The sequence below is a fragment of the Hevea brasiliensis genome, chromosome 13 (genome assembly GCF_030052815.1).
Source record: "Hevea brasiliensis isolate MT/VB/25A 57/8 chromosome 13, ASM3005281v1, whole genome shotgun sequence".
Taxonomy (NCBI): domain Eukaryota; kingdom Viridiplantae; phylum Streptophyta; class Magnoliopsida; order Malpighiales; family Euphorbiaceae; genus Hevea; species Hevea brasiliensis.
The window spans coordinates 70,239,360-70,311,183 of NC_079505.1; the positions used below are offsets into that span (position 1 = coordinate 70,239,360).

At 31.3% G+C, this 71,824-nt stretch overlaps 2 protein-coding genes and 1 pseudogene across 2 annotated transcripts; 1 reads left to right on the forward strand and 2 right to left on the reverse strand.

Moving 5' to 3' along the window:
• The first annotated feature begins 28,730 nt into the window (after nucleotides 1-28,730).
• LOC131172191 (uncharacterized) lies at nucleotides 28,731-29,559 on the forward strand (annotated as a pseudogene).
• Nucleotides 29,560-35,000: 5,441 nt separating this feature from the next.
• LOC110638299 (myb family transcription factor EFM) lies at nucleotides 35,001-37,799 on the reverse strand. Its single transcript, XM_021788808.2, has 4 exons — nucleotides 37,195-37,799; nucleotides 36,116-36,769; nucleotides 35,914-35,990; nucleotides 35,001-35,729 (listed from the first exon to the last, which is right to left on the reverse strand). Exons 1-4 carry the CDS (start codon nucleotides 37,382-37,384, stop codon nucleotides 35,214-35,216), a joined length of 1,437 nt encoding a protein of 478 aa, XP_021644500.1. The 5' UTR covers nucleotides 37,385-37,799; the 3' UTR covers nucleotides 35,001-35,213.
• Nucleotides 37,800-52,059: 14,260 nt separating this feature from the next.
• On the reverse strand, nucleotides 52,060-55,855 carry LOC110638311 (probable inactive receptor kinase At2g26730). Its single transcript, XM_021788824.2, has 2 exons — nucleotides 54,256-55,855; nucleotides 52,060-53,614 (listed from the first exon to the last, which is right to left on the reverse strand). Exons 1-2 carry the CDS (start codon nucleotides 55,550-55,552, stop codon nucleotides 52,950-52,952), a joined length of 1,962 nt encoding a protein of 653 aa, XP_021644516.1. The 5' UTR covers nucleotides 55,553-55,855; the 3' UTR covers nucleotides 52,060-52,949.
• Nucleotides 55,856-71,824: the final 15,969 nt, after the last annotated feature.

Consider the following 71,824-nt stretch of genomic DNA (forward strand, 5'->3'; position numbering starts at 1 on the left):
CTATTTTAGTCCTCTTATCATGTTTTTCTTTAATTTTCCATCAATCTTTCTTGTAAATACCATCATGAGTGAGTAAACTCTTTAGATTTTAGAGTTGGGAAATATGTTTTAGATTAATTTATGGATTTGGACTGGGTATTTCCTTATTTTACGTAAATATGAGTTTTGATTCCTTCCTTGTGTGCTTGATTTACTTACCTAATGTTGGTACCCATTGGGTATTGTGTTAATCTTTGATTGAAGGACCAAAAGGTGAAAGTCATTGATAGGTAATCAAGGATTGGAACTTAAAATCACCTAGATTTAGAAATAAACTAGCATTTTAAGAGAAATTAATGATTGGTTACAAAACTTAATGGGTTTTAGAGTAATCAAATAACATACGAAAGTAGGTTTGGTTATTTTAGAATACACTTTGGTTTGCTTGAAAAAGATATCAAAGGAATTTAGAATTAATCACCTTCAAACTTTATTTTCCCTAAAAATTGGAATGCCCAAGAAAAATTCAAATTAATTTATGCATAAACCCCCAACTCTGGAATCACTTTTAACATAATTAGACTTTGATTTGAATTACCCATTGTTAATTTAGTTTAATTGCAAACTAAATCTAGAATTTATTTGTTTGCTCTTTACCCATTTCAATTAGATTAATTAATTTACCTTGCTCATTTACATTTACCATTTATTCATTAATCATTAGCCCAAATAATCGCTTCATTCATAGTTTGGTACTCAAACAGCAAATCCTCGTGGGAACGATACTTGATTCATCACTTTATTACTTGAGACGACCCGTATACTTGCGGATTCGCCCCATCAGAGAGCTGATCCCCTATACAGCCCTCTTAATCCAACCTTTGCCAGCGAGTGTCTCTCAAGCCGGACTTTCGCTTAATAAACCAAATGAGGGGTCCCAGCGAGTGTCTCTCAAGCTGTGTCTACCTCGAAGGACCAGGTCCTAGCGAGTGTCTCTCAAGCCGTGTCTACCCGTCTTGTCCATATCTAATACTATACCACACGCACGCCACGCACACACACTGCTCCAAATTACCACAAAAAACATCCATGGCACTTCAACAATTATGAATGCAATATAAAACATGCCTAGTGTTTAACTCCATATATACATATTTATAAGTGATGCATGGGCATGCTTGAATATATAATAATATCGAAATTACAATTAAAATTAATATTTTACTCACAAACTTGAATCGAGGTCACTGCACCGGCTGGGGGGAGGAGGAAGGCTGTCTCGGCTCACCTGACAATTTCATTGTAATTATTTAATATATTTGACTCAATACAAGTTTAAAAAAGACCAAAGACACCCTAAGTTGTGCTGAAAATCCGGCAGAATCTCCCCTATACCTATGACCTACCCAACCTGCAAAATGGTTCAAATAACACTTCTAAACTCAACCCATATCTAATCATCATTATATGGCCCCTCCTGGGCCCTCCAAACTAAGCAATAATCACAACATCAGACAACTCAATTATAAGATTTCAAAACTAATATTTTTCAAAAACTATCCGAATAACTTTAAAAATTCTATAAACCTGCCCCGCAGTCCTTAACAATATTATAAGGCTATTGTAATAGGAATCGTAATTTTCTTATCATCCACAAATATTTTATAAATTTTATTTTAACCCAGTACAAGGCCAAAAATTGAGTAATTTACCTATACCAAATCTGACAACTGGAACGCATCCAGAACGATTGAAAATAGTGGGGTAGCCTATAATCTTGACTCGGTTCTGAAATGGTTCCAGCAGCTTATCTGCTTGGCCCGAAATTGCAGATCTGGGCGACGATCGAATTTCCACGAAATGAAAATACATACGCGAAGTCCACAATACCAGGGTTAGAATATATATATATATATAAAATAATTATTTAAAAATTAGAGATGGTACATTCTTCCCCCCTTATAGAAAATTCATCCTTGAATTTTACACAAGGCAGAACAATGACACATAGCTGCATATCAAACTTATGAGTACTTGCTGCGCATATCCCACTCTAACTTCCAAGTGCATTCCTCTATAGATTAACTCCTCCACAGGACTAACCATAGGGATTTGCCTTGACCAAAGTTGTCTCATCTGATAGTCTACTATAGCTACTAGTTGCTCCTTAAAGATCAAATTCTCATTTAACTCCACTGTGTCTGGTCGCCGCATATGAGAAGGATCGGGAACATACTTTCTAAGCATGAAAATGTGGAATACTGGGTGGACATGAGAAAGGTTTGGTGGCAACTCTAACTTATAGGCAACTGCTCCCACTCTGTCCATGATCTTAAAAGGTCTTATATAACAGAGTGCCAATTTGCCTTTTCTTTTCAAATCTCATAACCCTTTTCATAAGAGAAACCTTCAAGAACACGGTCACCCATTGAAAATTTTACATCTTTCCGTCTTGGATCTGCATGGATGGTTAAAAATTTTTATGTCTATCTGCCCCTGTCGTAGTATGCCAGCTACCATCCTTTTTATGAGTCTAAACCATCACATCTGACTACTTGTTTACCCCTTTTTTTTTTTTTGTCATCTCTAGTACTCATTATAACTCTACTACTCTCGACTTGATATCTGATAACTTTAATCAACTTTGGCGCTTACCTCACTTTTATTATGCCCTAACGTGTCTCTTGATGACTTCAGTCCTCATTCCTTTATTTTAATAATCTCTATTCCTTAAAAATATGACTTATGTTTATTACCCTTTAGTATCCTATGAAATGCTTTCCTGTAGCACCTATCATATACATCTCGTTCGAAACCCTTACTTGTCCTATGATCTCAATGGTCAATACCTATAAATCTTCTCACTCCCATGATACTTCAAATTTTTAATCTCTTTTGTGTCATTGCTAAGGTCCTTAGACCAGCTCCTGTCCATCTTATGTAACTAGTTATGTAGAGCTCCATCCAAATGTCAAGCGTACCCTACACCACTTATCAATATTGGAAAGTGAACCTCTTATAGGACAAATGTATTTGTATTCCCTGACAACCCAGTTAATGCAACTTTATCATTTCCCACTCCATCTCTGGAATGGAAATATCTAGACTTCTTCCTAAAGTTTCTTAGTATGTGGCCTACTTTTGACACATTGGCACTTAGATCGAGGCTCTACTACTCCTTTAATCTATCATCTCATAATAACTTGTTTCAAACATCTCTTAGTGTGTTCCTAGCATACCTATTCCTTCTTATCCTCATCATTATAACTAGTTCTACTGAGCTTTCTTCCTGTCTTTTGGATCTTATCCACTTTCTTTTCCTATTTCATCTATCGTTGATATCTTTTCAACATGCTGTACTTATTCTTTAATCTTAGTCCTATCTCACCCTTACACCTTTTTCTTCAAGGATGTCTATCCCATCATCAACTTTAACTTTCTTTTTTTTTATTTTTTTTATTTTTTTATTTCTTAGTCTTATCTTGATTACTAGATCCATTACTTCGAGAATTCTAACTTTACGATTGACTCCTACCAGCACATTCTTCACATTACGTAATACTTGTAATTAACCATAGAAAATTCTTTTTGTATCCCCTTTCCCAACTTACCTATTAGAATATTATCATTCCCTATCAACCTTAGTAGGAAATTGCTCATCCTGGATGGATAGGAGCCCCAGAAATTATAAGTTCTATATGAACTAACACGGTTGTGGGAAATATGTGCCATGCCTTAATTCTGAACAAGATACTTCACGTGTTCATTCTCCTTAATATAATCATATATACTGCCCATAGCTTTCCAAACTTCAGCCTCAACTTTTCCCATTATCAATAATTTCATTCGCTGTAACTCATTAGCAAATACCACTTCCTCCAGCTTATAGTTCAAAGGGGTTGTAAGCCCTAGTGACTAGCTCGATTTAACTCCTGTCACCTCTCTGATCATTTTTTCATACTTAACATTAGGTACACCATTATTGTGACGCTCCTTACCCGTCTATTGTATAGCCGAGCAAGAAGTGCCACATTCGGTGCTGGAGCACCCTATCTTGTTTTATCATGTCTATTGTAAACTTTTGATGTCATTTAAAATATGTATTCTATGTGTAGAAATTTTTTTTTTATGACTTATTTCTGTGGAGACCCGGACAGAGTCTCCCCTGTTTTATTAGCATCTGGTGGGTTCCACTATCACCTGTTAACATATTCATAGTCATCTCACATATTTCCATATCATATTCTCTTTTATCATATCATTCACAACTATTTATGAGATCTCAAAATGAAGTATCATCTATTGCATTCATATGGAAATTCATAGATAATAAATTACAAGTTTTCATTTCAATGTCAAGTTTAATTTCAAGTCCAAAATGAAATATATCATAAACTAGTAATTACATCATGACTAAACATAATGAACCAAAATACTAGTCTATACATGGGCCCTACCAAAATACGACTGTAGAGGCGACTAGTAAACACTGGCAGATCTGATCGGTGTCTGTGTGAGCACTACTACTGCTGTTACTGCGGCTGCTGGGACTGATCTCTAGTACCTATGCGATGGAAAACCAACGCGCTAAGCATAACACTTAGTGGTGCATAATTTATAATAACAATAATTTAATAATTTAAATAATAATCGTAAATTCATAATTTATGTATCTTTTACATTTTTATTTCACTTTGGGAACAATTTAATTTATCAGGATCTTTTCTGTTTACTTATTGTATATTCAATCTTAATTAATCATTTTTAATGCCCAAGAAACCTATAACAAATTATAAAAGCTAGATGCATGGGTGTATACTGGTTAGACAGCCATATGTCTATCCAAAGATATCGTCTGTCGAGCACGAGGCGGTATCGCACGAGACCCACTGTCAGGCTTGTAAAGCCAGAAATAAAGTAGGCACAATGGCCAGTAAGTAGGCATATAGCCTATAGAATAATCATACCAGATATATATTGTCAATTCGTGATTTTCTCGATAGCTGTATTCCCTGATTGGTATACCAATTTATCCAAACTAAATAAATAAGTCTAGGTATACTATGGGCAATTAAACATTTTTAATTAATTTAGCACTATTCACTGTTACTATTTTCTAGTACTGTTTATTGGTACCATTAATTTCATATTAATAGGAAATCAGTCCCAATTTACATATTCATATCATTTTTAATATTTAATTATCCTTATGAGTATTTTAATTATCCTATATAGCATTTTTCCCATGAACCTTTCTTTAGGTTTATGTTGATGTGTTATCTTTATCTAGGAATTTGACTAGGTTAGGATGTCTATTTAGTCACACTTCCTTCATAATAATTGCTCCTCTATGTTTAAACTTGAATTTCAGTTTTTGAATCACTGAATCTGGGGTTATAGAACTCAAGTTATGGTCAAATACCAAAGAAACAGTATTTTGGACAATTTCTGGGTTGGCAGTTTTAGTGACTAAACTTATGCTAACAATTTGATTTGGTTAAAGGCAAAACTGGGTCAAGTGGTCTTCATGAAAAGTGTAGCCCTATGTCTAAGCTTTCCATTGATGAAATTTTAGGCCATTTGGACCAGTATAGAGAGAGTTATGACCAAATGAACACGTACTATTCATTTGGTCATTTTCTGGGTTGGCAGTTTTAGTGACCCAACTTGTGCTGACAATTTGAATTAGTTAAAGGCAAAACTGGGTCAAGTGGTCCTCATGAAAAGTGTAGCCCTATGTTTAAGCTTTCTACTGATGAAATTTTAGATCATTTGGACCATTATAGAGAGAGTTATGACCAATTGAACACGTACTGTTCATTTAGTCATTTTCTGGGTTGGCAGTTTTAGTGACCCAAATTGTGCTGACAATTTGAATTAGTTAAAGGCAAAACTGGGTTAAGTGGTCCTCATAAAAAGTGTAGCCCTATGTTTTAGTGACCCAAATTGTGCTGACAATTTGAATTAGTTAAAGGCAAAACTGGGTCAAGTGGTCTTCATGAAAAGTGTATCCATATGTCTAAGCTTTCCATTGATGAAATTTTAGGTCATTTGGACCAGTACAAAGAGAGTTATGATCAAATGAACACGTACTATTCATTTGGTCATTTTCTGGGTTGGCAGTTTTAGTGACCCAACTTGTGCTGACAATTTGAATTAGTTAAAGGCAAAACTGGGTCAAGTGGTCTTCATGAAAAGTGTAGCCCTATGTCTAAGCTTTCCATTGATGAAATTTTAGGTCATTTGGACCAGTATAGAGAGAGTTATGACCAAATGAACACGTACTGTTCATTTGGTCATTTTTTGGGTTGGCAATTTAGTGACCCAACTTGTGCTGACAATTTAAATTAGTTAAAGGCAAAACTTGGTCAAGTGGTCTTCATGAAAAGTGTAGCCCTATGTCTAAGCTTTCCATTAATGAAAGTTTAGGTCATTTGGACCAGTATAGAGGGAGTTATGATCAAATGAACAGATTGGTCATTTTCTGGGTTTAGTGCAGAGTAATCCGAATTTGGGCAGTATTTAGGTCAAGTTTTGGACAGAATTTGGGCATGGTTTCTTCATAGAAAATGGGCTATGTTGAGTCTAATTTCACCTCCAATTAGCCTCATATCAATTGGAGTCACACATTTTCAGTTATGGGTCAATAAAACCACTGGACTCATTGAGTCCAAACCTGCAGAAAATTGAACACTACCAATATCTCAATTCCTCCAACTTTTTTACTTCATTTTGTATGCAATACACTTCTATAAGTAACAATCTCAACTCAATAGGTCAATTTCAACATTTTACACAAAGTCCTCAACATTTACACAAACCCTAGTTTTCAAAGTTTCAAATTTACACAAACACCCAAACATTTCAACTCATTACACATTCTCATGGAACCATTTTTCATCACTTAAAAACAATAAACTTCAAGTTCCATGGCTGCCAAAAATTCAAGGGTTCTTTCCTCAAGATTTTCTTTGTGTTTTAATGGTATTTATGCTTAGCTAAACATGCTTTTCATGTTTAATAAAGAGAAGAAGAGGGATTAGTGCACTAATCTTACTTGAGCTTCCCAAACCTCAACTTTCTTGCTTCTTATGGGTATCTATGGCTTTCTTATGGAGTGGGGAGTATTTTTTGTGAAGGGTGCTAAAGGTTTTGATGGGTAGAAGCTTGGGAAATCAAGCTTGGAAGCTTGACAACAATGGAGGAAATGAGGAAAAGAAAGAGAGAAGAAATGGAGGAAGAAGATGGAAGTGGGTGGGAGTTTGTCCTCTAGTGCCTATTTATAATTTTTTTTTTTAAATTTTCCTAAGCTTTTACTTTTTTTTCTTTTCTTTTCCTTTCTTTTCTTTTCTTTTCTCTTCTCATTTTCCTAATCTATTTCATAAATTTTAATTAATGTTAATTATTTTATTCTCTAATTTTTTTTTATTTTGACATTTAGGTCAAAATTCACCTTTGGGGGTGAAATGACCAAAATGCCCTTAGTAGTGCATATTGGGTTATTTTTATTATTTTTGTATCAATTTATAAATTCTCTAAATTTTAATTTTTTTTCTCTACATTTTTCCTATATTTTCTTAACATTTATTTCTTCAATTTATGCCTCCTCACTATAGTTTAGGTGTAGTTCCAGATATTTTAATTGTCTGAACAGACATTAGTCGTCGGAACAGTAAAATGTACGGACTACCTATGGTGAGAGCGTTACAATTCTTCCTCTGTAAATAAAATTTTGTCCTCGAAATTTACACAGTGTAAATAATCGAGGGACTGCTATCTCCTTGTCTTTTCGCATTTTTGTGTTATAATACTTTACTTTTTCTTTAGTCTGTCTTATTAATCCTAGTTCTACAATCCTATCCTTATCTCGATTTACTATTGGAAATACGTAGCTCTACACAATAGTCCCAAGTCGGTACTGTAATCTGCAGCTTAGAGCACAAACATCAAGAGCATTGCATAATCACCACGGTATAATCCCAATAGACTAACTCTTTTTTTTTTTTCCTCAACCAGTTCTGTACTCATCTTCTTTCATCTCATATACAGCCTCCTTCTCATTTCCATCTATTATCTTTGATACGATCCTTTTCGATTGATAATCTACCATAACCTTATGGTTCAAAGGGTTGGTGATAAGCATGTCATCTTCTAACCCATCTCTTGGTATCCTCTTTTTAACAGGAGATACAATGTATATATAGGGGTGAATATAATTAGGGTCTATCAATACGTACTTAAAGGTATTATAATTAGGAAATGTACCTCTGATAATGTCTACCAGATTTGGCTCCTCTCTAGCCATAGTGTACACATGGGGTGCTACTCCAGCCTCGGGCCGTTCTGTAGTCTTAGAAGCCCTCTGTGATGTACCAGCTGTCTCAGGCCTCACAGGTCTTCTACCCCTTTGCACTGTCGGGGCAGACCTCTCAGTCGGTGGTAGTGCAGTGGGAGCACTCCCCTGTGGACAACTTCGTATGAAATGATCCGTAATGATTTGAAACGTCCACCAGTCAACAGTTGACACTCCCCTCTGTGTATCCTACCACAGTGGGTACATTCTAGCACTGAAATTGATTCTCTTGTTACTGTACCCGGGGATGTAACATCCTCATTTTAGTTAGTCCGTACGGTCTACTATTCCGGTGACTAGTGTCGGTCCGGACAGCTAGAATTCGGAAAAATATTTAAACTAAAGTGAGGAACCAAAAATTAACTCAAATAATTAATAAGAAAAAAATTTAGAAAAATTTATAAAATAATTCTTGGGACCCCAGAGAAGGGTCATTGAGGTTCTTATGGCATTAGAATGCAAGAAAATACTTAGAAAATTTTTTCCATCGGTACAGATAATTTTGGCCTGCTAAGCCAAACGGAGGGCATTTTGGTCATTTCGTCTTCAGAGATGATTTTTGGGCCAACTTGTCCAGTTAAATAAATAATTTATATGATATAAAATATGAATAAATATTATTAAAAATTCAATTGAAATTAAGTAAACAAGAAAGGAAAAGAAAATGGGATTTATTACCTCATGCTTATGTAAGCATGAGGTAATTAAAAAGGGATGGCCAATTAAATTAAAGGAAGACATTTATAATACATAAATGGGCAGAAAAAAAAAGACAATTCTAGAGAATTTTCTGCAGCCACTCTTCTTCCCCAAGAAGACGTTTCATGCTCCTCTTTTCCCTTCTCCATTTTTATGCTTACAAAGCTTGAATCCATACCCTTTCTCACCATAAAAACCCTAGTTGTCTTCACAAAAAATTCACCCCACACCTTGAGGAATTGAGATGGAATGGGTTAGGGTTTGGGTATAAAATGGAGACTTTGATCATGTAATGGTTAAAGTGAGTTTTAATGGTCAATTAGTGACCATTTGGATATGGGTAAACAAGAAATGAAGTGGTTTGTGTAGTGAGAATTGAGATTAGTGTGGCTGCCCATGGTGACCTGCAGAATTGAACATGAGTCCAGCAGGTTTGGGCAGCCATAACTTAAATTGTAGAGGTTCAATTAGTGCAAGGCCAATTGGACATGAAACTAGACACATAATGGCACAACTTTGGTGAAGAAACCATGCCCATAAAACCAAACCAAGTGGACCAAAAGCTTGCCTTAATCCGGGTGACCTGCAGTCTGATTCTGCAGAATGACCAAATGAATAGTGATTGTTCATTTAGCCATAACTCAATGTAGAAAGGTCCAATTGACCTGAAATTTTACCAGCAACAAGATGAGATATAGAGCAACAACTTTCATGAAGAAACCTACCCCAAATTATGACCAAAACCTATCCAACAAGTGAGTTGCAATCACTATTCACTGCACTGTAGATATGGTCAGTCTAGAAAAATTCCAATCCGGCCAGTTGTGGTTTTTGGACCATAACTTGACTCCAAATGGAGTGATTCAAAAAAGGAAATTCAACTAGACAAAATAAGGAACAACTTTCATGTTGATCATTTTGCTAAATTTCCACTGCAAAAATAACCAATGGAACAATAAAGATAAGGTATGAAAACTGAAATTTCTGCTCAATTAACTTTAAGCTTAGAGATGGTATTGGCAACCAATACCAACAAATTTTGAATGCAAAATGTGGTATGTTGGGAGTATTAAAACCAATGTACCTATTGTTTATGCAAAAGTCAACATTTTGGTTGACTAATGAAGTGAATAGTAACACCAAAACTTGAAATTCAAAAATTATAAAACTTAAAAGTGTAAAATGCCCTAGTATACCTAACAAGATTGGTTTGGATAGCTTGGCATGCCAATAGGGTTCTGTTAGCAGTACTGCATATGGCTTCATGCCATTCTGTGTTTCATGGCTTTCCCATGCCATTCTGTGATATAATAGCCTTTGGCTATGTTATTGAGTTAATATACTTGGGTTTTGACCCTGATAATTATTACAGCTTGTTAGCTGTTCTGTTGCACACCGGGAGACACAATGTGACCGATGGTGTGATGGTCTGAGGTACTTAGTACCCAGTGCCAGTTTACCCGTTTATCCAGTCCAGTCAATTAGTATGGGTTACTCGGGCAATGTTAATGAACCTTACCAAAATTTTAAATCGTATAATAATGCAATAATACCAGAAATTAAGTCTACCCAAAAAAATGAAATCATACATTCTGCATAATTATTTTATTCTATTTTATTTTATTTTGTATTGTCACTACTAAGCAGAATTGCTTAGCGCGTCGCTTTTGCCACGCGCAGGTACTGGAGACCTAGCTGGGGAGCCCAGCAGACACCAGACAGTGTGAGCCTACAGAGTTGCATCAGGAGTTCAGAGTCACCTCACATCTGCACTGCATATGGTAGGACATTAGGACTATAGGTGGCTCTTTTGTATTTTGCATTTTGTATTATTTGGATTGTAACTATAAACTCCTGTAATTATGTATTAATGTAAATATATGAAATTTCATATTATTGAGGTTTTCTGCATTATGTATGTTGAAAAATGAAATGTTGAGAATTATTTGTGAATATGCTTCAAATGATGAAGTGAACAGAAAAGTTTTGAAAATAGTATTGTGATTTTGAGATTGACTTGAATGTGTATAATGGAGTTTGGATTTGGAAATTATTTTAGAAGTGTTTTTAAACAGGTTCAGAAGAACTATTTTTCCAATTTACAACCGACACTCTGCCGGATTTTCTATAAAATTTGAGGATAAATTCAGATTTATCAAAATTGAAAATAAATGAATTATAAAGGGATAAATTGTAATAGAAACATAAATTGGTGCTCCGGCACACTGAGTGGCATAACTTGCTCGGCTACACTGTAGACGGGTAAGGGGTGTCACAGGGGAACTAGCTATAGATACTCCAGACTGACCCCTCTGGCCTTATGTCTGGCTCTGTGAACCCTTATGCCTCTTACTATTAGTAGCTGGTGCACTAAACTGGCCCTGTCCTGGACCTCTCTTACACTGTCTGTCCCTCCTGGACTGCTCCTTGTTTCTGACTCTCTCCACATCCAGAGCTAACACTACTAATAGGGAGAAATCTGTGAAGTGGTGAGATGTAACTATCAGTCGGATGTTGTCATTCAGTCCATCCTCAAACCTTCTGCACTTATCAACTTTTGTAGGCATTAGCTCTAATGCATATCCACTAAGTCTCACGAATTTCCACTCATATTCGGAGACTGTCAGCTGCCTCTGTCTCAGTGCTAGGAATTCTCTCCTTCTGGTCTCCAAGTACACATGACTGATGTATTTCTTTCTGAATTCAGCCAGAAAGAACTCCCAGGTGATCTGTGCAGGCTGTAGCACTCTAGCTACTGTCACCCACCATCTATATGCATCCTCCTGTAGCAGTGACAGAGCACATTCCAACTGCTGCTCTGGGGTGCAGTGCAACTGCTGCAATACCCTCTCTATCCTCTCCAGCCAATACTCTGCTGCGACTGGATCATCATCCCTCTTACCTCTGAAGTCAACTGCCCCATGCTTTCGCAGTCTCTCTAGTGGAGATCTGTGTACAGGTTGCGGTTGTGGGGGTGGAGGTGGCTGTACAGGTGGTGGTGGTGGTGGTGGCTGTGGCTGTGGCTGTGGAGGTGGAGGTGGAGGTGGAGGTGAAGGTGGCTGTGGCTGGGGAATGGCTCCAGTGATCTGACAGAATAGCTGTGTCATCTGTTCATAGAAGGCCTGCTGTGCCCTACTCACAGTACCTCGAGATGACTCTGCTCTACTACTACTTCTCCCATGACTAGGAGCAGGTGCGTGACTCTCTACTTCCTCCTCTATCGGTCCTAGAGGTCTGTGCTCTGAAGGATCAGATGCCATTGATCCTATAAAACAGACAAAGAATAGATCTGCATTAGTGTCACCTCGACTCTATTTAAAGGCCCATGCATGTGATGCAACTATTTTTTTCTATCTATCTAGGCCTAGGACCGCCTAAACCTCTGTTCTGATACCACTAAATTTGACGCCCCTTACCTGTCTATTGTATAGCCGAGCAAGAAGTGCCACATTCGGTGCTGGAGCACCCTATCTTGTTTTATCGTGTCTATTGTAAACTTTTGATGTCATTTAAAACATGTATTCTATGTGTTGAAATTTTTTTTTTATGGCTTATTTCTGTGGAGACCCGGACAGAGCCTCTGTGGCACCCGGGTGTTACAGCCTCCCCTGTTTTATTAGCATCTGGCGGGTTCCACTATCACCTGTTAACATATTTATAGTCATCTCACATATTTCCATATCATATTCTCTTTTATCATATCATTCACAACTATTTATGAGATCTCAAAATGAAGTATCATCTACTGCATTCATATGGAAATTCATAGATAATAAATTACAAGTTTTCATTTCAATCTCAAGTTTAATTTTAAGTCCAAAATGAAATACATCATAAACTAGTAATTACATCATGACTAAACATAATGAACCAAAATACTAGTCTATACATGGGACCTACCAAAATACAACTATAGAGGTGACTAGTAAACACTGGCAGATCTGATCAGTCTCTGTGTGAGCACTACTACTGCTACTGCTGTGGCTGCTAGGACTGATCTCTAGTACCTACGCGATGGAAAACCAACGCGCTAAGCATGACACTTAGTGGTGCATAATTTATAATAACAATAATTTAATAATTTAAATAATAATGGTAAATTTATAATTTCTGTGTCTTTTACATTTTTATTTCACTTTGGGAATAATTTAATTTATCAGGATCTTTTCTGTTTACTTATTGTATATTCAATCTTAATTAATCATTTTCAATGCCCAAGAAACCTATAACAAATAATAAAAGCTAGATGCACGGGTGTATACTGGTTAGACAGCCATATGTCTATCCAAAGATATCGCTGTCGTGCATGAGGCCATCGTGCACGAGACCCGCTGTCAGGCTTGTAAAGCCAGAAATAAAGTAGGCACAATGGCCAGTAAGTAGGTATATAGCCTATAGAATAATCATACCAGACATATATTGTCAATTCATGATTTTCTCGGTAGGCAGTACTGCTATCTGTAGTCCTTGATTGGTATACCAATTTATCCAAACTAAATAAATAAGTCTAGGTATACTATGGGCAATTAAACATTTTTAATTAATTTAGCACTATTCACTATTACTATTTTCTAGTACTGTTCATTGGTACCATTAATTTCATATTAATAGGACATTAGTCTCAATTTACATATTCATATCATTTTTAATATTTAATTATCCTTATGAGTATTTTAATTATCCTATATAGCATTTTTCCCATGAACCTTTCTTTAGGTTCATGTTGATGTGTTATTTTTATCTAGGAATTTGACTAGGTTAGGATGTCTATTTAGTCACACTTCCTTCATAACAATTGCTCCTCTATGTTTAAACTTGAATTTCAGTTTTTGAATCACTGAATTTGGGGTTATAGAACTCAAGTTATGGTCAAAATACCAAAGGAACAATATTTTGGACAATTTCTGGGTTGGCAGTTTTAGTGACTAAAATTGTGCTAACAATTTGATTTGGTTAAAGGCAAAACTGGGTCAAGTGGTCTTCATGAAAAGTGTAGCCCTATGTCTAAGCTTTCCATTAATGAAATTTTAGGCCATTTGGACTAGTATAGAGAGAGTTATGACCAAATGAACAAGTATTCATTTGGTCATTTTCTGGGTTGGCAGTTTTAGTGACCTAAATTGTGCTAACAATTTGAATTAGTTAAAGGCAAAACTGGGTCAAGTGGTCCTCATGGAAAGTGAGCCCTATGTCTAAGCTTTCTACTGATGAAATTTTAGGTCATTTGGACTAGTATAGAGAGAGTTATGACCAAATGAACACGTACTTTTTATTTGGTCATTTTCTGGGTTGGCAGTTTTAGAGACCCAACTTGTGCTGACAATTTGAATTAGTTATAGGCAAAACTAGGTCAAGTGGTCTTCATTAAAAGTGTATCCCTATGTCTAAGCTTTCCATTGATGAAATTTTAGGTCATTTGGATCAGTATAGAGAGAGTTATAACCAAATAAACAGGTACTGTTCATTGGTTATTTTCTGGGTTGGCAGTTTTAGTGATCCAAATTGTGCTGACAATTTGAATTAGTTAAAGGCAAAATTGGGTCAAGTGGTCTTTATGAAAAGTGTAGCCCTATGTCTAAGCTTTCCATTGATGAAATTTTAGGTCATTTGGATCAGTATAGAGAGAGTTATGACCAAATGAACACGTACTGTTCATTTGGTCATTTTCTGGGTTAGCAGTTTAGTGACCCAACTTGTGCTGACAATTTGAATTAGTTAAAGGCAAAACTGGGCCAAGTGGTCCTCATGAAAAGTGTAGCCCTATGTCTAAGCTTTCCATTGATGAAATTTTAGGACATTTGGACCATTATAGAGAGAGTTATGACCAAATGAACAAGTACTGTTCATTTGGTTATTTTCTGGGTTTGGTGCAGGGTAATCCGAATTTGGGCAGTATTTAGGTCAAGTTTTGGACAGAATTTGGGCATGGTTTCTTCATAGAAAATGGGCTATGTTGAGTCTAATTTCACCTCCAAGTGGCCTCATACCAATTGGAGTCACACATTTTCATTTATGGGTCAATAAACTCACTGGACTCATTGAGTCCAAACCTGCAGAAAATTGAACACTACCAATATCTCAATTCCTCTAACTTCCTTACTTCAATTTGCATGCAATACACTTCTATAAGCAACAATCTAAACTCAATAGGTCAATTTCAACATTTTACACAAAGTCCTCAACATTTACACAAACCCTAGTTTTCAAAGTTTCAAATTTACACAAACACTACACAATCAAACACCCAAACATTTCAACTCATTACACATTCTCATGGAACCATTTTTTATCACTTAAAAGCAATAAACTTCAAGTTCCATGGCTGCCAAAAATTCAAGGGTTCTTTCCTCTAGATTTTCTTTTTGTTTTAATGGTATTTATGCTTAGCTAAACATGCTTTTCATGTTTAATAAAGAGAAGAAGAGGGATTAGTGCACTAACCTTACTTGAGCTTCCCAAACCTCAACTTTCTGGCTTCTTATGGGTATCTATGGCTTCCTTATGGAGTGAGGAGTATTTTTTGTGAAGGGTGCTAAAGGTTTTGATGGGTAGAAGCTTGGGAAATCAAGCTTGGAAGCTTGACAACAATGGAGGAAATGAGGGAAAGAGAGAGAGAAGAAATGGAGGAAGAAGATGGAAGTGGATGGGAGTTTGTCCTCTAGTGTCTATTTATAATTTTTTTTTTTGAATTTTCCTAAGCTTTTTCTTTTCTTTTCTTTTCTTTTCCTTTCTTTTCTTTTCTCTTCTCATTTTCCTAATCTATTTCATAAATTTTAATTAATGTTAATTATTTTATTCTCTATTTTTTTTTTTTGACATTTAGGTCAAAATTCACCTTTGGGGGTGAAATGACCAAAATGCCCTTAGTAATGCATATTGGGTTATTTTTATTATTTTTGTACCAATTTATAAATTCTTTAAACTTTAATTTATTTTTTTTCTCTACATTTTTCCTATATTTTCTTAACATTTATTTCTTCAATTTATGCCTCCTCACTATAGTCTAGGTGTAGTTCCAGACATTTTAGCTATCTGAACATACATTAGTCGTTGGAACAGTAAAATGTACGGACTACCTATGGTGAGGGCGTTACAATTATCGTCATTTTCGCCTCAAAAGATTGGATATGTACTAACGCCCATCAAATTTTCAATTAATTGGGTCACTTTGACACGACTTCTCTTCTTAACATGATCTCCTAGAATCAAAATACGAGCCAATTTGAAAAGAATGAGAAATTTTCTCTTACCATTTATGGTATACCATTGTTTGATAAACAAGATTTAGCTCATACCCTTTAGTCTCCTTTTTTATTTTTATTATTTTTTTATAATTATTGTGCGTTATTACAAGATATCAATTGTATCTACCATTTGTTATACTGTTGTCTTGCCTGACATATCATCTTAAAATTTACTATTTCCTTTTTACTCTTCATTTATCTTCTATACTTATAATTATTTGTCCAATGCTCCTTATACTTAGTTATATTCTAGAAGATAAAAGCACTCACAGATTCTTTCAGATCTAATCCAATCTTACCAATAATCACTCCTCTAATCCATGTACTTCTCAATATCTTATAATTACACCTATACCTATCTTGTCTTATTCTGGCCATTATTAGCGTTCTTCTAGATGTTATCATACTATTATTTATTTATTTATTTATATATTTATTATTACTCTTTTTTTTTACATAATTATTCTATCAATCACACTGAAAATATATGTCTAACTCTAATTTTTGACTCTAGGTCTCACTACTCTAAATTTTAACATCAAGCCTCTGTGACATTATCCCTCATCTTACATATTTATATCCCTTATGTTGACCTTTATCTAACTTACTCCTACTGATCTTGCTTCTTTATTTGACAATACAATTCAAAATACCACAGCACACTCAACAGTTACTACCTACTTTGGTCGCACACCTCACCTAATTTCTATTATACTGTCAACAACCAAAAGGGTTCTTATGTCATTGCCCCATTATCCTACCTTGGGGGTAGAAAACAGATAAGGTCTAATCTAGATCTTGTTACTCTAAGCTCTAGGCTCAGGCTCCTAACACTACATCAATTATGACCTGCTCTAAGTCCTGTACTTCTGGGTTCCATAACTTAACAATGTTCTTCCTAATGCCATCCTTTTCTACGCTCTCTATCCTTTTTCTTTTTTTGTTTATCTTGTTTATCCTTTCTAAAACCACATTCACCTCCTTGGTATTTTGGCTATATTCTTCCTAATCTTATCCTAATATGTTTTTCTAGTTTATTCTTTAGCCAACTCTTTTTATCTTACCCAAATCCGAACTTTCACTCTTCCATCCTTTAGCTCTATTTTCTTTTTGAACCTGATTGTCATATCAAAAACTTATACCTTTCCACTATCCCTACCAAGTCATCTACACTCAATGTTACTCAAAATTGATCCTCTAACTATCCTAGCTAGACTTCTACTGGCATTCAGGCTATCTCTCCTACTGCATTTGAACTGCACTCCATATATATATATATATATATATACATATTCTATGATTTATCGATGCTAACTTTTGTCCTTTTTCTTTTACTTTATTTGGAGTATAACTTTAGTCTTAAGCATTAAGAAGCTAAGGATGAACTTAAAGAATAACAATCATACTTCTCCTACGTGATCTCTATTATTACCCTTTTGGACTACATACTACCCCCTACTACCTTAGGGAGGGGATCTATAGCAACTCTAATTTTCATATCCATTTAATTAGCTGAAACTTAAAATACTAGGTATCCAAACCCGTCATTCAATTTAAAAGCTTACATACATCTTAATCTTACATCTTATAACTCCTACATGGAACTTACACCCTCTCCAGAACACCTGAGCTAACAACTCTCTATCTCACGCTATAATCCCATCTGGGACACTACTCCATAAGTTATCATTATCAGTAATAACCTTCGATCCCTTCTAAAAAGATAGGACTATACCCTAACTTACTGCAACAAAGGTATTACATTTACCACCTTGCCAAAACCATGTCAAATTAATGACTCTCTTATCATATCATAGCTCTGTAAATCATCAATTCATAGTTCCGACCTTCCCTAGGTAGTAGGGTTGTACTTTACACCTTGCTGATACACACAAGGTGTACTATTCTCACTAAGCTCTAAGCAAAACGTCTGTCGTACTGTAAAAACCATTCAAAATTCCATATAAAGACCAGATGGTCTCACTCTATTGATGTCACCTTTACTTTGCAACTAATCCGCAACCTCTGGTCTGATGGCAACTCTTGATGTAACTTGAGCTCATGCTAGGGTAACCGAGTTACTGACTCTAGTTACCACCCAACTATGACCTTTCGATATTCTAGCTCTAGATCCCTAACCAGGAGTTCCCAACTCCTCTGCAGATATAGAACTCTATTCTGGCATAATTGTACCAAAACAGAGGCCATCCGCAAACACCCTCATTATGGAGCACCACGGGGATGCACGCAACTCTACAGAATAATTGCATGTCAGTACTGTAATCTACAGCTTATAGAGCAGACATCGAGAATATTGTATAATTACTACGATATGTCCTGACAGACTAGGTCTCATAATCTCTTATCTCTCTTGAATCTACTATTATCATAAACTTACTCTGACTGGGTCATCCACTGACGACTGCCAGTAGTGGTATCCTCACCCTTATCTAGTGCAACTATACTATCAAAACTCACCTTTATGTACTCGTGCCTAGCACCAGATAGGCACAACACTTAGACCCATACTGATAGAAATATAGTATTTCTTGGAGAACGTATTTCCATGGCAGACCTCAACATGTCTGTAACTCTATTTCACACTTCTATGTACTTCACAAAACTGAGGTGCTAAACTGAAGCACTCTTATATTAACCGAGGAATAACACAGAATCTAGAAACGAAGAATTATAAAAAAAAGGACAAAACAGAATCCTATACTTCGCATGTGACAACTCAAGGTGCACACTTTCCCATGAATCTAAAGCCTAAGCTCTGATACCACTTTTGTCATGACCCAACCTATGGGCCGGACCAGCACTAGGATCTGGGCTAGCCTAAAGCCCCCGAGGCCCGTAGTAAGCCTAACTATTCCTCAACCTAACTTTAAGACCCATTTGGGCCCAATTTCAAGAATTCAACCGGACAGAGTCCGACCATAAAATGAACCATTCAACGGGGAGTTTTTGACTTGCCCGACCTATAAACACAATATATAATAAATTGGGGAGCTCAGCTCACCCTCCACATAATTAAAATGTCATAACTCAAATAGGAGCTCAGCTCTCTCATCCAATCCCATCATGCATACAGTTAATAATTTTACAGGTCCAACATAACTTTTATAATACATGTCCAAAATAAAAATAAGTGCTTCTAACATATGCGGAGTCTAAAATTTAACTCAATTGTACAAAATACATTAAATACTATTAATGGACCTGCGAAGAAGAAGAGTAGGTTAGCCACAATAACTAATCCTCCTGTAGCCTGAAAAAATAGATAAACAGGAGTGAGCGTTCAACTCAGAGAGTAAAATACCAATTTTAATCATAATCTCTAAACTATCTAAAGCTAATGCATCCTGTGGAGTGAAATGCAATATCATCATAATTTTCATATCATAACCGCAAAAAGGAAATTTGGACTACTCACACACCCAACACTGTCAAGCAATACATATATGGGAGCTGATCCCCTATATAGCCCTCTTAATCCAACCTCTGCCAGCGAGTGTCTCTCAAGCCAGACTTTCGCTTAATAAACCAAATGCGGGGTCCCAGCGAGTGTCTCTCAAGCCGTGTCTACCCGTCCTGTCCATATCCAATACTATACCACACGCACGCCACGCACACACACACTGCTTCAAATTACCACAAATAATATCCATGGCACTTCAACAATTATGAATGCAATATAAAATGTTCCTAGTGTTTAACTACATAGATACATATTTATAAGTGATGCATGGGCATGCTTAAATATATAATAATATCGAAATTACAATTAAAATTAATCTTTTACTCATAAACTTGAACCGAGGTCACTGTGGTGGCTGGGCGGAGGAGGAAGGCTATTCCTGCTCACCTGATAATTTTATTGCAATTATTTAATATATTTGACTCAATACAAGTTTAGAAAAGACCAAAGACACCCTAAGTTGTGCTGAAAATTCAGTAGAGTCTCCCCTATACCTATGACCTACCCAACCTGCAAAATGGTTCAAATAATACTTCTAAACTCAACCCATATCTCATCATCATTATAAGGCCCCTCCTAGGCCCTCCAAATCAAGCAATCACAATATCAGACAACTCAATTATAAGACTTCAAAACTAATATTTTTTAAAAACTATCCAAACTAACTTTAAAAATTCTATAAATCTGCCCCGCTGTCCTTAACAATATTATAAGGCTATTGCAATAGGAATCATAATTTTCTTATCATCCAAGAATATTTTATAAATTTTATTCTAACCCAGTACAAGGCAAAAATTGAGTAATTTACCTATGCCAAATCTAATAACTGGAATGCGTCCAGATCATCTGAAAACGGTGGGGTAGCCTATAATTTTGACCCTGTTCTGAAATGGTTCCAGCAGCTTATCTGCTTGACCCGAAATTGCAGATCCGAGTGACGATTGAATTTCCATAAAATAAAAGTACATACGCGAAATCCACAATACCAGGGTTAGAATAAAAAATATATGTATAAAATAATTATTTAAAAATTAGGGATGTTACACTAAAAATAGAGTTAATACAAATTACAGGTTTATCAAATACCTTACTTTATTCGTTTAGGTATATATTAGCTATCAACTATATCCAGAAGGTAAATCAAATACCAACTTACTCTATTTTAATCACTCATTTTTAATTTATCAAAGTAATATCGCTCAATTCCTTTAAAAAAAATATCATTTAAATTTAATTTATTTTTAGTAGCTATGTCTTAAACCATTGAAGTAGGTCAGGTTAGGCTTAATTTTTATTTACATTGAAAAAAAACTCACATTTCTCGCTAGAGTAGGTTTTTCACTTATCAAATTAAATTCTCTTATTTGTCCTTTTTATTCTCCATTATTCTCGCTTTTTTCTTTTTTTCCCTCAAAATCAAAATGAAAAATTTCACAATAAAATAAAATTAATAAAAAATTTAAACTAACCACTAAAATACAAAAATATCTTTGAAAATAATAATTTATTGAATAAGATTATGATAATTTAAATTTTTTATTGAAATAATAACTTTTAGTTTCTTTTTTTTTTTATATTCAGTAAATTTTTAATTATTTTAAAATATTACAAATTTTGTTATTATTAAAAATGAAAATCATATTATTTATTTATTTTTGGTCAAACACTAGATTCAATGAATGTTAAATTAAAAATGATTGATTAATTTGATTGAAAAATATGATGTTTAATGTTTAATTATATTTATTGGTTGGTTGTTGGCTTGTTGCCTCTTTTCTAATGAATCCGTGGGATGGGTCTGATTGAATCTTTTTTATTTTCCTACATTCATTTTTTATTTAATTATAATTTTTTATTAATAAAAAAATATTTTTATTAGATTATATATATATATATATATATATAACACTTAATTTAAGAAATATTAAATCCTAGTTTTTTTGACAAATTGTTTTTATCATTTATTATTTTTTTTATTATTATAATGTTTTTAAATTGATTATTATAAATTTATGTGTTAATGGAGAATTTTAAAAGAAATTTCAACTCCAATTCATTTTTCTATAAACCTGAATTATATGATTTGTAAAGTTATTAGAGTTTACGTACACAACTTAATCAAATCCAAACACTTAAAATAAAAAATATATATTTTTATTATCAATATATAAAAAATGGCAAAAGACGAAATTCTTGCATTTAACAACTATATATATATATATATATATATATATATATATATATATATATATATATATATATATATATATATTGTGGCACCCCTCACCCGTCTACAGTGTAGCTGAGTAAAGCATATCACACTTGGTGTCAGAGCACCCTATCTTACCTTACTTTATTCCTTTAATAATTTATTCTCATTATATTTTAATATCAATTATTTTTCTAAGGAGAAACCAGTGGAGTTTCCCCTATTTTATTTCCAGTTGGCATATTTCACTATTCACCTGTTTGAAATTTTCAATAATATTTCACAATAAAAATCTCATCCATGCTCATCATAATCATTTCACATTCAATTCTTGCAACTCATTTTCATGCTCAATTCATATATCAAAATTCTCAAATTTCTATTAATTACATAATTTACAAACTAATTACATAAATTTATAATTTACATGATATACAAATTAATTACAATTCCATAATTTACATTTCAACATAATAACTAATTATAATGCACAAAATACATAATATTACTTTTGTGAGCCCTATCTACATGCATTGCTGAGGAGGTGATAATTTTGAACACGTATGACACTTCTGCAGATCCGAACTCCAAAAATCTCAGTCTAATGTCCACTGGATTTTAGCTTCAGTACCTGTGCGAAGGAAACAATCCATCGCGCTAAGCATTTCTGCTTAGTGGTGCGATAATATAACAAGAAAATAATATATATAAATAAAGAAAGAAATGAAGCGTCATTTGAATACTCAGAAATTTAATTTAATTTAATATGATATTTTTAGTATTAACTATCTTTTGTTCTAATTTGTTCCTCTTTGAAAGTGCTTAGTTTCTAAATTCACAGTAATAATATACAATATATAAAATTAATAAAAATACTAAGTTTATATTCATATGGTTTTAGAAGATACATTTGTAATATTCATTTAAGTTATACCTATTTTTACTAATATTTCATCCCTTTACTTAACAATTTTTATGTGGTTTGGATCATTTCATAATAACCAATATTCTTAATTCTAATTAATTCTTTTCAAGTCTTTCTAACTCATTTATTTAATTTCTAATATTTTTAATTTCTAATATTCTTAATTTATTTTACTACCCAAGTAACCTATGACAGGCTGACTAAACTGGATAAGCGGGTCACTGGGCATTGGACACCGTGGTGTCTCGGGCCGTCATACCATGGGACGTGAAATATGGAACGTCAACCACGTATGTAATCAATATGGCCAAAAAGCCATGGTAACAGATAATTGGATATATAAGCCAAGAAGACGGGCATAAAGCCATAAATATAGGCATAAAGTCTTACGCAGTACTGCTCAAATAATACCCTATTGGCATTTCAATCTATCCAATCTGACACACGTGTTTAGGCAATATATGAGCACATTAGTACCATTAAATGTTAATAAGTTTTATTATTTTATTATATGTTCCAATTATAGTTCTTAGTATTTTAATTTTATTCATAGTAGAAGCATAAATCTCCAACTCTCATTTTTTTTTTATATATAATTTATGCATTCATCATGCCATTCACGTTAATTGCAATTCACATCAATCAATTTTCATGTACCATTTGTACATCGAAATATTTTTCTTTCTCTCATGATGAGAGCAATTAACCCATTCACACATTCATGTAATTCATCTAATCATTATAATATTTATATGAATTAGTATTCACATTATTACCCTCATGTACCAGTTCTGTACAAGGTATTATTATTCTATTTGAAATAAAGACGTAAGTCCAAATGATAACTTTATCTCATTTATATTCTAAACAATCCATTTATGTTAATTACATTTCATATTTCAAATTGTATTACTTATGTATTATGTGTCATTGTGTTTACTATTCACCTTACTAGTCATGCAAAATATTAACTTTTTCATAATTAATAGGAATACAAATCTAAATGTGTGGTAGTACTACATTTTGGATTATAAACTTATTGGCATTAGTTGCCAATTACAATTTAAGTCTTTCTAGATGTATTTCCAAAATTTCAGTTTTATCACCTAAGTTTACTATTTCATTGGACCTATCTACAATGGGATTTTGGCTAACTTTTGTTTATCAAAGTTGTTCCTTAATATCTCTACTTTAATTCTCTTTTTGAATCACTCTATTTAGAGTTTTGTAGCTCAAGTTATGGTCAAATTATCATAACTGGTTCATTGATCTTTTCTGGATCTAGAACCAGGCAGATTCTAGAGTCTAATTTAGTCTAATTATTTGGGTATACTACAATCATTTTTAGACTTAATATCTTTCATATGAGTTGTTACCTTATGTCTTAGGATCACTCAGGTTCAGGAATTATAATTTTTCTAGTTATGTAGAGTGAATTATTGCTAAATAACTAACCTGGACTTATGAATCCTGCGCCTTCAGGATTTCAGGTTCAGGTCAGTCTTTGCAACTCATATTTGAGGTTCTTACACTAAAAATTTGAGTGAGATTTCTAAACCAAAATTGTAGTTCTATTTCTTAAGTTTCCAGATCAATTTGGCTCATCTCAATTGGAGTTTTCTACTAAAAGTTATGGTTCAATTACTCTTCGGGTGTCAATTGGTCAATTTGTCTAAGTGCAGGAATTTCCAGATTAAGAAGTCCTGAATTTTCCTAGTAATTTCCCTTAGTTGCATTCATTTTTGAGTTTTGGTCAAAACATCAAAATTATAGTTCTAGGTCTTATAAAGATTTTGGCTTTGGTTTCACTGCATTTTCAGTTTTGTAGAGTAAGTTATGACATTTTTACCATAACTGATCAGATGGTCAATATCCAGGATTTTCTGGGCAATTTTGATTCTGGCAGTTTTGTTAGACTGACTTTGGTTAGCAATCTGATTAGGTTAAAGTCAGAACTGGTGTGAAAACCCATATATATTTATTATTTATTATTATTTTATTTTAATTAGCTAACAATAATTTAATATATTTATAAATATATATATATATATATATATAATACATATATTTTATGGAATAGCCTGTTTATTTATTTTAGATATATATATTATTTTTTTTAAATTAAATATATATCTGCAATCTGAACAACCCAGTTCAATAATAACTCTTATCCCATTCTACACCTAATAGAACTCTTAAAATATATATATATACCCTAATAATCCCTTCTGCTAAATTTTGCTCTCAAAACCTGTTTGTCACCTCCTTTTCTATCAAATACTCTCAACAGAGAATCCCTAAATTTTTCTTCTCTATTCATCACATTCGATTCTGTTTCCAAGGTAAGAATTCTCATTCCTTATTTAATAATGGGTGAATTTGATTTTATTTTCCTTCCTCAATTTGTTACAACTACCCTATAAATTTATTTTTTTTCTTTGATCATTAGTATTGAATTGGATTGATCATGATTACTGTGAAATAATAACCTTCAATTTATATTATATATATATATATATATATAAACATTTGAATCCCCTGTTCATACAAACCTTGTATCCCTGTTCGTACACGTCCGTCCACTCAATATATATATATTAAAATTATTTTATTTTATTATTATTTAATATTTTTCTTTTATATTTTGGGTATGTAGGAGATTCAAATATTCATTCTGTCAGCTGAAATTGTCTCTCTTTCATTGAAATAACTATTGTCTTGGAGGTTCCAGGTGAGTGGTAATTATAGTACATGGCACCGTTTTTGTCCCTTTTAAAATTTCTTAGCATTAAGTTTGTTATTAAATGAAATTTTAAATCAATATTTTAACAATGATTTTACATGTGATTTTCTATAGTTTTATTTTATTATTAAATTTTATTTCGATTTTGATTAAATAATTGATTTTGCCAACTATCTCTATATTAGACCCATTAGGATTCCAGGAACAGGCTTTTAATGTATTTATATTGATTGATATTTGACTATAAAATTTACCGATGTGTTACTGAATTGATTTGAGATTGATTTGATTTTATTGAATTGATTTGAGATTGATTTGATTTTATTGATTCTCTGAAACTATTGAAATACACTATTGGAATTGCACTATCAGTTATTATTTGATATCTGAAATTTTTTATTGATTTTGATTGATTTGTACAAATTGGTTTTCTGTTTTGAATTGGTACCTGTGCCCAGTATCTGTTTCTGTTATCTGGCCCCGCCGTGTGAACTATCACGGTATTAGGTTGCATTGTTGAGTCATGCATCATTGCATTTTATGGTTTGCATTAGTGTCATATGCATTGATATCTGTGAAGGAGGAAGAAAGTATCTGATAGCGCGCTTACCATCTGGCCTTTGGTGATGTGGGGTATCATCACCCTGGTGCACTGTACCATAAAATTTTTATTGAATGAATTTCTTTTATATTTTTGTTTTTATGTAGTTATTTTATTAATGATTTTTGATAGCATGAGCATGATTTTATTGAATAGAAAATTTATAGTGAAATTAATCAAGCGTCTGCCTGTTCCTATTCCGTTGTGTGCTATAATTATCATTCACTAAGCATCTAGCTCAAACCACGTTTTCTCTGCATTATCCTGCTTTTGCATCAGTAGAATTCTGCAGCTGATCCAAATATTCAGTTCATTTTCTGGAGAGGGACAACTTTGATTGGTTCTCATGGTATGCCCGAATTCATGTTTTCTCGGGCTAATAATTAGTTTAGTTTATTGAACAGTTTAAGTTTTTATTTGAAATCTGTAGAGACTCCGCAGTTTACTTATGGGATATTTATGATGTTTATTCAGCATTTTATTTATTTGGATTTTGTCTACTTTTGGGATTAGTAAGTGACAATATATTTATTCAAGATACTCTGATAAGGCTTGCATGATTTAAGAATACTTAAATTATGCGCCGGTCACGGTTCAGAATTTTGGGCCGTGACAACTGGGCTCTAAGTTCTTCATAGGAAATGTTCTCCTATGTCTAACCTTTCCAATGGCTCAAAAATCAAGTCATTCTGACCTTCTTAGAGTGAGTTATAGCCATTTGAACATTTACTGTTCATATGGTTAATTTTCCAGGTCCAGCATATGGTTACCCGGATTCAAGCCAATTTTTGGTCATTTTAGGTTTAGTTTCTGGACATGGTTTCTTCATAAAAAATGTTGCATTATGTCCTAAGTTTCATCTACAATTAGCCTCACACCAATTGGAGCAACATAGCTCTACTTATGGTAATTTAGACACACTTGACTCATAGGTCCAGAATTCCTGCAATGAAACAACACTCCTAATTTTCCATTTCACCCAACTTCCAAACTTCAATTCACATTCATGGCACTTCAAATAATCCATAATTGATCTCACAACATCAATTCAGCAACAATTTAACAAATCCCCAAATTCAGAAAACCCTAACTCAATTGGCTAAAATTTCAAAATCTAAACGATTTAATAGCACTAACCTTGTTCCTTAGCTTAAATGAACCTTCAATTTGTCCAAAACACCTTGATCTTCTTCTTCAAGCTGTCAACCAGATTTTTCCCCTTCCTTTCCTTCCAAAATTCTTGAATTTCTTGCTTAATTCTTTGACTTTAAGCCTTGATACAAGTTTTTCTTTCAATTTCTAAGAATTTTGGTCAAGAAATTTGGGTGGTTTGGAAGCTTAAGCAAGCTTCAATGGAGGAAATTTCTTTTTTTTAGAGAGAAATGGGAAAGTGGGACAGCAAGGGAATGAGATTGAAGAAGAAATCTGTTTTCTTTTATTAATTATATGATATTTATGTAAATTTAAATATCAAATAATGTATTTGTCTTATTAAGCAAATTTCCTACTTTTCCATTTTCCATCCACTTTCTTTTATATATATATATGCTCTTTTCCATTTTAATTAATATCCATTTAGTTTATGTGACATTTTGGTCAAAAATCAACTCTTCGAATGCAATGACCAAAATGCCCTTCGTTTAGCTTAACGGGCTAAAATTGTCTGTACCGATTGATTAAATTTTCTTAGCATTTTGTTGGCATTCTATTGTCATCGAGACCTCAATAACTCTTCTCTGGAGTTTCAAAAATTATTTCACGAGGTTTTCCATAGGTTTAGGGTTGCTAACTGTCTTTGCAGTCGCTTCCCGTTAGGTCACCTATCATTGGAGTTATGGCTTATTTAACCTTAGTTCATTTCATTTCTAAAATTTTTCTTTAATTTTTTTTTTTTTCATTATTTGGGTTATTTATGATTCCTCACTCTAGTTTAAATATAGTTTCAGATATTCTGATTGTCTGGACAAACATTGATCACCGAAATAGTAGAACGTACGGACTATCTAAAGTGAGGATGTCACACACACACATGCGCACACACACGCGCACGCACACACACACAGAGATATATATATATATATATATTATTTCAAAAATGATAAAATAACAAATTCATTTTACTTTTAAATTTTTAAATGAAATTCAGTTAAGTTCAAATTAAAGTTTTCCATCCAATTAATCAATAATTTTGAACTTAACATTAATTGAATTCATTTTTTGATAAAAAAAAATTAACATAATATGATTTTTCATTTTTGATAATGACAAAAACCTAAAATTTATATAATCTTGTTCCGTAAAATTATTAATTTCAAAAATGGTTTTGCGTTTTGATGTTAATTTTTATTTTGATTCAAAGGGAAGAGTACAGATGGAGAAATAAAAGGAGAAGAGGGATAAGATGGTAATTTCATTTCGACAATGGAAGCTTGCTGACTTTTTTTTAACGTAAATTAAAGTTGAGTGATATTATTTACTAATAGTTGAGTGATTAAAATGAGACAAATTAAGGATGACGTTTGGTATAATGTATCCGTGAATAGGTGGTGGAAGGTTCTTGTTTCTTGGGGCAGAAGGTTCTTGTTTTTAGCCCTTACTATTCATCAAAGCAGAAACATAGCATTTATGGTTAACCACTTTTGTAAATCCCTTTGGCCTGCAGATTATAATGATCATGGAACAACGGGAAAAATCTTTGGCTTTGTTACTTTAGAAATCAAAGATCAGTAATTGATGCAATCAATGACATGAATGGCGAGGTATCTCCTTTCTTCCTTTCTTATGATTGATATGGTGCTCTTTAGGATGCTCATATAGTTGGTTTCACATTTTCTAACTTTGAAATTGCCACTCTTGTAAATAGACTATCGACAGTCGAGTTGTGAGAGTAAATGGAGTGACAACCAAGGGGGGTGAGGAGATCAAATTTCAGTCAAGAACGATTTCAATTTAAAATAGAGAGGGGTGTGGACTGGGTCTGGTGTAAAGATCGAGAAGGTGAGCATGATATAGGGACAGGTACAGGGAACGGTATAATGATACATTCAGAGTGTCCCAGATCTTGGGATTGTGATGAAGATGAGGAAAGACGATGTAAGCTTGCACATGATCATGGTCAGGCAAGGGGATGGTTTCTTGGATGGACATCAAAGCCGAGACAGAGATCTCGTTGTTAAGGAACAAGAAGGAAGGAACAGCAACTGGAATTGGGAAGAGGACTTGTGATTTACCCTGGGTTCAAGAAAGGCAGATGGATAGAACCAATTGTTACCGTGGACTTATAGACAAGGAGAAATATCCAGAATTGAGGAAACAGAATGAGTAAGTCCCACTTTTTTAATCAATTTTTAGTATTTATCATTGAAAACTTGTAGAGAGTTATATATATATATATATATATATATATATATATATATATATATATATATATATATATATATATGTTGTTTGTACGCATAAGTTGATTCCTACGTGGCATTCTTGGTGTTCTGCTGATGTTGCCCGAGATTCTTGAGTCAAATCTTTATTAGATTCTATCTAAAATTAAAGAGAAAAGATGAGGTCGATAGCCTGAGTTATGCCACTCAAACGCTTAAATATTAAGAGAATAAATATTAATTAGAAGGGATGTAGAGAATTGTGTACCTTGAATATCATTGTGACCTCTATTTATAGAATGGAGAATAGTGCCTTTTTCTGAATTACTCAGGATTTTATCAGCTTATATCAGCTCACTCCACTTCGCTTTTTACGGATATGTTACCTAGTATGTCTTATATTTCTGGCGATAATATAGGACACGCTTCTTTCATTTAACTAACTCGTGTCTGATCACTTTTTTACCTATTACAACTATCCTGACCAAATAAATATTTTATCTGAACTATCTGAACATTTTGTATGTTATCCATATGTCCAATGTCTCATCTGAATACTCTGTGAACTTGTCCAAACATGTGATGTTTATCCGAACACATACTTAACAAGTGAACCATCTGTTTTCGAATTAAGGGATCCGAACCATTTATCTTTTAGAAATCGAGTTCCTGTTATGGAAACTGCCACCTAACCAAAAAGAAAAATCGATTTATCTTTTAGAAATCGAGTTCCTGTTATGTAACATAATTATGATTGTTTACTTATGAACATTAAGAAGGGAAAATTTTTGAAAAGTTAAGTGCTATATTTATGAATATGTGATAATGTGATATGTCTTTAGTAGCATTGCCGGCACCATGTGATACAGAGGGAATGAAATTTGCAAACGATGCTAATTTGATTAAGTTTCTCTTAATTAACTCCCTTCCCTTTACCATGTAATTGACCTTAAAGGGCTTTTTCTGGAGTTGCCATTTGAAGGGGATTATGCTGCTTCCAAGAAACAAGAAACTATATGGCTTTTGATTGGTGTACTGATTAAAGTTTGGTCCATCAGTGGTCATACATGCATATGGTACTTGTGAAGTGTTATATCTGATGGTCATGCACAGATATGCCTATTCTAAAATTTTGAGAAAACACACACTAAACACCTGTCTATACTTACATATTTGGGGTATTAATTTGCAAATGTTGATTTGGCAACTTTTTATGGGTGCCATCATAATCATTTGCCTGCAATACTCTATACATTGTGCATGGCAATTAAGTAGAACTATTAGCAGAGTAATTGGTTTCTTGCATATTCCATGTGTTTGTCAAGCAGGCTTCCTTTCTTATATAAGTGGTTGCAAATCCTAATTTTATAAGTAAATTAAATAACAAAAATTTCATTTGTATTTTTTTTTAATAATTATTATATATAACTTTAAATTACATAATATGAAATTTCAATAATTAAATTAATATACGAAATAAAATTATGTAAATAAATGTATGAAATTGAAACTATAAAAGTCAACTACAAATAATTACTTAAATTATACCAGTGTTATCTTTTTAATCTTTAATTATATATAATCCTAGTGTACTTCTTTTGTTTTTTTTTTACAATTTTAATAGTATTTTTGTATTATTATTTTATTTCTTATACATAGTAGAGGGAGAGATTTTTTAATATATTTTTGAAATGTATTAATTTTATATTTATTTATTATTATTTATAATATTGCATACACTATATATGTGTGTGTAAAATATTTAATTTTATTAATTATTAATCAATTTCTTGTTAATTGTCATTCTTTTTGTATGTAATACCACTTTCTCATTATTTATTTATTATTAATTTTAATATGTTAGCAATAATAATTTTATACAATACACTATATTAAAGCATTTTTTTTTAATTAATATATAGTTGCATTGAAATTAAAATAGATGTTATCCTTTTAAAGACAAAGAAAAAGAAGAAAGAGTAAGCTAAACTTTTAAACATGTCACATGGAAAACTTGTACAAAATCTTGGATGACTTTCTGTATATGTATAGCTAAGATTTTATTTATCTTAAGAAAATAAAAACCTATATCATGAAGTGTTCAACATTATATATAAGCACTATTTACCTATAATAATATTAATATTCTTCAATTGTACTCTCTTAAATAATGTGAGGATGTGTTTTATTTTTGGCTTTTCAACATAGATTATATGTTTTGTAGTAATTATATAGGAGAATATATGAACTATTAAAAAAAATACATTATTAAATTTATATATTTACATAAAGACTTAAAATTATGAAATTATATTTTAATTATAAAATTTTCATAGTAAGTTTTACTTTTCTTCCATTTACTTGCAGATTTATAACTTCTTATTTGATTGATGTACTTTCACTTTTATTAATTTATATCACCAATAATATATTCTTAATTCTACAAAAAAAAAATATAGACACATATATTCTTATAATAATTTGTAGGGGCATTTTCAAAAATGTACCATGTGATTTAGCAAATTATTTAAGAGATAAGACTTTTATTTTCCTGATATAAATTGTATCCGTTAACGAAATGCTAAAATGTTAGACGTGGTATTAATACTAATTGAAATAAGAAATTGATATGTGAGAATTCCATTATTGAATGCTAGACAATGTGACAACAACATCAAGGGACTAATTTGATGAAAATGGAAGTTATCATTTAAGTGATATATTTTTAAAATTATTCTTAATTTCTTATTCTATAAATAATCTTCTTTTATGTTAACGTAACTAATACAAATTCCTAAAAAAAAAATAAACATTAATTTTAAATTAACGAAAAATATTAAAATACAGACAAAATAAACTTATTTTCTTTAAAACAAAATAACATATTAAGTTTGAACAAACATCATAACATAAGCCAACGTGCGTGCGATATTAATTTGTAATTTTAACTTTTGAACTACGTATTCACCCATTCATACATTTTAGAAACTTATTATTATACCCTATTTTTTGTTTTATTGTATTTACATTAAGTTAATAATTAAATTAATTATAACACATAACTTTTCATAAAAATATAATGTAATTAAAGAAATAATGATTCCTAAATCAAGAATTATTTTTAGTTATAGAATTAACTAAATTAACATTAAAATTAGAATTATAATTAAATAATTAAATTTAATTTTTTATGCAAATTATAAATAATAATTATGAGTTCTAAATTATGTAATGCAAGTGCAATGCATGTGTTTCAAATGCTAGTCCTTTTAAAAGGTAGCTTGTTTCAATTTGAGCTTTTGCGATGCATTGGTAGAGATGTGCGGCATGCATGCAATAACAGAGTTCCATATATATATTCTTACACAAATATCATGTGTTGCATATGTATGTAGATGGTTGATAAGATGCCTAATTCTCCTACTGCCTGCAGCATTTCTAGACCAAGCAAAATATTCGTGCAACTTGAATTGTATTTTCTCAAGGCCTTTAGAATCATGTGTGTAATGCTTCATGTTCCCTCATCAATCTGCCTTGTTCAGAGCGAGCCCATTTGGGAAAATCACTACTGTGATCTTTGTGCTTCTTGTTCTCTCTCTCTCTCTCTCTCTCTCTCTCTCTCTCTCTCTCTCTCTCTCTCTCTCTCATCCTTTTTCTCCCTGTATAAAGAAGGGCTTGGGCTTTCTCTACCTCTAATTACATAGAGTCATACCAATTAAGCTGACAACAATTGGTTTCATTAAATTAGTAAGTGGATATCTTTACATAAAGATATTCTTTAATAAAGCATAAGGAATCCAGCTGTGAAACAGCTTTGATTCCACTGAATATCTATCCAAGAAAAGGTTTCAAACTACTTAGACAACATGATGTGAAAACTAGACTTGTATCCTTCAACTTGAAATCTGGAAGGGAAATTCATTATACATATGACACATGCTGAGAACCCCAAAATGAGTTCAAGTTTTTAGGAGAGATCTAAATGTTGTGACTTCACTTTCTTGTGAGCCTCAGGACCCCCATCTGATGATTATTGACAGTTTTGTGCTCATTTTATCTAACGAGAAGTGATGCAATATGTAGGTGGAGTTTTTTATTGGTTGCTTAACTGAATTAAGTTAATATATTCTGCTGCAGCCAATACTTTTCCAAAATTTAGTGCAAGGCTGTCAAAAAAACAAGGCCAAAAGAAATTTTGATTTTAAGATGTATCTTTTTTGCTGCTCCATTTTATGATGCCTATTTTTTGCAGTTGTGGTCAAAACAGATAATGGTGATGCACATGATATTAAGAAAAAACACTATATCTGTATGTCTGCTGTGGCATGTTGTTAATATGAGTCACATCTCCTTAGCTTCTGTCAATTGCAAGGTTGCAGTCCATGAATATTTTTGTGGACTTGGTAAACATTGGCGTTTCCTCGTGCCAGCCTGCCAGGTCCTAGTCTCCTCAGGCACTAAAATGATGCATTAATCTGATCATGGAAGTAATAATCATGGTGACAGAATAAAACACTTAACTCATAAACCTTTTCTTTGCAGTCTCTTGTTGATTCAGAAATGATAGAAAGTAATGTGGCTGATGATGTTGGAATGAGGGATGGAGTCCTAATAAACGGCAATACATGATTTTGGTGCAGAAGTTTAGTGCAAAGATTTACTATCAGATATAAGCTTATTTCAATTTAAGATAATCGAAGCAGTCATGGGGAAAGAAATTATAATTATAACAGGTCTGGATTGTTGGAGGCTCCAGCAAAGAAGGGTGCTTATAATTGGTTTATGAAATGAATTGAAAATGTCAAGTGTCAAACTAAACAAAGCAGATCCCAAACACAAGGCACAATTGTCAGGCTCGAACTGAAAAATGGTAAAGTAAGTTCATTTTTCAATGTGGGCAAAATTTTAACTCTTCCAAAGGATGCTATAGATCCTTGAATGTTCACTTTATCCAAAGCGAAAACACATTGTGTGAATCCTAACAAATGATTTTTCTGCAGCTCAAATTGAAGGTAATTGTTCAAATAAATTAAACTATAGAAAGAAAAGAAAAGCCCAATTAGAAAGGCTGGTAATGTGTTTTTAAGAAAGCTTGTTAGATATCAGGCTGTAAAGAAATCAGGCAGCACCCACTTTCGGTGTCTCTTTTATATATCCATCTTTAGGTTCCTTAACAAGTGGAGTGAAGCCCTAAAACATATATATATATATATATATATATATATATTAAATGTGAGGGTTAATGAGTCTTTTCATTCAATTTTTCCCTGTGAGTTTCCGCTCTTCAGTATGCCACTCAAAAAAATAAATCCCCTTCAACCGACAGTCATTACTATCGTGCTAAGGGCAAATCTGTCCATGAGGCCAAAAGGCCAAAATACCACAAGAAGCCAAAAAACGAAACAAATTGTTTCAATCATTGCACGGAGGATGTTTACCAAGACAAAACAAACCCTCACTTTTTCGTTATGCCCCTTTTACCCCCTCTCTCTCTCTATAGAAGACATTTGACATCAAATGTAGAATAGAATTAATACATAGGACATTGCTAGTTAGAAATTAAACTCCCAAATTAACCTAACCCTAAACCCTAACGCTAACCCTAATACCGCAGAGGCCTGAGACTGATCTCACTTCCGTTGCTTTCATCACCATCTTCCCTCAATGCAGCCAACCCTTTTCTCTCTCCACCATTCTCGCCACTCTCAGCCTTCCAGCTACTGCTCTCTGACTTGCCATCTTCAATGCTTTCAGACTGGTCTCCAGTGCCCCTTACGTCAGACTCCGGCGAGCTATGAGCCTGTGATGTAGCCTTGTACATATGGAGTTGTTGGAGTGTGTGGTGGTGATGGTGCATCTGGTGGTGAGTTGGCGGCGGCGGAGACGGAGCTGTTGCTGCAGTGTAAAAGTCTTGGGGCACAGGTGGTGCAGCACAAAAGTGAGGTGGCGGTGCGTGGGAAGCTGGGTGGGTGCCATAGAGGGTAGGTGCCCCGGTGTGAGCTGCTGCAGCTGCGGTGGCATACTCCGGTGGGACCCATATGCCAAAGACGACCTGAGGTCCTGGGGCTCCAGTTGCTTGTGGGCTTGGACTGGGTCTCCTGGTGTGAAGCCTATATTTCTGTGCCAACACCACAACAACAATAAATATATCATCATGAGAGATCTGTACCCACTAGTTTTATAAAATATTCAAAGTATATGCATTGTGCAGTACAAACTCTGCACTCTGTATGTAAATTGTCAGGTCAAAAGAAATTGTACACACAAAGCCGCTTTCATGCATTCCTGAACCTGAAACATACCTGCAGATGGCTTTTAACTTCATCATTGGTCAAACCGTCAACCTTCATGAGCTCTCTGATTTGTTTTGGTGTGGCCACTGTTTTCATATGACCCGCAAAGAAAGAAATCAGTCAAACACCGATACATGAATAATTGTAGAATCAAGAAAAGCCATCATGACCAAAATAATTAACATGGTTTTATTTTTTTTATGATATTTACCTTGAGAACCGCCAAGCATTTGCAGAGCATTCACGAATCTCCGGTGCAAGTCTGGGGACCAACACCTCCTTGCCTTCCTATGGGCTTGACTGCTTGTTGTAGTGCTAGTAGTTGTATTATTTGTACTATTACCTGCCCCTGTATTTGTTGCTTGCCCATCTGATGATGAATTACCAGTGCCTTTTCCTTGCTCAATCACAACTACCCCACCATTATTAATATCAATTTTACCAGAATTCCCTATCTTTGAACAAGAAAACCCATTCTCTGTTTCCAAACATTTCTTGTCTTCCATTTCTTGCTCAGTAGAAGCAAGCGCTAAGGTTGGGCTTGGACATGAGTTTCGTTCTTTTGAGAATGGAAGGAAAGCTCCTCCATTTCTTTGTTTGGTGTCTAAGCCCAGCTTGGAACTAACACTGAATCCTATATTAGTTTCTCTAGGGAAAGCGGTTAATGTGGTTTGAGGTTTGGTTTCATTGCTATCTTGGCTCCAGAGTTGTGCTGTAGTCATCCAGTTTGCCTTATCAGAGATATTTGAGGACTTATCCAAGGATTCAGAAGTAGAGTTTTTGAGTGGTATGAATTCCTCGAGAACTGGCCTTGGCCCTTGATTTGCGTTGTAGGCTTGTAGTTGCTGCCTTGAAGTCTCCACAGCTGAGGAAAAAAAGAAAAAGAAAGAAAATAGTGATTAAATAGAATCATCACCCTCCTTTGTTAAACTATGATGACTTGAATTCGATCTTAGACGAAACACATGAATAACATCAGCCACTTTAAAATCAAAGAAAGAAGTTATAACAAATAAAGCCACACAGATAGATAGCCACCTCAAACTTCTATAAATGAAAAAGGATAAAGGAAAAGGTTAGGTTGTAGGACTTAGGATTTAGGAAGAGATCACATGAATATCCACTGTTCTCGCTCTCTATAGTTTATTAATGAAAATTCATATAAGATTAGTGGGCATGAATCCATCTTGAATCCAGTACATATATGTTCCATTTGTCATCAAGCATCAAAATGTTAAGAATTGCTTGCTTATGGAAATGCATGAGAAAGAGGAATCAAGACTCAAATACCGTTGGTGAGAAGTTGCATGCAAAGGGGTAATTCGCGCTTGAAAGCATCGATCTTTTGCCTTTCTTCTTCAAGGCGACAGAGAATCTCTTCAAGTTTTTGAGTCTGGTCATTCTGGTCTCCAAAAGATTTCAATAGCATAGAATAGCTGTGGGGTTTGCAATCCAGGGTTAGCTCAGACGGAGAGGCCATACCCTCTTAATTATTTTCACGTAAATAAATGAAGCAGCAGTCGCAAGAAATCAAGAAACTAAATACTCTCTCTCTACTCAAGAAACACGCTCTTGTTCTCAACTTTCATGCCAAAAACAAGAGCGACAGGATATGTAGGAAGAACAAAAGAGGGTGTCTGGGGTTTTGCTTTCTATGTATGAGTTAGAAGTAGGTTAAAGAGAGAGACAGGAAGAAGCTGTTGTTTCTGAACACAAGGAGGATCGAGGCAGGATCGTCTTCTTTTAGAGGTGAGCTGAAGAGAGGGAATAAAGTAGGGTTTAAGAGAGAGAAAGAGAAAGGAAAAGGAAAAGGTAGGGAGGGATAAAGGGGGATGGTAACTTCTTGCAAAGAACAAATCCAGAAAAAAGCTTAAAATTAGAGAAGGAATCAAGGGTAGTAGTCTGACACTACATGGCTCATGTGCTTAGAATTCTCTCTGGTTTTAGGAGTCTTTGTACGAATTCAAAATCATCCTTGTAAAAGATGATTCTTCTTCCTACTGTTATTCCTTTTTTCCCCTTTTTAATTAATTCTCTTTCTTTTTCTTTAATTCATTTGCTTCTACAGCCCTATGATTCTTTTCCAACTTTTTAATCAAATCAAACCTCATTAGCGGCTTGTGATCTCTCAATCTTTCCCATTTATAGTTTGAATGAATTAATTTGAGAAATTTAACAACAGAATGATGATTTCAGGTAAGGTTAATATATGCATGAATTGCAAATCAATCAATCAAGTGATAAAAAAAAAAGCAGTTAAAATTTGAAGAAAAAAAAATATATTTTTAAGATATGAATGGAATTAAATTTTGTGAAATTTATTATTAATTACTTATCATTTTATAATTAATTTTTCTCAAATGCGCATTGGATATGAGAAATTCAAATTCAACTCTTCTCTCTCTATCTCTGTAATAAAAAAAAATTAAATATCTTTTCTTATCGCATAATTAATTAAGAGGGCGTTTAAATTATAATGTAATAATGTAAAAAATTAATAAGAATTCAATTTTCAACATTATTTTTTATATTTTAAAAATGTTTAATAATGGGTGGATTATAGGGTCAAGATCAATTTGATCATGTCATTAATAGCGCCTACATATGGTTGATATTGGCCACGTGTACTGGAGTCCTTACCAAAGTATGCTATCTTCCCAAAGGAGAATTCTTACCTAATATCATCAGTATTAATAAATAATAAACTAATAAATAAAGGCTATGAAAAGAAAAAGAAAAAGAAATATATATATATATATATATATATATATATATATATATATATATATATATATATATATCAATAAATGAAATAATTTAATTTTTAATACCATATAAATGGGAAGTAGAGAGAGAGAGAGGACATATTCAAATGGCATAATTCAGTATCAATCCACCATGCAACTTTCTTTTTGGTTTCAAAAGTTGCATAATTGTTCTAAATTCGAGTGCATTCAGAGAGAGAAAAGAAAGAGAATATCTAATCCAAACGTAAAATTCATCAGAAAAGAATATAATATTTGCCTCTATGGATGGATTTTCTTAGTTCCAATTCCACGACTCTAAATTAAGGACCTCTAAGAGCAGAGCACAACCCACAATGCTTAAAAGCCAAATATCCAAAGGACCTCTAAGAGCTGGGAATCTTCTTCTGCTACTCACTTTAATGAAGTGGTTAGGAGGGTAGGAAGATTCTCTTTACATCTTCAACAATTTTTCTCTGCCCTATAACAATTTTATTATCAACATTACTCGGATCCGGGTCAGAATTTAATGAGATTATTCATATGCAATCTTAAGATGTATATATATAACTCTAAGGTACTTACGATTCATCTGTAATTTTCTACTGTATATCAATTATTAAAATAATCACTAACAACTAATTACTAGGTATATTAATTCCAATATTTCCTACATATTTAATGAAAATTTTTTAACTAAATTTAGTTTATCACGTCATTCATAAATCACATTATTAGTATTATATTATATCAAGTTAGAATAATGATGATATAGGTTGATACATTCAATAACTTGAGACAAATGTTTTATATGTACATTTTATATGCTGTTGGCCTGCATATTCTATGTAAATAGCAAGACTTAGATTCATTAATCATGTTACAGAAAAGACAATATTATCGTGATTATTATTATTATTATTATTATTATTATTATTATTATTATTATTATTATTATTATTATTATTATTATTATTATTATCATATGGTAATCAAGTCCGACCCATTTGCAGCCATGCAGCAGAAGCAAGAAATGCCTTTACCATGAAAGATAAGGGTGAAAGTCCTCTTCTTCATGTGAGTGTGAGAGAAGTGCATCGAATTCCCTTGCCTTAGGACAAAGAGAGAGAGAAATAATGATGGTTGGTCGCTTTCTAAATCAGTCTTCTAGTACAAGGCTCCAACCCACACCTTTTATGCAGATTCTCTCTGTTCTTTTCTTTTCTTTCTCTCTTTATTCTCTCTATGTATATGCATGTAATGTAATGTAAGTTGTCTTTCCTTTTCTTTTCTTTAGTTTTCTTTCTATTTCTAAGCATGTATGTATGAATGGGAAAGAAAGAAAAGAAAAGAAAAGATTCTCGTCATGACACGCGTCCTTATATTCCTTCATATCGTCCATGTGAATATCCCTTTTGTCTGGTCTAAAAATATGTACCGAATATTCTTTTTTTTTATTAGATTAAAATTGTTAAAAATAGAAACCGAGGTGTCGAGTATGAAGAAAACCCATCAATTAATATAAATAAATTACGTATATTTATAAATAAATAAATAAAGAGAGGAAAAAAAAAAAGAAATTAATAGTGGGGCTGTGCAAACATCAGGCATGCATGGAATCCTGTAAGGGTGTAGAACCAGTCACATGATTAAAACATGGGAAGGTGTCGTAGCAATGGTGTGTAGTGTTCACAAAAGATCAGCTAATTGTCCCACTCAACCTTTTCTCCATACCAATTTAATTTATACATTGGATAAGGATTAATTCAATCGCCACACTCGCAAATGATTATATATATATATATATATGTCACGTGCACTTTTTTACGAAAAATTATTTTGAGTAACTTATAGAATTACTCCTAAAATTTGGTAAAAAGTATACGTTGGTTCTTATTGTCTGAAAAAATTTGATCTTTTATGATATAGTCAGTCCAAAAACTGAACTCCATGAGTTCGATTCAGTCAAATTCAGGCTTAGACTCTACTTAAAATTCAAACTCAAAACTTATCTCTACCTGCAATCTTTAGTTCGAACAAATAAGGAAGATATCGATATTTTGGGAGATCGGAATGACATTCACATCAGAAATCTTGACTGAGATCAAACATTACAATTAATACACAAACCATTAAGCTATGAAAAGAAAAGGTAAAGATCTAGTTGAGATTCTAGGAAGATTGCCTCTCATATCCTTATAAAAGTAGATCCAAGAAGCAGAACGAGGTAAGTGAACAAGCCCTCTGAGAAGTCAATTATATTTTTATTCTTCTTTTAAATAAACTTCCGTCACTGACTTATGCGTCGAAGTAGCTACAAGTTGGCCACCGATCTTCATTTATTTTTTTGTTCTAGATATCTTGGAGACTAATAAACAAGAACAAATCAAACATATGGAAGATCCATGGCAACATCATTTTAAATTTAATTTTATTAATGAATAAATCACTCCATTAATTAATGAATTTAACAATTAGTTAAACAAAAATAATATATTATAAAATTACAATTCTAAGATTACCACTACTTTCATCTTTTGAACTAATCAATAATAAATCATCATAAAAATTTAAAAGAAAAGAAAAACAAGGAGTGTGAAATTAGCACCCTTTTATCATCTCTATCTCTTTGCATTTTTATCTCTCCTCTTCAATTTCTAACTTTAATCAAAGTAGTGTCAAGAAATTAATCAATTTAAAAACTCGAGCGGGTACGTGAGAATTATAAGAATGGTTTTATATTTTTAACATATTTTTATATCTAAACATCTATTAGACTTTAAGTGTGAATAAATATATATACACTTTATTTTATATTTAAATTTTTAATTAATTAATAAATAAAAATGATAATTATTTAAATTTTGAAAGATTTTGATACCATATTTAGGAAATACTCAACCTAAAAGTTTAGACTAAAGATAATTTTATGTCCCTAGTTTAATAGACGGTTTAGTACTTCGTGGGCAGTGGCACCATAAGACACATGTTGGTCATTACCATTAACATCACCATCCTTATTGACGACTCCGACATGATCATCACCTACTCCAGCGATAAATCCATCATCTTCTAGCACCTCACAAGGAGGAGAAGACCCACGGCAATCCTTGATGTCGCCCTTCCGGCCATTCCCACTTCAAGAAGGGCGCGTTAACTTCTCTTTTTCAGTGCTTTGTTTTCCCTATTTCTAGTGTTGTTGTGTCAATTGATTAGAAAGTCATCTCTGCTACTACAATATTGTCTTTTAATATAGCAGCTAGACCCATATCAAATTGTGCTTTAGCTATGCAGCCCGGGGTTCAATTGGCGATTTCCTTCTCCAAATTGGTGTGGAGGTGCAGAGTTATTTGGTGGAAGGCGGAAGAAGAGTTGCACATGGTAGAAGTGAAATGATTAATTTTTGCCATGAGTGACATTTAGGATGGATTTGAGCTCCAATTTTTGTGCTTTAATTTATTGTGGAGAGCTCATAATTGATAATTATGTTTTTGGCTTTGGATTTGTTATGAAAAGGTTCTATATATTTTAATTGAATTTCATGAAATTTCTTAGTGTTGAACATTTATTTGAGTTTTTTTTTTTTAATTTGTTTACTATTCATGTGATTTAACTTATCACATTGTCCCAAAAGAAAGTGTACAAAAGAGGACAATAATAGATTTTTTAACTCTTATTTTTTGCTATGCATTTCTAAGTGTGTGTCTAATAAGTGGCATAAAAGTACAGCAATAAGACTCAAATCAAAAAGTAAATAAGTGCAACACAACGCTTAAGAAAAATCTATTGATAAAAAAAAAAGTTAAATCTTATCATACTTTAGTGATTTTATTTAATTCTTTTAATTTTGATAGAATTGATCAAATTTTATTTTTGAGATTTTGAGAGAGGGAGGCAGGGAGAGACAGATAAGAAGAAAAGAGTACGAAAAGAGGGAAAGAGTAAGAAAGAGATTACAGGCAAGGGGAAGAGTAGTGACGTTTAGGGCAAAAAGGGGTGGGGGTAGGGTGGAGGGAGAGAGAGATGAATAATGAAACAGAAGAGAGATAATATCTTGGTTATTTTATTTCTTGTAAATAGCAATATTTCTTTAATTTGGAGGGAATGACCCTATTATTAACAAAATTAAAGTCAGAGGACTAAATTTTTATAATTTCAAACAATACAAATTGTTTAAGATTCTTATCAAATTTCAAGGATCATCATGTAATTTGTTCGATTATTTTTTTTAATGGACTTCTGCATTTGATGCTCAAAATTATGAATTTATGCTCAAATTTTATTTAAAATTATATAGGTAATTAGAACAAAAGACAATTTTTTTTTTCCATATATATTATTTAGTTGATGTAGAGTTTCTATTTACATTTTTATCTTCTATTAATTATTAGTTAATTTTGAAGTGTGATTGAATAATTATATGAACAGCATATATATGCAAATTGCAAAACTATAAATAAATTAAACAAAGGTGACAAATATTCAGAAAATGATAGAAATACACAAACTTTTTTTTCCTTATTCGTGATTTTTTAAGAGATACTTTAATATATCATATAAAAAATTGAAGTGGACCACTGCATCTTGTACTGTCTTTGGATACTGGCTCCCATGGGAGATGGGGCAAAAGCATCCAAATAGGAAACAGCCTATCTAAAACTTTTACCAGGCCCCTGCTGCTGACACTAACCTTTATTGTAAAAGCCCAGCTAAGGACCACCTTCCCTCTTCAAAGTTCACAAAGGCCCGATTAATTTAGACCATACATGCCTTTTATATATATATATATTAATGGCTAGCTTTGCTTATTTAAAGCTTACAATTAAATATATAAAAAGAAAAAAAGAAAAAGTCTGCATTATATTAATTTTGTTGATGATTCATGAATATTTATATTTATATTATTGGGGGTATATAGCATAATTCAATGTTCAATAATGAACCTATATTAAGAGAAGCCAAGGTGCTTATTGGCCACATTTCAGCCAAGCCAAAAAAAGAAATTCATTCTTCTATTTAATTAAAAATTTTATGTCAGTGCTTCACCAACATATTCCTCCCAACTTTTTGATAGAAAAACCAGAAAAATTCAGAAAAAAATTAATTACCCAATAATTTTTTTCTACCCTTTTCATTAATTTAATCTTGTAGAATCTTGCTGCCCAAACTAAATCAACAATAAATTGAAGAATTATATATATATATATATATACCCCAAATATTTCCTTTTATACTTCTATTTTTCTTAATTATAAATATATTAAATCATCACATTTTAATTTTTAATAATAAGTATATTAATATATTGTATAATATAGTTATAAAATTTAATTATAAATATATCTTATAATTAAAGATTATGTAATTAATAAATAATTAAAAAGTATATTATACGATATATTTTGTATTAGCAATCAACTTTAAAGTTGAAATGATAACTTACATACCAATTTTCTTAACAATAATTATATAAAATTATTTTAAAATTAAAATGGAAGTACCAAAAACTAAACTCAAACCAAAACATAAAAAAATAAAACTAAAATAATATTGGAAATTCAGTTCGATTTTGGTTCTTAAGCAAACCTCAAACCAAAATCACACATCCTATAGTTTTGAATATAAGGAAAGGTAAATTGACAGCAGCGTCAGTGTGCTTTGTGAAAGGTTTAAGATACTTAACAATAATGAAGAAAGAAGGTCTCATGTGAGGGGGAAAAAAAAAAGAAGATTCTGTTCGTCCGAATCCAATTATCTACCAATAATCTCTTCAATTTATGAAGAAGAATTCAAAATTCGAAATTCTTATTCAACTCGGTTCAAAAGTAGAAAGCAAAGAAAAGGAATGATCTTTAATTAGGGTTGCATAACATGAAATATTCTTAAGCTTTATAGAAAGCTAATGATGGATACATTTACGGGTGTAAGGTTTTGTTTATGAGAATCATTAACTGGATTTGTTGATGATGATTATGAGATCGAAAGTGATAGTTCCATTAAATATCATCTTTGCTAAATCAATTAGTATATAGATTCGTAGTTGGTTTTGGCTCGTTGTATCAGAATATTATTATTATTATTATTATTTTTAGCTGTAGGTATATTGACTTATTTTGATGCTCATGCTTATCTTATATAATGGACAGTTTATGCTTTGATCTTTTTCTTCTTCTAAATCATGTAAGCATAAGGTTAAATGATGTTTAAAGAGCAAGATAATAAGCTAAAATGGATTAAATGTTTCTTTATCAAGAACACAAAAACAATATACTCTATACACACATACTTTATATAAGGGAGGACCTAAACTGTTTTTTTAAATAAAAATACTATTTTAGATGTTGTTTAAAAAAGAAATTTGAACAAGTTATTTTGTTATTTTAATATTCTTATGATTAAAACTTATCAAATTTAATTTTAAATTATTTTTCAATACTCTCTGATTAGTATATCTAAAAAATAACTTTTTCAACAATAATTTCAATAATAATGCTAAACAGACTATTAATTGGTGGAAAGGTAGGGAGAAACTAATAACATACTTTTAAAATGGGCTAAAGTAATTTGACCAGAGATAAGAATGGAGTGGCTATCTCATTAGCATCTAAGCATGAATGAGAGAGTGGAGAATGGAATTAGAATAACACTTTGGTCGGCCTTAGCTAAAGAAGTCTTGTAGGAAAAGGTTCAATTAGAGTGTTATTGAAGACAGGAATTTTTGTGGAAATAATTATTAATCAATTAATTAATGTTTTTAATTAGCTCCATATATATATATATAAACATTAGTTGACTTGTTGCATTGTTTAGAAAAAAATGTCAATACAAAGTACACTATATCAAGTTAAAGTATATATCAACCATGGTAAATGTATCCACTACATAGATAATTAATTAATATTTTGAGTGTCTATTTTATATTATTCTAAAACGATTTATAATCGATGAGCTTTAATTTAGTAGCATTGAAGTAACTTTAAGGCTTTGAGGCCATTCAAGTTGCAATCAAATAAATTGTTAAAGTAAGAGAGGACATCAAAATTGATCTTTAATTTTTTAGAATTCTTGATCAAATCTTAAATTTGATACCTACAATGAATGATAACAAGTAAGAGAGGACATCAAATTTTCTTTTGCTTTCTCAAGTTTCTTTCCCTCTCTGTTTAGCTCTGTTGATTGTGGCCTTTTGGCTGACAATTTTGCGGTGCCTAATGCGTTAAAGGCTGCGGCGCATTGCAGTGGATTTGGTTTGGGAGAGGTGTACATGGTTAAGCTGTGATTTGAATAGGTGTGTTTTTGTCTCTAGTAGTCTGGTAGATTTGTATAGAAAATGTGTATGTTCAGAGGATCAGAAGAGATTAATGTATGCAAAAATAGAGCAAGATTTAGAATTGGTTGCAGTAACACAACCAAAAACACGGCATGCCCGAAAATACGCAGCTAGCAGCAAATAAAGGAAAACATCTGAAATGAAAACACCAAGCGCATTGTTATTCTATTAGACACAATCTCGAATCTGATGCAGTAGTTGGTGATGCAAGGGTAGTTTTCAGAGATGGTCAGATCAACAAGCCCAAAGATATATATGTTCTCAGACATGCAGGCTGTTAATGTCCATCTCAACATGGCTATTCTGACTATTCTTATTTCTGCTCTTGTTGTTAATGATTTTGGCAATGAGTGTTGGAGATATGCCTCATCTGCTGGCAGATAGGAAGTTGAAAGGGATAAAATTGTCTCCAATAAAATTAAAAAGATGCTGCCAACAACTTTTATCTTATTTTTGAGATTTTTTTGTTATGTTTTTGAATTTTAAATTTATAAGCTTTAGCAGATTTTAGCAAGTTATGTCATTATAAAAATACAGAATCAATCAAAAAAGAGTGAAACAATTTGCAGACCATTCAGTCTCTTCCTTCAAAAAACTGACAATGAGGCACTTCTGATATCCCAGAAGATGCAAGAATATGGGATAAGACCCAATGTTGTAAGCATCATTATGCATAGTTATGGCATTATTGCAGTTTGGAAGAGCCATTCATGGCTACATCATAAGGCATGATCTGTAGTATCGAATTCCAATTGAAAATGCTTTGATGGATATGTACGTTAAATATGGAAATATAGACGAGGCCATAAGGGCGTTCGATATTATTTTAACCGAGGCATCACCTATAAGTAACGCAGAGGAGGTGTGGAAACTCTAGCCGCAGATAAGCATCTAGCAAAGATGGGATAGAATCAGATAGTACAAGTTTATCAACAAATTTATCTGTTGGCAACCATGAGGGGATGGTAAGTGAAATTCTGGAGCTTTTGTGAGATAGTATCTGAACATCATGTCAAAGCAATTATGTGCGTTTTTTCTTCTTTTCAGGCACAGGAATCTGGACGAAACTTTCAGGTTTTTTCTCACTATGCCACCTGAGCCAGGTTTACCGTAAGATTGAAATCTGGGTTTTACATATTCAAGCACCCTTTCAAATGCATGTCCCGCTAGAGATGATGAGTGACGCCTCAGATGCTGGGGAATTAGAAGGAAACAAAAGCCGCTAAAGAAGACTGCTAGATGCAGCTAAATGCGAACAGCTAAGAAGAACACTCTGCGATTTTCGCAATGGATCACTACCAGAAATTTTGATCCATGGACATTTGCTTTATGGGAAATTGAAATGCGTTTTAACGGAATATGTTCTATTCTTGAGCCCAAGTTTCTGCTACTGAGAACAAAGGAAGTATTGTCCAGAACTATATACATGAGACGGGCATTCTGCCATGCTGATTAGCAAACACAACTCCACAAGACTACAGTATGCAAAGAATCAGACAATATTCCACAGTTTGCACTGAAGAAAAATTGAATCTTTATCTGTTGCATGGAATTTGAAGCTAAATCTGAGAGGACTAGGAATGAACTAATTACCTGAACAAAAGGTACCAGAAGACAGAAGATTCAATTTATAAACCAAACACGGTTACAAAATTTAAACAGAAAAATTGATACTAATGCTAGAGTTCTACTGAATTTAAGTTATAGAATTTTCCATAAAAATGAAGGAGTTAAAATTCAGAAATTGTTTTGTCATTAAGCTTTTCCTTTCCCATTATCAAGTGCCTGATCAGTCATCACAGTAAAAACACACTACATGATCAGAAATGATATAAGGGATTTACTTGATTTTGCTGAAAATATGATATGAGATACTGTATGCACCTAATTATTTAAGCTCCCTTAAGTTGCCAATTAAGTAAATGGCCGACAATCCGTGGTTTCTGCAAATTGGGAGCACAAATTTTTCAGTTTCTTGTCTATGTCAGTACAAAAACTTTCCTAGACCAAGCATCCATACATCATCATCATCTCTAGGACTTGCTCTCTTAAAATTCAGCTTTTCACATGGAAAAAAGCTGCACTAGTATGACTAAAAAAAGGCTGGGGACCAATCATCTTGTGGTTGTAATTGTTTTCCGCCAATAAAAGATAAAGAAAAACCAAGCAATGAGTTATCATCAATTGAATCATCTCTGATATGGCTCTTTCAGGATTAAAAATAAAAATTTCTGAAACAAGAAAGATCAAACTTTGTTTGGTCAGTTGTGGATTTTCACCCGGATTTTTTTATCATGTAATGTCTTAACTTAGTTGTATTTGGGTTAGTTGGATGTTCTCTGCTAAATTTTTCTTGGTTTCTAAAATTACAAATAAAATTTTGACTTGTTAAAAAAAAAAACTTTACTGTTTGAAAAATGAGTAGAAAATTAGAATGCAAATATTAGGCAAGTAAAGCCCTAGTCATCAAGAAGGCTTCTTTTGGTGGGTTCTTTTCTAGTATTTTATGAAGATGACATACATATAGCACATGGAAAAAGTTATCAACGGCCACCACTTTTGTGTATACCTCTTTCACATGCAACAAGCAGATTAAGCACATGTATAATGAGATCCATAATTCAATTAATTAAAACTCTAGAGTTTTTAAAATACTTAATAAATTAGCTACTCCTTTTGTCTCATAAAAATAGACTTATTTTTCTTTTTTTTATTTACAAGTCACTTTCCTTTTTAAAATAGTATTTCATTTATTAGCTTTTGATATGTTGATGTTAATATGTATTAAAAAGTAAAATTTATTAATTCCAAGAATAATTTAGTTGCACAAATAATTTAATTTTTAATAAAGTAACACGAGTGAAGGGTATATTAAAAAAAAAAATTAGATAAAATTTATTGTTTTTATTATATTTTTTTTAACCTATGTGAAAATATAAATAAAGCTATCTTTGTGGGACGGAAGAAATATATATAAACATTGAATGAAATGCAGTTTACAAGTAAATAAATTCTATTCTTTTATATATATTGACATAAATGTTAAAGTTAATTGTATCATAAAGGTTTTTTTTTTATATTTTGAATTTAGAATCTTATAATTTTAAAAATAATTTATAAAAAAAAGGAACTTTTATGTGAAGGAGTAATTTTAATATATATGTTAAGGAACAATCATTCATCCATAATACCACTAATCACTGAGATCAAAAAGAAAATAGCAGAAAGTTTGTGTTGTATTGTATGTATGAATCTTGCCAAAGGTGAGGGTGATTGCTTGTAATGTGATTTAAAACAATAGTATTAATTATATATAACTGACTTTCTTGGATCATTTGGCAGTTGAGACTTGACATATAGCATCTGATTGTAAGTAAGGTTCCTTAAAGTTTTATGTCCTATAAACTAATCCAACTAACACAAGACAAAGTTTCAGGACTCAAATTCATATCAAGTGTTTGATTATATTAAATAAAGGCCCAAGTGAGAATCTAACTGTGGTGTATTCGCCACTTGCTCACAACCAGCAATGAAAGTTTCAACTTCGAAGGAAAGAAACAGCTTGTCTTGAGTTTCGCTCTATATATTTCATTGCCACATAACTTGTTTAGTTCGCTCTATAATTTGGGATTTTTTTTTTCTATTTATTAGGAATGTTAATTATTTTCGAACCCAATTCAATCTATCTCGAATGTAAATAATTTTTCTCGATATCGATATTGTGTAGACGGATATAGGAAGAAGAGTTTCCTGCTTCATAACTTATTATTTATTAAAAAATAATTTATTTTTAGGTATTTAAATATTATAATTTTAACTATATATATATATATTAAGATTATGTTTAAATTTTTATATTTTTAATAATTAAATTTATATTATATAATAATAAATTAAATTAAAAAAAAATTTCACTTTGACCCACTCATTCTCAACAGGAAAGTCCCGTTCTGACTTCAATCTCTTGTAAAACAAGAACGGAGGGAGCGATTTCCACTCCTAACCCACCTCATTGCAATTCCAACTACTTAGCCACTTGATTGATGGCCACAAGTCATTGCACATTTGCTTGAGAATCAGTACTCTTCACATGTATAATTTAATGCTTTGTTCAATAAGGCCATTAGCTATAGAAATGATACTTTTCTAAACCCACGTACCCATCTACTGCAATTGATCATGAAATGAAAATAGATTGATGGAAACAAAATTAAGTCAAAGAATTAATGAATTTCAGGCGAAGTAGGTGAACTATAAGAAGGATAAAGATTAGGCCAAGAAAAGAAAGTGAAAATAACTCTGACTTCAATTTACTGATTTGAATAGATAGAGCATAGTCCCAATAAATTTAGTTTAGGTAATGTTAGCCTCAACACTAAGAAAAGAAAATAAAGGAAAATTAGTATGGCAAATGAGAATCCTAAGATACTAATTATGGAGCTGGCTCTTGGTAAGTTAGCTTACAGGAATAAAAGAGTGAGATTTTCTGCTTAATTAACAGTTAGGCAAACATTTTATTTGTGAGGGACCACAAACTAATAATTTGTTCAATTGGTTGGATTTGATGAGTATATGGTGCTTTCTCATAATGCCTGTGACACCCTCACCTTTTCCAAGTCATTCAATCACTTTTCCCTTTAATACTCTCTTTTCTACTTTTTGTTAGTATATATTTTTATTTATTTTATGGTCACACTAAAGTCCATGATAATGTTCATTTTTCTTTTCTTGCGCCAAAAGGCTTGATTTGAGCACTAGTGCATTCATTAAGTGGGCCAATTATATGAATTTATTCTCATAAACGCCTAATACATCTGAAATTTACTTAAAAATATTCGGTGACAACTTTTAAAATATTTTATAATATATTTTAATTTTTATAAACGTCTCATCTCATAATATACTCAAATTTTTTTTAAAATAGAATTCAGATATTTTTTAAATCTTAATCAGCAGACTGTTATATCAACAAACCGAAGAGTATTTTAATTTCATTTTATAAAATTTAAGATATATTATAAGATATTTATAAGAGTTAAGATATATCATGTGACGTTTTAAATTTTTAAAATATCACAATTTTTTTTTAAATTTAGGAGCCATTTTATAAATCTATGTTTTCTTGATTTACATTCATATCATCTAATCTCAAAATCATGTTTATAATTATTAATTTTTTTTAATAAGAGTTTAAGGTTCTCTTAATTATAAATTACTTTATATATATATATATATATATATTTACTTTTCTTATTACATATTTTGTGGGAGGAAAGGGTTAAACCTGAGTCTTCTATATTTAACATATATAAAGCTATCATTAGACTATATCTATTGTTATATTTTTATTTTAATGTATTAAAAATAAAGAATGCGTGTGAAAATTAAGGGATTTTCAAAATAAATAAAAAAATGGAAGCTTTTTGTGAATTTGAGTCAGCATAAAAAAATAAAAAAATAAAAAAAAAAAAACTTAAAGGGTCGTCAAATTTCAAATTGACAACAACTAGCCAAGGTGAAGCATGGAGTTTTGACCATTTCATTTCATTGTTTCACACATCACACATCAAAAGTAGAAAGCTGTTGAAGCAAAACCAAAGAGCGAATGTGAGTGGGCCCCCCTTACCGAAAAGAGTATCCACAGTTTATTTAATTCTTTTAAATTCAGAAAAAAAAATGAAAATAAAAAAAAAGCTATAAATCGTGTTAAATAAATTTATCTTATTGTTTTCATATGATTCTAATTATTTATCGATAATTAAATTTAGAATGTTATAAATTACACTGAATCAAAAATCAAATAAAATCATAATTAATTGATGTACGTATATTTTTTTTAATATCTTTTATCTAATATTATAAAATAATTATTGAAAATCTCAAAATCATATTAAATTACATAATTAAATGATTTGTTCAAATTAATTAAGTGATTAAATCTATTATGTAATAAAATTACTATTTTCCTTGTACACCCTTAATTTTTTTTTTTTTTGGATGGATAGGGTATCTCGTTACTTAGACGCTGGGGCAAATGATTGGTGAACAAATGAAAAAAAATCTAAAAAGACGAAAAGGACCTAGGGAAGGCAAAGAAAGACTAAAAAGCCGAACGTCGGCCAGCCTGTTCCCCACCACCATTCTTCCTTGCCTCCTTCCACATGTCGATAATCCCTGGCCCACCAAAACCCTAACCTGCAAGTGGCACCTCATTATCCATGATGGGACCAAACCCATGGATTATCATGGACCTGACTGTGAGTTAAAAACACTCCAGAAATCGGTCTTCGGACCAAGCAGGGCCTCCTTTTTGTGACCGTGTGGGCTCAGTAGAATAAAACAATGCACGCGCAGGTTCAAGTCTTCAACACTCCGCCACTGGCAGGCCTCACAGTCACAAGTCAACAATAGTGAAATTAGAACAAGAGGACAAACAAACTGCTTGGCCTTATTCTATTTCTACCACAAAACGAGCCCTGGAATCTTCATCAGTTCCCATTCTAGTTAGCTACTTGCATTGCAGTCCTGGTCATTAAATTGAAACAACAAAACCCAATGCACTGTTGAGTCAGGACAACAGATTGGTTTCATCATATAACAAATACACGAAAAATAAAGAATTAGATACAAGCCAACTAAATCCATCAATTTGGTGAAATTCCAATCAGTTCATGGAACTCCCCTCCCCTCCCCCCTCTAAAAACAATTCGAATCCTCTCCCACCTGTAAAAATCTTGCAGATTAAAATTGAAATAAAATAAAATAAACCCAAGAAAATTAAGGAAAAAAACACATATTTGAGCCACTTCCCTCAAAGGCTCAATCAAATGCGCACTTTAATCACTGTTAATTACGCATTGAGTGCACATTTTAACGAGACCCTCAGACCAGGCCCACCATCCTGTCTTCCTTTTTTTTAATTTTTTTTATAATTTTACTTTTACCCCTTTTTTTCTTCTGGAGGGGAATTTCTACGGTGTGACAGTTCTGGGTGAGGTCCTGGATTCCGGAGGTGGCGTGTGTCCGTCGGATCCTTTAGATGGATCATCAGAAGACGGCCGTAACCCGTCATCGGTCTCTACCCTATTAATTTCCTCAATCATCCTGAGCACTTCCTGCATAGCCGGTCTCTGATCAGGCACCGTCGAAACACACGCCATTGCTATTTGCAAGAGCTGCACCATTTCCTCCTCAATATTGTGGTATCTCATCAACTCCACATCAAAAACCTCAGCCGTCCATTCTTCTCGAACTACGGACTGGACCCACCTGGGCAAGTCAATGCCTTCTTCGCCCAAGGAAGCTTGATTGGGTGCTTTCCCCGTTAAAAGTTCCAGCAGTAACACCCCGAAACTATACACGTCGGATTTAAAGGTCACTTTACGGGTTTCAACCACTTCCGGGGCGCGATAGCCAGCGACACGGCTGGGTGGCGTAGCTGTGCCAAAGAGAGGGTTGATTCCGAAGTCGGAGACGTAAGCGTCCTGATTGGGTCGTAGCAGAATATTGGAGGATTTGATGTTGCCGTGGACCACTTTTCCTACCACATGGAGATGAGCTAGGCCTCTCGCTGCGCTCATAGCAATTCTCATCCGGTTGTCCCAATCTAGCGGTGTCCGGCCCGACCCTCTGCTACCTGCAGTATAATCGACGGGGCATTATTCCAGTTATGCGAAATTCTATTTCTTATCTAGCAAATAAAAAAATTAGCAAAGGGAAGTAAAATAACCCAAGTTTATCCAATCCAGCACTCTCTTCCAGAAGTAATAGTAAAGCAAAAATGATGAATGTTTGCGTAATTAAAAAAATGGCAAAAAGAAAAAGCGCAAAATGATAATGTCGTTGGCGCCATTATTAATGGTGAAGGAAGCTTGTGCTGATGCTGTTAGTGGCATAAACAAAAAGACACCACCATACGCGCTGGCAGGTTGCGTATTTTTGCCACACTAATAAGAATGTTTTGCAAACAATCAGGGAAGTGATCAAGGGATTCATTAAACAATAAAAACTCTGGAATCTGCCCAATCTGGCCTGGTGCTGTTTACCCTTTTGTCTTAATTATTTATAAGACAATAGAAATTCAATTATAATATATTATGTAGCTTCCTAGACAGTAACAGCTGGAGCAGCAGCATTAGAGTGTCAGTGTAACCAATTCAAAAGCAGAAACCTAATTTTGAGTTTGGACATGTCTCTGGTTCTCAATAGAATTTTGATTTAAGAATGGAAATTTTAATATTATTAAAGAGAGAGAGAGAGAGGTTTCTAAGATTGTACCATGGAGCAGAGCAGATAAGCTACCAGCGGGCATGTAATCGTAAACTAGCAATTTCTCATCCTTGGAATAGTAAAATGCCCTCAATGGCACCACATTGTCGTGCTTGATCTTTCCCAGAATCTCCATTTGCATCTCGAACTCTCTTCTACTTACTACAACATCCTTCAGCCTCTTCACAACCACCATCGTGCCTTCTTCCAGCACCGCTTTGTAAGAAGTTCCCACGCTACCTTTCCCCAGCACCTCCGCAGATGCCCTCAATAAATCCTCCAAATCGAAGCTGTATACGCCTCCCTCCAAAAATACCAGCTTATTCCTCTCAGCTTCCGCTGACCCACCTGTAATATCATCCTTTGACGACGACGTTCCCACCTCCACTGGCACCGCGCGCCCTGCCGCTGTTGGTTTTGGTGCCTTAGACGGCTGTCTCCGCTGTTTCCGCCGGAGACATAACAGCAGAAACAGCAAGAGGAAGAAAGCTACTAAAGCGGAGCCGACTGCTATTAAAACAATGGCGGCGGTGGAGAGTTTCTTGGACTTTTTGTGAACTGGGCCTTCAGGTGGGATTTCTGATGGGGATGGAACTGGAGAAGGAAAAAATGGGCTGCACGGCGGCAATGGGTCACCACAGAGATTTAAATTTCCGGCGAATGATGATGCAGGAAATCTGGATAAAACCGAAGGGATTGAACCATTGAGATTGTTGCTCGACACATTGAAGTCCGTCAAATTTGAAGGGTTTATACTAGGTAAAGTGCCTGAGAACTGGTTCTTCTGTAAATAAAGACGTGTTAAATGAGTCAAGCTGTTCACTTCAAAAGGGATTGAACCAGTGAAGTTGTTTGAGGAGAGATCGAGACGGGCTAACCGAGTTAGCCGAGGCAGACTCTGTGGGAAATCACCTGTAAACTCATTGTTTTGGAGATAGAGGCTGCGGAGCAAGGTTAGATTGGAGAAATCGGAAGGGATCTCACCGGAGAGACGGTTCGAGCGGAGACTCAAAACTCGGAGCTGAGTCAAGTTGCCCAAGGTGTTGGGTGCAATCTGGCCCAAAAGGCCCACGGCGGGAAGGCGAAGTTCGTACACAGAGGATTGGTTGCCATCGCAGATAACGCCAACCCAGTTGCAGGCAGAGTCGGACGCATTCCATTGTAGGCGATTCGCATGAGCAACTCCAGAGAGAAACGCAAGGAGGCCTTTCTTTTCTTGTACAGTTTCGGAGTGAACTGGTTCATGACTCAACAGCAGCAGAAACAAAGAAAAGGAAACAGCAACAGAGTCAAAAACCACTGCCATTGGACAATATCCTTTTGGAATAAGACGAAAAATTGGAAAGTTTTCAAGTATATTGTTTTGTTCTTATATGCTGGGCTTAATGGGTGGCTTCAGATGCCGGTATTCCCCAAAACCAAAAGTGGTTTTCCGGTGAGATTCCATGAGAAAAAAGGCCGCGAGGGGAGCCAGGGACAGAACAGTATCAGTCTCGTAATTATAGAGCGAGATATAAAGAGAGATGAGGAGAGGCTTTGTAGGAGGCATCACGAGGCCTCAAAAGTGAAAAAATAAAGCACAGAAGAAAAATCTGAAAGTGTCTCGCTGGCATCAATCAGCAGAAACGTTTTTTTTTTTTTTTTTAATTAGTAGTCTTAATTTTACTATTTTTTTATAATTTTCTCACGAGCGGGAGTTGCGCGTGGACTTAGTCAAAATCCTGCATACTTATGTACAGTTGCTCGCGGCTTCATCGCGCTTTCCATAGAGGCGTGGGACTCCAAAGGGTTAATTATTATATAAATTTTATAAGCAGTAGTTAAGGACGCTCCATTTGGTAGGGTTAAAAAAGTTTGTATGAGATATGATCATCTACGTCCTATTAAGAAAAAGGTGGGCCAAGGTTAATCGGACGGTCCCCAGTTAATTAGATACCATTAGTTGATCCATGTATTGTTAACGCTCGAACTGATATAAAAAGACGCGACAATTAACAATTTGTAGAATTTGACCAATGAGAAAGAGACAATGGGGACAATAAGTGGTTTTAGTTAGGGGGTGGTGTGAACATGTGGCGAAAAGGAACGATCCCTTGGTAAGGACGGGAGAAGGACACCGCTGGTAAGGGAAGAAAAATTATGACATACACTAATACTTGCCTACTTCATTGATTGGCTACGATCCCTTTCTTTCTTTCTTTCTTTCTATCTTTTTTTTATGTACTTATTATTATTAGGGTGTGTTACCCTATTATAATCAGCAAACAAATTAAATTAATAAAATTTAATTATATGTATAAAAAGAAATTTGGTTGGACTCTATTATTAATATATTTGTATAAAAATATATTAATAATAAAAATATATTAATAATATATTTTTATTAATAACTAATCGATTAATTAATAATATAAAATATTTTTTTATTTTTTTAATTCATTCAATAATATAACCTATCGATTATTTTTTATTTTGATTAATTTTAATTTTCTTTCAATTTTAGTTTGGTTCAATTAACAAGTTGATTTAATCCGGCTTAGTTAATTGAATGTTCATTCCGGATTATCATTCCTCAAAATCATTAAATTGAAAACATAAATATAATATTAGACTATATATAATTTATTATTATAAATAATATATATAGCTACATACAAATATATAATTAATTATATTAAAATTATATAATGTATAAAAAAAAGAAAAACACATATATAAATTGATTTTAATTTTAATTTTAATTTCCTTGTTTGATATGGTTTGATATTGATTTCAAGTTTAATTATCAATAAAAAAAATATAATATATAAAAAAAAATTAAATATATTTCAGTTCTTATAATATCGATTTTTCGAATTCAATTCTTATGAATTTTTTTTAATCTATTTAGAATAATAAAATTGTACACATCTCTATTTTTAATTCTTTTTAATAAATTCCAACTTTTAATATTAAAAAGTGATTAATTATTTAAATAACATGTTTTGAAAAATATTTTACTAGAATAATGTAAATCTGAAACTATTTATAAAATACAGTATGTGCTTATGAAAACGCTAACTTAAAAAGTAATTTTAATGATTAACCAAAAATCACAAAATCGCCAATACAAAAAATAATTTTAATAACAATATCAGAGTGTCAAAATTACTGTGCCAGCTTCAGTGCGTGTCAAAGTCAATATGTCATTGTGTCAAATACACAAAAAGCCGCTAGTCAAACTAGCATTTTCAAAATTGTCTGCTTGTGAAACACTAGGTAAAATGGTGATTTTTTAAGCATCTGTCAGAATATATCAAAACTCTGAAATGCGTGTAATACAGAAAATTTATTCCCCAACAGTGCATTGAACTTTCCCTACAAATTTAAGTTTCTTCTCCTCTTCTCAAAATGCATATTTTAGAAATATAAAAAGAAGATTATGAAATTTTTAGAGGTTTCCTATTGCTTTCATACCATATTTTATTTCCTTCTCCCTTCTCCTTTATACAATAATTTCTTTAATTCTTCATATATTTAGTTTGATTAATGCATATAGGTTTCTTTTTTTATAAAATTTGTTATGTTATATTTATTAATTTTACGACTATTTATTGTAATAAATAAACATCTGAATATTTATTTTGAAATTATTCCTTAAAGTGAAAATTAATGAATAATTTTAGATAAATTAAGAGTATTGCAGCTATTTTATATTTACATTTTTATTATGAGTGTAATTATTTTTTTATTTTAATTTATATTATAAATATGAATATTTATATTTCAATTTATATTATAAATATTCCAAGATTTACATAATGTAAGTAGATAACATTGAATAAATATTATAATGTAAATAAAATATTTATAACTGAATATATATAAAATTAGACTAATGTCGACTAATGTGTCCTCTTATGCCACATCATGGAGGCCTTCTAGTTCGTGGTGGATTTTGGCAGATATCTATTTGTTGAACCACTGGATTTGCTTCTTCCTCTCATGATTCTGCATTCCATTCAACACTCTATTGATGTTCCTGAATATAATCAATTCTAAAATTTTGTGAATTATTATAGCTTAAATGCTTATGTTGTTCTGGACCAAATATGGATCGATAAAAGTTGCTGAACGAATGCCTAGCATTGCTTGTGGAAGCTTGATGTCTATCACAATATGAGGAAGAAGATGCATGAAAAGTTGGAATTGTAAATTGAACTGGCATTACGTTAGTAAATGGAGAGACAGGTGTGTGGATCTCTAGTGGTACAATCATTGGAGTGAAATGAGTAAATGGTTACTGCTCTCCTTTAGTGAAATTAGATGGAAATGCAAAATAAGAGTGTAAATTCCACTCGGTAGCTGGTGGACCCAACGTTGCCTGATCTAAAGATACTCATGGGTGATGGGTGGAGGGACTTTAAGTATATTCTCCCTTGAAAGCACATAAACGGGAGCATGTTTTTCAGACATATCACACTTTCTTCTCCATCGTTGTTCCTGTTGTGGTTGCATATGAAGAATTTCCATTGGCGGAGGGGTGGATTGAAAAGAATGAGATGGTGCCGTGTAGTGTTCCTCATTTAATGCACCCAACATACTAAAAATCCTCTGATGAATGGATGGACAAGCTCAAGATGATAATTCTAGGAAATTGTACATATGTTGCAGTCCATCTGCTTGTATGAAGAAAAAAAAAATTATTCTTTTAATAAAACATCATATAATTACAATAAATATACCAAAATAATGAGTCAGGTATTTACCGTGACTCCAATTTGAGTACCCTCAGGAGATAGATATCCACTGTCTTGTTCATTGCACAAACCATTGTATATATTCTGAACGCGATCTTAATGGTAGTTGCAATGGAGACCTAGTAACAACACGATTATTCCGATTATCCCAAGCATCTATATAAGGTGCATGTCAATCGCCCAATTATGTTCTGTTTGCCCCTCGTAAGTGGATGGCATGTAAGGTATCGTCCTGATATAAGGGTAAAGGAATTGGTAGGTCCATACCAGACTGGTGAACGCAGCGATTCGATTGATGTCATTTGACGATGTGGAAGCATATTAATGGCATCAAAGACCTCCACACACGCCTCTCATTTAAGCAAAAAATTGGCAAAATATATTTAACCTCCCTATATGGTTTCCAACACATATACTTACAACATAAAAATATTAGTGTTCAATATCATAAATGACAAAAATGTAATTAATTATAAAAAAATAAATGATTTAAATATCTATATTACTTGATGTGGTCACTTTTGATCTAGTTAGACTCACAATGATTGTAACACATACATCGGTGTATGTGTTGTTCTTAATGGAGTTTTCCACCGATAAAAAAAATGATTAATGTTATTAAAAATATTTAATTTTATTTTTATGGATAAAAAAATTAAATATATATAAATTGATAAGGAAGAAAATTACCAAAACTATATGGGCCTCTATACATGTCACAACCGTCTATACACACCAAAAAAAAAAAGATACATTTAAATTATTTATAATGATCATACATTTTTTTTCTTTATTATATTTAGTGCAATAACTAAATTATTTTCATTTACATTAAATGCAATAACTAAATTATTTTTTTAGATATTCAAATTATAAATACATTTTATTGTACTTGTAACTATAACTATTTATTTATGAAATATATTTTATTTTCAATATATTTAGTAAAAAAACTATATACAACAATTTCATAATCATACCACATAAAATTATAATTAAAATTTTGTATTTATAATTTTTATGTCTCAATAATTAAAAATAATTATTAAATTTATTAAATTAAATTTATATTTTTTTACAAAAAATTTATCAAAGCTTTACATGCATACCAATAAAATTTTCAAATTTTAGTTTCAATAAAGTCACACTATATATTAATAAAAACATCAATTTCATATCTTCCTAATTTTTATTATGTAAAATTTTTTAAAAATTGACATTTTAGTAAAAACATGTTTATTTCATTTTTTGAAATGATCACAAACTTAATACATAAAAAGTAAAATTACAATATATCACATCATATAAACATACTAATTTAATTTCTAACTAAATACAATAGTTTATGTATGTAACACTTATCACAGAATTTAACATGTATATAATAAAATTATCATAATTAAAATATTAAATAAATATATATATGATATAATAATCACAATAACATTTTACATTAAAATTGAAAATACACTTTAATTGCAATATTTTTACTTTTTAATGTGAAAATCTAAGTAGCAACACAATTTGAAAATACTATATATAATATATAAAAAAAATTATGTTGGATATATAAAAAAAAAAATACTTGATACGAAGGGAAAAAAATATGAAGAAGATGAGAGAATAAGAAAAAATCTGATACTCAAGAAATCGAAGTTCTTCCATTTTAAAGACTTGTTTCTAGCTTTTAAAGCCAGTAATAACTCACGGGCATGTAATAATTTGCGTGACAACAATAATTCATGAGTAGAGAAAATAAATTTCCTGCAACATTTCTTTTTTAATGCATTGTTCAGTTGTTCTTGAAACTGCCATTTCATTTGGTAGTTTTAGTGTCAAAAATTACCACATTCAATTGATGTAATAGGTGACAGGACAGGATACAAAACTGTCAATGTGACTAGTGATTTTTGGAGCAATATTGCTCTGCTATATTGATACAAAGCAATGAAAATGAAATTATATTCTTAAGTGACGATTTCTATTACATTGCATTATTTTGATAAGTAATTTAAATTTCATATTATTTTTGATATAATGCTTTTAAAATCACATTTTTAAATAATCAATCCATTAAAAGAATAAAGATAAAAATGTTATATATATTACTTATAAAGTTTAGTTAATTGGCACTAGTATCCAATATAATTAGCAAAACATATGAGATAAAAAAAAATTATATAATTTTATTTTATAGTGATTTACATATTCTAATGATAATTACATATAAATTTAAAGTGTTTTATCATTTTAATTTTTTTTTCCTTTTTGAAGTCTTCCTTTTTCTTTCAATCAATTTTCACACACGTCACTTCTCTCCCCATTAGTAGGCCAGATTCTTAAATTGACTGTGTTTTTAAGGTGAGAGTTTTAATTTAATAATTTTTTCAACATAGTTTTATTTGAAAGTTACCCAACAGATTGTGATTATTTTTCAATTAATCATTTTTTTTACTGAACTTCGATGGATTTCAAATCATAATCTCTATTATAAATTTACTGTTTCGTACAAATAAAACTAATAATTATTAAATTAAATATTTATATTAAAATATACATCAAATTATATATAACGAGTGCATAAATTTAAATATAAATATTTAATCTAGCTATACTCATCTCTAATTTTTAAAATTTTCTCTTAAATTTAATTATTAATTTAAAACTCATTAATCGTTATATAATTATTTTTAATTTATTATATAGTTTAATTAATTCATATATTTTTAAGGGTACATCTAATATAAGCTCGAACTCATATGAGAACGAGTTTAATTACCATTAGATTAAATATTTATATCGGTAGAATTAATTAAAGTATATATATAAAGTCCATAAATTTAATAAATATATATATTTAAAAATTATATAAAATGTAAATTTGTAACCACTTTACAATTTAAAAAAATAATGACTATATTTTTATTTATCTAATTATCATTTATTTATCATTTTATATCACGATAATAATATATATTTCAAGATGGGTAATGATGAATTTTCTAATAATCTTTTCATTCTAATTAATTCAACAAAAGCAAGCAAAATATAACTTTTCAAATCAATGAATTTCTCCAATGGATATAATGCATTACAGAAAGTCAAAAACAAAAAAAATAATTTCTTTCTATGATTCATAATGAATCAAATTCATTGAAAAAGAAAGATTTCTGTCTAAACTGTGCTAGCAGTTTCAATAATTAATGAGGTTCCAACAATAGAAGATGAAAAGGTTAGTTTTCATTTTCAAACTTGCATTTACATTTCAAAAACCTGCGAGCTAGGACTTTAAAAGTCAAAGAAAAATGGATGAAAAGTCGTGTGTCGTTGGATCCAGCTCAGGGGCGAACCCACTTTAGGCATGAGGGTCATGGCCCCCCTCCCCCTCCATTTTTTTAAAAAATTATCCTCCTTATTGTAAAATAAAAAAATTAAATTATCAAATTTAAAATCAATTATGAAAATAGATGATTTGTTGAAGCTAAAAAATTCTAAATTTTTGTGAGTGTAAAAGTCTATCTCTATTTATTTTATTTTTATAGAATTATAAATTATTTTAAAACATTAATTAATTAATATAGATAAGATTTACTACTCTTAAATTTTGACCCCTAAATAATTGATCTTGCGTCGGCCACTGATCAGCTGCGAGTAAATTTTGGATTTCAGTTCATTTTGAAACCTAACGTGAAGCGTGGTGCATGGCAAGTGAATCCATCAAGAGCATGAGAAGAGTCCAATCTCTGGTGCAATGAAGCTCTTTTTTATAAATACCTTTGAAATTTAAAAATTTTAATAGTCAATTTTCACTCATTGTTGATGACTAATGTTTAACGGTTAACCGCATTAGTCGCAATCACTGAATCAAATTGATTATATATATATATATAATATAACTTGTTAACAAGCAAAATTATCTTTAATTTTTATATAATTTTTATAATATTAAATTTTTAATAATTTATACTCCATCCATCTCATTTTAATTGTTTTTTAAGATTTTTTATAAAAATTAAAAAAATAATTGAATAACATTATTTTTATAAAAAAATATTAATAATTAACACTAAAAAAAATTAGATTAACAGTCGATTAAATCAGTTGCTAATTCTTTAAAATTGATTGTTAATTGATTTAACAATCGATTCAGTTGATTTTAACGAGGTTAGTTACAAAGAGTAACCAACAACTAAATCGGTTGTTAAATTAATTAAATTAAAAAAAAAGATAAAACTTTTGATAAAAAAAATATCGATTACTTGTATCAATTGATTTAACAATTGAAATATAATCAATTATAAAAAATTTGTAGTCTTTAATTTTGTAATTATTTTGTAATTTGATTTCTATTTACAATTAATTTAGCAACCGAAAAGTCGATTGGTAATTAAAAAAATTAAATTTCCAAATAATGAATAAAAAATTTAAATAAATAAATTTTTCAAAAAATTACTAAAATAATAAATTAAAAATGAAAATTTAGTACTAAAAAATTAATATAAAAATATTATCAAAAAAATTACTAATAATAACTATTATAAAAAATATTAACAAAAAATTAAATATAAAAAGATATTTATAAGAAAAATTACTAAAAAATTATATATATATATATATATATATATATATATATATATTATAACAAAAAATTACTAAAAATTAATATTACAAATATTTTACTAAAAATATATATATATTTGTGCAAAAAATTTATTTTATGTCAAAAAAAATAAATGAAATAAAAAAGATGAGAAAGAAAAAGATGACCAAGAAGAAAAAAAAATGAGAAAGAAAAAGTTGATAAAAAAGAAAATAAATGAGAAAAAAATGATGACAAAAATATATTAAAAAAGAAAAGATAATGAATAAAATAGATAAGAATGAAAAATACGATGAAATAGATGAGAGGAAAGAGAAATAAGGAAGGGGAAAAAAATGAATAATAGGAAAAAAAAATGAGTAGTTCAATGAATTAATAATCAATTTTAGTAACCGGCCGTCGTTTGCTAATTTTTTTTTAAATTAGATGGAAATTTTTGGAGAGGAAAATATACAATCGATTTGCAATCAGTTGCAAATTAAAATAAAAAAAAATGAGAGGAATTTTGAGGGCAAAAAATTGGTTGTAAAATTAGTTGTAAAAATTGCTCACCGTTAATAACTAATTTGTAAATTGGTTACAAATAAAAAAAAAATGGGTGAGAGTTTTTAAGGGAGAAAATCAATTACAAATCGGTTGTTGGTTGTTAGCAAACGATTTGTAAATTAAAAAATAAAAATAAAAAATTGGGTGAAATTTTTTTGCAAAAAAAAAAATAATAACCAATTTACAATTGCAAATATTATTTGCTATTAGCAACCTATAAGAAATTGGTTAAAAATAATAACTGATTACAAATCGATTGCTAACTTTGAAGTCAATTAAAATAATTATTTAATTTAGTAATCAATTCTCTAAATCAACTACTGTTAGCAACTGATTTTAAAATCGATTGCTATTAGCAATAGATTTTAACAATTGCTTTCTTAATGGGTTGCTAATAATATATTTAAGGTTTTTCTAAAATTGATTAACAATCAATTATAAATCAATTGCTAATAGCAATAGATTTTAGCAGTCAATTATAAATCAATTGTTAATAACAACCAATTTAGTAACTGATTCTTGAATCGATTGCTAAATTTTTAAAAATTAACTACTTTACTAAAAAAAAAAACTTCATAAATTGATTACAAAATTGATTGTTAATACTAATCGATTTTAGTCAGTTACAAAAATTGATTACAAAACTTATTGTTTTTTGTAGCGTAACTAAAGTACCCTTATTGTATCATAGGAATATATAAAAGTGTTAAGAAAAGATAAATGTATTAGGAATAATAATAGACAAGGATAAAATTAGAAAAAAAATTAATACTTTCTTTATTTTTTAAAATAGCAAATAAAGTGGGATACTCTTTTTTTCTAAATTATCTATTATAATGCACAGAGGGAGTAATTATTTTTTGTAGATTCGATAGAGGGACTATGGGTTAGATGCAAATGATGAGCTTTATAGCGAAATGTATCCCTTTTCTTTTCTCACTATAAAAGTGAATAATACTATAATAAGATAGATGCAAATACTAGAGCTCAAGACTTTAGGATCAATCCATATTGATTGGTTGCCTTCATTATGTTGTTGCTAGTAAATACCACTACTTTTCTTGTTTTGAATCTTCCAAATCATTTCTGTAGGAGATCCTTTACCATTAAGAAATAAGACTTCTGTAGATAAGTTTAATTCATACGTAACTTCCTTCTTTTGGTTGTGAAGCAGTGTCAAACAAAAATATCCATCAAACATTATCTCTCCCAATTTCAATAAGATTTCTTCTTTTAATAAAAATTCATATTTTGATTTATTTCATTTATTCCATAATGGGTATACTCGTTAGACTTCTCCACTTTTTTTTATCTTAAAGGTGGAATAATAATCATTAATAAAAGATTTCTAAAACTAATTTCATAAATAATGCTAAATAAAATAAAATTCTATTTACAAATATATTATATATTATTATCAGGTAAAAATGTATTAACGGGCTAATGATTCAATTAGCAGTTAGGTTCGTGAAATATATATAAGATAATAAATTTTCATTCTTATTTTTAGTGTAAGAAATTAAAAATTAAATTTTGTGTTGAAAATTTTTTTTTATTAATAAAGATAGAATATATATCACTATACTAAAATATTTTTGTAGCGATAATTTTTAAAATAAATATGTGTATTTATTGATTAATTTTGGTTTAATAATATTAATCTTTAAAATTATTAAATTTTAATTTTGAATTTCATTTTTACTTAAATAAATAATAATAACAATAATAATAATATATAAAAGGCTTGTGAACGAAACAAATTTATCCTTAATTTTTTATAATTATTAATAAATTTTTTTACTATAATTTTATTCTAATATAATAAGCCTAAACTAAATACAATTTTATATCATCTATTTTAAATTATCTATATATTTAAATTAGTGATTTTTATTTTATAATTAATCTAACTTACCAAAATTTCCAACAGTTAAAGGCAACATTTTTAGCTAATTATTGTGACCACACAAGCAATTTTCATATTTTAAAATTTTATATTCTTAATGAGTCTCACAATTTTTTTTAATTAATTATCAATTTTAATACTTAATATTGATTGAAACTAATCAATATTGATAATATATCACGATTCTTTTATGATTTTTTTATTTATTAATGAAAAATTATTACTATGAGATATAAAATATAAAGAAATAAAGAGAGCATGATGATAGAAGGAAAAGAGAAAAAAAGAGACGTAGATGGTGAAGAGAAGAGAGAGTGAGAGAGATAGAAAAGAGAGGGTGAGAGAAAAAAAAAAAAAAAAAGAAGTGGGCATATGATATTTGGGTTATTATCAGAGGTGGAATCATAATTTTTTTTTTAATTTTTTGGGGACCATAATACATCAATAAAAAATATATATATATATTTTTTATACTTATTTAATGACAATCAAGTAATTTTGATACTTTTGTTTAAATCATAATAAATAAATTGTAAATTACTAAGGAAAAATAGAAAATTTGAGAGCCAATTAATAAAAAAATAAAATTTACTATACATATTAATATTTTTTCTTAATATTTTGAGGCCAATAGAAAATTTAAGAGATTAATTAATATTTTTTTTTTTTACACCTACTAAAAAAATTTATGAATATTTCAGCCCCCACTTACAACCTCCAGTTCTACCTCTGGCTGTTTTCATTTTTCTCACAGTGATATCAGGTCGACATGATAATAAAAAATCTCACAAAAATATAAAAAATCTCACAAAAATAAGATAAAAAAAGCTTTATTATTCATAAATCGACATGCAAGGAGTTTTATTTTGATTATAAAAATTAAAATTAAAGTACGATAATTGAAATTTACGAAAAAAATTGTAAATTTTTTAAATTTTCTAATGCAAATAAAATAACATAATTTATATGTTTTATAATCACGCATGCTTCATATTAATAAAAGTTCAATTTAATTCTTATTTTGATTATCAATTTGTCATGGTATTAGTGGCATTGTTTTACTTACCTTTAGCCAATGTCATTACTACATTAACATATACTTGAGTGAAATTACAATAAATATATATAATTAAATTATTTAACATTAAATATACTAATATGTATAAAAACTTGAATTAATATTTACACAATTATATAATTAAAAAAATTATTATATTTTGAAAAGTTTTATTTTACAATTTTACAATAAAAGTAGAACAGTTTAATAACAAAAATAAAATAATAGATATGAAATATATATCTATATATTATCGCACAAATTAAATTATAATATTAATTATTGTAATTAAAATTTTAATAATTTAATTTAACTTAATTAATTAAATTAAAATTTAATTTAGATATAAATAAAATAATTATGTTTTATAAACTATTTAATACACATGCAACATATTTATATAATAAAACATACACATCACTTAAAGAGTTGTTCAAAAGGGAAGAAGCTTTATTAATTGAAGGGCAAAAAACTAAAAAGGGTTGCAGTTAGGGGTGTGCAAACGGTCGGTTCGGTTCCGAACTGAACCGAATCGATAAAATCGAAAATCAAAAATCAAAAATTTTAAAAATCGAACTGAACCGATTGATAAGAGAAAATCGAACCGAATCGAACCTATAAATATCGGTTCGGTTCGGTTTTAAACCGTTCAAACCGAAATTTATAAAATTTTATATTTTTAACATTAAATCTAAATAATAAAAGCATAAAAACAAAAAAAATTAGAAATCAAAACTCAAAAATCTTAAGGTTCGGTTCGGTTTTCTTTGATTTCGGTTCTGTTCAATTCAGTTTGATTCAAATTTTTTGATTTCCTATATATATTAATAATTTTCGGTTCGGTTCGGTTTTTTTATTTTTTTATGAAAATAACCGAACCGAACCGATTAACTCGAAATTATCAAAATTATAAACCGAACCAAACTGAACCGATTAAATTTTAAAACCGAACTGATTGAACCGAATTAATCGATTCGGTTTGATTTTTCGGTTTAAACCGAAAACTACTCTCCCCTAGTTGCAGTTGGTCCCTATCCAATCATAGAAGTAGGAATGAAAATATAATCCAAGGATAAGAGACACAGTGTGGTTATGTTTGTCTATTAACAACCCTAGTTGTGACGAAATCTAACTATATATGTTCCCTTCTTCTAGATGATTGGTATTTGTTCTTAATTAATTAGCTTATTAAGAATTCAAGTGTCAACTCAGTTCAAAAAGGAATTGAGGTGTCAATATCTCAATTTATTTATTATTTTAAATAATCCAAATTGTTAACATGTAGTAATTTATTTCCCTTATATAAAAACTAAACTATATTGTGATGCCCCGAATATATGATATTTTATGGTATATTTAATGTATAAAAATTTTGAAAATGTATTTGCAATTTTTATGGGTTTTAATCACTGAGTTTTGAATTTTTTTAAGTTATTTTATTTCGAAATTTATTTTCAATTATTTTTATAACAATGTGATATATTTTAAATGATTTTTATGTTTTAAAAATTATTTCAAACCTTCGAAATTTTTCTAAATTTTTCGAGATTTATTATAAGTCTCAAAGTAAAGTAGAAATGCTAGTAAATGGATAAGTTGAATTTTAAGTGAGATGTAAAGCAATCCTTTAAATCGAACTAGAGCTAAATCTAATCCAAACCTAGAAGCACCCTTTGTCTCTTCTCCCTTGAATCTCCTCCATTTCCCCCCAGTATCTCTATCCCTCCCCACCTTCTCGCGCCAACCCCCCTCACACCTCTTTTCTTTGTTTTGTCAACCACTAGTGAGCCTCATTGTCGCCATCCAACTTCCCTTCCCACTAGACGACCTCAGCTTTCCATTTTGGTAGTGTCTTCAGCCACAAGAATGTAATAAAATTGTGTTTCCTCCCCCTCTAGTGTTTATTCCTTTTTTGGTGAGATCTCACTGCTTTATCCACCTCAAGGCCAAAGCTTTGGCTCAAAATGCTCCTATCCTTATAGGCTTCACATCCACCATGTGCGTCATCGTGCGTCTATTTACTCAAGTCAAGTTTTGAAAGTTTTAGGCTATGGAGCTTTTCGATAAATTCCTCTAAAACCGCTTGGTCTATTGGAAATCTAAGGTTAACAGTATGCTTCACTCGTTGAAAGCTTCGTATAGACACAAATCGAGACAATTTTGATTACTGAAAAAAATTCAATATCCACAGTTTTCATGATGATTTTTTTTTATCTCTTCGAGTTGTGTGGTTTTTTAATTAAATAAAAATAGACACTTAGTAATGATATTATTAGTTTCGTGTAAGTACCTTCATTTTTTAGAAATTCCATCGATTTTCAGAATTGCAATTTCCATTTAGACACATGGGCCTAGAATCTTTTCCAGGGTGCTCAGTAATAAAAGCATTTGCATTAATTTTTTAGTGTCTTGGACACACTCTAGGTAATGGAAGCATAGGTAAACCTGAACTCAAACTCGATATTTTTACCTTAAATGCTAGTTTAGCTGAAAAGATAATTTTATATAGAGTATAATTGTATAAATTGAATTGAAATAATAAGATAACATAATTATGGATTCCAAGGAATATTTATTCATTTTATGTATGTTAGAAAAGTTTAGGAACTTAAGCTGAGTTTGATAAACTGAAGACACATGATGTGTTTTGGAATGCATTAGATGGGCAGTGTGAGTAGTGTTGTAGACCTGAGGCCATTTGAGTGTCTCTTGGGCATATATAATTGTGTTTTCTGCAAGATCTTAGGCTACTTTTAAAATTGGACATATAGCAACAAAAAGTAATAGGCTACTTTTAAAATTTGGTATGATACTTTTACTTCTGACCTTAAACAGTTGAATTTCAAAAACACATTTCAAAATTATTTTAACTCAATGGAACATCATATCTTATACAAAAAACCTATCCAAACTTTTAAAATAGTTTATCAGTTTTCAATCTTTGTTTCTTTTTACAAACAAACTAAACCTAGGATGCTAACATTTCTAACTTATCACTAAACACGTTTAAGCTATTCTTTCTTATTTTCCAATTTCATTTGTTATTTTTCATCACTTGGCAACGTGAAACTTTATTTGCAAACTTTGTTAGATTGATTATCTTAAATTTTGTTATCATCAAAATCAAGCTCCTTTAGCAAGGAGCTAACAATATTTTCCCCCCTTCTTCTTGCTTCCTATTCTTGAAGGCTCTCTCTTTCTCCCTCTCTCTTGCATAGTTGTAGTAGCATCTGCAACTTTTAGGAGACTATCACTAAGTTACACACTACATTTTCATTCACTAGTCACCATTTTCAAATTCATGAAAGATTTGATTATTTTCCCAATTCGAATCCACACAAACTGAGGTAAATTCTCTTGCAACTAATTGTTTGGTTTATAGACATGCTTTGTTTAGCTAGGTTTTGGTTTTAAATTTGAATTATTTAGCTTTAATGAGTTTAAAATTGTGGGAAAAGAATTAAGAGGTTTTTATTGGGTTTAATATTTGTCCTTGAAATTGAAATTGCGTATATGATACATAAATATATTATTATTATTATTATTATTATTATTATTATTATTATTATTTTCTACTTAGTTGGTTTGGAACTTCATTAGAGACATCTAATTCAAGCATAAACTCTATACTCTATTGGCAATTTATGAACTCTATTGTATAAGCCCTAACCCTATACTCAGAGCCACCCATCTAAACTTTTAGTTACTAAAGAAAAGATCAATCAAAATTGAGTTGCAATTAAATGTCGGACAACATGTTTTGATCATTGACCACTTTTCACTGTGTTTTTTTTCTCAAGGCATCTCCATATGTCGATCTTTTTTTCCCATTTATTACAGGTTGAACTTCACTTTTTCAGTTAAAGCTAGCTGCAAAAGCACATAAAGGAAGGTCAAAATATCAGCTGGATCAAAGCTAGTGCCATGATGTTTTTTTTTTTTTTTAACTGTTTTATGTACTAATGAGAACAAAAAGACAAAGGAAAAAAAAAAAAAATCCCCCTACTGTTCTAACATTGACATCCTAAATTTAATAAATCTTGAATTTGCAAATCTGCCCATTTATTATAATATTAATCATTAATGAAAGCTTATTCTTCTAAACAATATATTGAAAGCTTAATTATTCAATTTTCTTTTCCATTTGATGCTAATCTGTCACTAATTAATGGAGAAATAAATTCAAGGGAAAAAGAAGCTTGAAAATGTGAACGTGAGACAAAGAGAACATAATGAGGCCATAAAAATAGGTATGGAAATATTAATGTAATCTCAGAAACCAAAACTATTAAATGCAGTTAGTTGTGCCAAAATAATCTGTTCAAATGGATAATGGTTCCTAGCTAAGAACAAATTACTCTTCATTGTTTTTTAGTAAGAGATTGACAGCTGATTTCGTTATGCAACAGTAATAAAAAAAACAAAATAAGAGTCGTCTTCTTTAGTCTTTAAAAAAATATTACTATATATTCCTCCCGTTCACAAATAAGTTTCGATTAAGGTTGTAACATTAAAATTAAGGAAAATATTTAATAGCTAAATTTATAAAAATATTTGACTAAATAATACTCATCTATTAATCCATTAATTTTTTTATCACACAACATTAAATAAAGTCATTTATTAAAGTAATGTTAAAGAATTAGAGAATTCACTATAAGAATTTACTAATATAGCAACGAATTTTATCAATGGATTCAAATCCATTGATAACATATTATAAAATTTGT

Coding starts and splice junctions, on each gene's coding strand:
- LOC110638299 (XM_021788808.2), bottom strand. CDS start 37,384: ATGGCCTCTCCGTCTGAGCTAACCCTGGATTGCAAACCCCACAGCTAT. Junction 36,770..37,194: donor CATGCAACTTCTCACCAACG/GTATTTGAGTCT, acceptor TTTTTTCCTCAG/CTGTGGAGACTTCAAGGCAG. Junction 35,730..35,913: donor AAGTTAAAAGCCATCTGCAG/GTATGTTTCAGG, acceptor GTGTTGGCACAG/AAATATAGGCTTCACACCAG.
- LOC110638311 (XM_021788824.2), bottom strand. CDS start 55,552: ATGGCAGTGGTTTTTGACTCTGTTGCTGTTTCCTTTTCTTTGTTTCTG. Junction 53,615..54,255: donor CTTATCTGCTCTGCTCCATG/GTACAATCTTAG, acceptor ATTATACTGCAG/GTAGCAGAGGGTCGGGCCGG.